Genomic DNA, 51326 nt, shown 5'->3' with positions numbered 1-51326 from the left:
ATATATATATATATATATATATATATATATATATATATATATACTGTATATAACTGAAAATAAGGGCTTGGTTCATAAATTTGCTCCAATGAATGTGAAACTTGTCCAATATAATAATGACAATGGTATTTTCAGTACATAATTATACAAACTAAGCATATAAGCAAATTAGCAGTAAAAAAAACTAATAATAATTGTTTTATCACAGAGAACAATAACACAAGCATAAGGTGGTATAACCATAAATAACCATAAAAAAATCACATAAAAATGATAATAATAAAAAATAAGAAAGGGATAATATGTTAAAACTGTACATGAAGAGCCCAAATGTACAATGTAGAAAAGAATACAATTTATAATAAAACAGATATTTTATTTTCTTTTTTTAAATAAAGAATCCTAAATGTTTGTCAGATGCATTGAGAGGCATGCTAGAATGCAATTATAATAAAATAACAATAATGAAATAGAAGTAATGAAAATGTTACATGATGTAATGACTACGAAAGATTGTGGTTTCTGGTTTGACCTTCAGGATTGCAGCTTTTGATGTCCACATATGTGCCTTGTGTGTTTCACCATTTTATAATTATTCAATCAAATTTTTGGATCAGATTTATATAATTTCGGATAACAACAGCATATAACACACACTAGATAATTACATTAAACAACATTGCAATTTCAGTTTAAAGCAGAATGTCGTATTCTGGTCAGGCGCTCCGTGGGCTGCTATGAGGTCCTTCTGATCGCCATGTGGTGTTGGATAATTCTAGAAGAACGTCAGTGAGACTTCATCACAAGCGTTACCTGAGCACAGGGCCTGAGAGTGACCCACCAGAGCTCATTTATTTGACATTCAGTGGCTTTGCAAAGACCCGTTACTTAACGTTCATTTATATTAGCTATTAAGTACTTAAAGATGTTGTCTGCGGCGAGAACAGCAGCGAGAAACATGTCATGCTCTCAGAAAACCTCCAGCAGTGTGTCTGGTCTCATCAAGAAGGTGAGTGACTTCTTCACTACTACTGAGTGCCCTTAAAGTGAGCTGTCAGTCAGAATGATTGAATGATAGTCTCTTTATATCGAGCCGACGTGATTTTGATGTGTAACGTTAACGTTAGATGAAGTGTGCAGTGATGATGGTTTGGTAACAGGATCCGTTGACATTTGCCTGAAGTGATTAACGTTAGTAATCATGTGTTTTGAGCCATTCTCATCATATAAAATCTGTTAAAGACACAAACCAGTGGGATACAAGCTTTAAACCAATCATTGTATTAAGAAAACAAAGCAAAAACCCAAATGTTAATGTGATTTAACCACGTTCCAGCGTTATGCAAGTGATTTGTTATAGAGACATGATGATTTATTATCCGTTAAATCATCTGGACAGTTAAAAGTGTGTAAACAGCAGTGGAGGTCATTTATTTGGTGTGTGTGGAGTTGAGGAAGAGTGTGTTTGACCTTCATGAAGTGTCCCTGAAGCATCCCACCTCGGGTTATGAAATGAGCTTTCCTTCATCTGGCTGTTGTTCATTTATAACATTTACTGACTGACTGTTTAAAGTAATATTGGCATTATGTGAAAGTACTGTAATCCACGTGATTCTCTTCAACATGACCACATGGTCAGACCTGTGCAATGGAGTAATCCTGTGGCACTAACTGCACTCTGTACAACATCTCATACAGTGATTTCCTCTCTATTTTGTGTTAAAGTTTTGATATTTTCTTGAAACTTCCATTTTTGTGTCTCATTTTTGTCAGGCTTGTTGGAATGGGTTGACTCAACAAACTCTCCAGTCTTCAGCCAGACGTCAGTATGCGTGAGTATGATATTAGCTGGTCTATGATAGATGATGAAGGTCCATGAACGCGTGTCTGAGCTGCCGGGTGGTTTTTCAGTTCGGAGGCGATCCGAGGCGCTGTTATCGGTATTGATCTGGGAACCACAAACTCCTGCGTGGCTGTGATGGAGGGAAAACAAGCAAAGGTAAGCCAGAAGTAATGCTCCTGGTTTCACTCAGTGTTGTTTTTTGCAGCCTTTTTAGTTTTAGTCTTAGTCTTAGTCTTTTGGACGAAAATGCTTTTAAGTTTTAGTCACATTTTAGTCACTTATAAACTTAATAGTTTTAGTCAAGTTTTAGTCGACGAAAACACAAAAGGTTTTAGTCGACGAAAACACCAAAAGGTTTTAGTCAAGTTTAATCAATTTTAGTAAAAAAAAAGTAGTCTTTAACAAATTAATTTAGTTTAAAAAGTAGTGGAAATGGGCTTAGGTTTGACAGATTTAGCAAGTGTTGCAATTCATAAAACAAGCTAACCGCCTTTGTATAATAAACTAGACTTTCTCATTGATGGAGGTGCAGTGCTGCCATTGCCAAGCTGTACTTCATTGTCACATTGGGCAGAAACCTTTTATCCCCATATTTCAAGTTATAGTTTTACCCCTGAATATTAAAAGCTATTTTCACCAGTTATCACAGTAATAAAGGAATAAAGGAATGGTTTAAAGTTTAAACAGCCAAAACGTTGAGCTACTAGAACATTGTACACAGATAAAGTGGTAACAGTGAAATCACTGTTTTACTCCAAAAAAAAGCCAAGCATAGAAACATTCTTACTTTGGCAATTGTGGCTTTATTTGAGAAATTTCTAAAGTGCAATGAACAACGTAGTATGCAGAGTTGTAGTACTCGAGACTCGGTCTCGAGACCATATTTTAATGGTCTTGGTCTTGTCATGGACTCGTGTCCATTTGGACTCGGAATTGACTCGTACTCGAACATTTTTTTTTTTAGGACTCGGAATTATTCCCGAGTCCACTCGAGTTCAATTAAAAATATTTTTCATGATTATTAATGTATGTTAATAAAATATTTCTTTAAATCGATTGACACGCCCAGTGATTGGTGATTTTCTAGTGCGCAACTGCGCATGATAAATTGTAATAAAATTACTTTTAACACCACCTATGTGGCCTTTTTACCCTAAACTGATCATATTTTTTAAACTCTAAGTAAATTCAGTAAAAAAAAAAGGATTTCTCTAAGTAAATAAAAGTAAATTAGGTAATCAACCCTCACTGGTCTCGGTCTCGACTCGGACTCGACCGTCTCTGGTCTCGGACTCGACTCTCTATGGACTCGGTCTTGACTCGGACTCGACTCTCTCTGGTCTCGGTGTCGACTCGGACTCGAGTGAGGTGGTCTCGACTACAACACTGGTAGTATGCATCAATAAGATGCACATTTTTTGTAAACACAAACATTATGTATATAACCCAGTCTATCTTTAACTTGTGCAAACTGCAAAGTTGCAAACATTCTGAAACAAAATAATAAAATAAATATCTAATCCTGAGGTGCATTGACCAAAGAATGCATACTTGGATATAAAGTATGAAACAAACATGACACTTGGAGTGTGTTGAACATAAAAATGAATAAGACAATCCCAGAATAAACACTGTATTTGGTCTTGGTTAGTTCGGTATTTTACACTTAAAGGTGCCATCTAACATAATAAATCAAATCCTACTCCATATTCCATAACAGATGGGGGCAGTATACCTCCAAAAAATGACTTGTGCTCCTACCATCGCGCATGTTATTCAAATCATTTGACATGATAGTAAAAGTTTGGAAGACCGCAGTTTCACGTGGAACATTTGGAGATTTTTAGAGATCAGAGACTCAATGAACTAAACACTAGAGTGAACTAAACTAAACACTATGAATCTCAACACTAAATGATGAAGACCGCCTCATAGATCTCAAAAACAAGCTGGTGCATTTCGACGGTATGGGAAAATAAAAGCTTGGGCAATTATTTGAAGTTTATGGTATTCGTTTTGTTCATATTACACTTTTATTGTTAGTGAATTAATTTGACAGACAGCATTCGCTGATGTTGATCAAGCTAGCGCCGTGAATTCACCGTGAGACACACGCAATCGACACTTAGCAAGCAGGTTAGTTAAGCTCTCAGATTCTGTCAATTATATTACGCAATTCAAAGAATAAATACCGTTTTGGCGCTTGTACATGTTACACTACAGATCCCTAGCGCACGTGAACCGATCGTCTCTACTAGCTTGAAAAAGAACACGAACTCTGTTGAAAGATACAGTATGCTACAACTTACCAAAATGTATTCCTCATGCATAATGTCGACCAAACATTTTTTTGAACTCTACCCTGAACTGAAATGTAGTAGTGGGCTGTATTTCCACACGACTGACATCAGGTTCAAGTACACATACACACACACACACACAAGCCGGCGCGAGCGCGACTCACTCGCGTATTGCAGTTTGGCTGGTGCTAACGTTGCCCGTCCGCATACCGCCTCCCATGGCCGGAAGTGGTATTACGATACCTGCCGGGCCGGGGCTAGTAATTTAGCATGCTAATTCAGGTTAATATCTCGGCAGCACTATAACTTGTCAGTTTTTTAATGACATCTTTGCACTTATTTCTTCTCATTCTTTTGATGCGTGTAGCTCATTTTTCGTATATTGTTACTTCAATTATTACATATGGCACCTTTAAAGCCCTGTTTTATCCTGTTTTTAAACCCTTACACTTAAAGAACGGTTAAGATTGAAATTTGGACAAATGCTGTTGTCCCGAGAATTTTAGGTTTGTGTGTTAGCACCCACACAATCATTCATAAAACGCATTAAACATTCATTTACAAAGACGTCAAACTCACCGAGTGGTCAGGGATGTTCACTGATATGCTCACACAAACATCGCTGAAAAATATGCTTTCCAACAGGTTTTATCCTAGTTTTTGTCCGACTCTATTGACTTGACTTGGTACAAAAACTACCATTAAACCCTGTGTTGTTGTTGTTGTGTGGAATCTGGTGCGCGCGTGGCGGCCGGTGCTGGGCGCACGCGATAGGAAACGGCAGCATTGCTGATACTTATTTTTAGCTCAATACAGACCGATTTCACGCAAAACAGGCATAAATTACATGCATTGTGAACGTCAGACTTATAATCATTTTCGTTCCGTCTCGTCAACGAAAACTTGAAAACGTCTCGTCATGTTTTAGTCACCTCAGAGCTATTTTTAGCTAGTCATCGTCGCGTTATCGTCATAAAAAAGCGGTGCGTTGACGAAATCATTTCGTTATAGTCATCACTGTGAAAACATTACTGCACTCAGAGTGAAATACATGTTTGAACTGTTTTAACTGAAAGAAACATATCTTAAAATATGTCCATGCAATTGTTTTGTTTCAAGATGCACACGAGTAAAGGTGTTTTTTTTTTTCTTTCTAAGGTGCTTTTATGAAAGCTAAGGTCTAATCCTGGCTTAATCTAAGCCCTGTTTGTGGAACTGAGCCATGAAGTGTTAATTTAGTTGTTGCGGCACATAAAAACAATACAAAACCGCTAAGAGCGCAGGAGTAACTCCTGTGACAACATTTTAAAGGGTTTTGTCTCAGGACTCAGTGATATACCGCACTGTTATGTGCTTACGTGTCATTGTTTAAAATAGTGCTGTAGCGGCGCGTCGATAATTCGACGTCAAAATTGCGTCGACGTCATATTTTTGCATCAACGCTTCTTTATTTATTTATTTTTTGCATGTTCCCGGCGGTACAGCTTGCCACACACACGTGGGAGACCGAAACATTGCAGAATAGAGGACTAAGACAACTTGAAGTGAATGTGCTATCCATTAAATGAATCACACACAGTAAACAAACCCTTAAGAAAAAAAAATTGCAATTTAGATGCGCAAACTGGGTGCCGGTGTGGTGAGACGTACAAGCTCGGGCAGATTCGGCTTGAAGTCGTTCCCGGACGCGGCGCCGGGCGCGCTGTTACAAAAAAAGGCGTACACACACAGCCAGCCACAGTCTTCCTGGTCTTGCGCACCCAACGCGTCATTTTTGCCGTGCGCACATTCGCGCTCGTGCGGACGTGTTGAGTATAAACAAGGCTTTACTCCGTGTCAGCACGCGCTCTGATCAGTAGGTGCACAAACCTCTCCCGATTCATCTCCAGCAGTAGCAGCCTCCGATCGCACCTCTAACTCCGCCTCCGTTTTCCTCCTCAGCTGATATTAATATTTAAACATTCTCTATGATAAAAAATGTTTGTAAAAAATAATTTAATAACACGGTTTTGGTGGTTGTAGAGTTATGATGGTGTTCAAATACATAACATTAGACTAACGATTGCCAGCTTATAGTATCTTGATTCAGTATGCTAGTATTTATTTGAGATATTGTTTTTTTATTAATTGAGCAGCAGAAAAAATATTCTTTATATTAGTCGTCCAATTAGTCATTAGATTAGTCGACTAATCGATAAAATAATCGCCCAACTAATCGTTTAGTTAATAATCGTTTACCCCAGCCCTAGTTTAAAATGTGCAAAATATGAACAAAGCTTATAAAATGCACTGTCTCAAGAATTTACATGGGGCAAAAATGTATCTTCCTCAACATTTTTGGCCGGTTTTCCAATACAAATCGTCCCCTTGGAATTATAAGGTTTCATCTGCGTTCTGAACAGTTTTGAGATATTGAGCTTCAAAGTTTTTGCATTCCATATAGGAAAATGTGTATGGGGAACAAGTTTCTTTCAAACGTAAAAATAACAGGGACCCTAAATGTACAAAACACATCACATAAAGTAAATAAATTGTCACAGAATAAGAATATGTGAATAACTCAATTTTGACAAAAATGTCAGATAGAACCTTATAATTCCAAGGGGACGAAATATCTAGACATCTTTGACATGCAAATGTAAAACAAAGTCTTGATAAATTAAACAAATGAAGTGAACCTTTGACATGAACGTTTAGTTAATTTAGTTGGCCGTTTAGTTGGCCAGGTCATGTTTGTAAATGAGAAGTGGTTCTCAAACATTTTACCTGGATAAATAAAGGTTAAAAAAAAAAATGAACAAATATCTGTTCATGTCAATATATGAAGAGTTCAGATGCAAAAGCCTCTAAGTGCCATTTGAAATTTTCTTCTTTAATGAGATTTTTATCAAGCTTGTATATTTAAGTTCAGTGATTTCACTTAAATGGCAATGATAATTACCTATTAATTGTTATTTAAGTGAAATTACTGAACTTAAATATACAAGCTTGATAAAAATCATCATTAAAGAAGAAAATTTCAAATGGCATTTAGAGGCTTTTGCATCTGAACTCTTCATATATATATATATATTTATTTATTTTTAGTGTAAACTCATTTTTAAAATCAATTTCATGAACAAAACTTGTAAATGCATTTTGATTTAAGAATATTTAGATGATTGCACTGGAAAACCAGACTGAGGAAGGTCACTTTTTTGCAGTGTGATCAGAAGGTACAGTAAAAGAGGCCTCTTCTTTGTATTACAATTTTTACCAGAAATCATGTGAATTATAATGAAATGCACATTTGAAATGATGTAAAGCCCCTGTTGAGAACAAGTATTCCTTCAACTGTGAATGAAGGATGAATCAGTCACCTCTACTACTGTTTCCATTGAATCAAAATGCTGTTGAACTAAAGCGCATCGCCGTAACAGGTCCTGGAAAACGCAGAGGGTGCGAGGACGACCCCGTCAGTGGTGGCCTTCACATCTGAAGGAGAGCGGCTCGTGGGAATGCCGGCTAAACGTCAAGCGGTCACCAACCCCAACAACACTCTCTACGCCACCAAACGTCTGATTGGACGGCGCTATGATGACGCTGAAGTCCAGAAAGATTTGTAAGGCATTTCAAACTTGATGTCCAAACATGCACTCACTCACTGTACATACACGCTAGTTATTATACTCGCAAACTTGTAATTAGGGCTGTCATGATGCAATTTGCCTGTGTTGATCAATTCCTGAAATTTCAGAGAATCCATGAACCGCATTACACTGCTTTCTGCTGCACGATATATTAAAACTAAACGTTAGTCGGCTAGAAGAGGCTTAGTTGACCAATTTTATTAGGCGCTTGAAATGTCTACTTTTAAGCAAACATATCCAAAGCGAAATAATGTACTCTGTCACGTCAGCATCACTGACTCAGACAACATTATTATAAATAATGTCTCCTTGCTATTTTTCCGTTTGTGTGTGCTCGAGTGCGGAAAAGGCTATATTACGCCTATATGTTTAAAACGCTCATTATGGTTTAGTATTCTCCTCAGGATCCACAAGTTTCCTACGCCCCATGAGGCCTTGCGTCAGAAGTGGGCGCGACTTCCGTTTTGAAGTAAACAAAGCACGATTTGACATGCTTGACACTCGTTCATTCAACAGTTGACAGTCATTCAAGTTATAGCGATCCAAACTAGCTAACGATGTGGGAACACAACCTCAACGAAATTCAAAAGGGTGAAATAACAGTACCTTTACCCTCCGCAGTAGTTGATTGGGAGTATTATAATAACATTATTAATAATCAATACTCATCAAGGCATGGTGACAGACAGTTGTGCGAGCTGACAAACAATTAAAATAAAAAATACACCCTTAGTCATTGTGCTTTGGAGTTTATTCAAAATTATAAATGAATGTGCTACTTGAATACATTAACTGGCACATTTGGTATTCTGTCAACACAGGCTTTGATCCTGAGTTTAGGTGTAACATCAGTAGCGAACAGCCAATCACATGCTGATAGAGTTTATAGAATATTAAGAATTTAAACAAATGTACACAGGAAGATTCGTCGTCTTTTGGGAGGTGATGGAAACTAACGTTACAGTCGCTGGCAGGATCACTCTGATTTCGTTTTCAGCTTATGTTCAACTAGAAAAATCTGTAGTCGGATGCAGCAATAATTCACAGTAAATGCTGCTCTGGACTAACTCACTTTCTGTGTGGGAAGGTGTTTCATAATGAGGTGTTGCGCTGTCATCCAGTTAATTGTCAAAATAATCGACAGATTACTCGATCACCAAAATAATGGAAATGTTCTTGGCATGTAAATTTTCAGGAATAGTTCACTTTTAAAAAAAACTTTTGCTGATAATTTACTCACCCCCATGTCATCCAAGATGTCCATGTCTTTCTTCCCTCAGTCGAAAAGAAATTAAGGTTTTTGAAGAAAACATTCCAGCATTTTCTCCATATAATGGACTTCAATGGGGTCCAAACAGTTCATGGTCCAAATGAGCGTTTCAGTGCAGCTTTAAATGATTCCAGACGATGAATAAGGGTCTTATCAAGCGAAACGATCGCTCATTTCAACAATAAATAAAAAAGTTGAAGTTTTATAAGCACAAATGTTCGCCTTGCTCTGTTCTGTGATGAGCGTTCATGACTCGAATGAACGAATCTTTTTTCGAGTCATTTCGTTCGTTGAGTGAACCAAATGACTCAAAAAGATTTGTTCGTTTTGATGACCGATTGTTTCACTAGATAAGACCCTTATTCATCGTCTGGTGTCGTTTAAAGCCCTTTGAACAGTTTGCACTGAAACTGTCTTTTGGACCTTGAACCGTTTGGTTCCCATTGAAGTCCATTATATGGAGAAAAATGCTGGAATGTTTTCATCAAAAACCTTAATTTCTTTTCGACTGAAGAAAGAAAGACATGGACATCTTGGATGACATGGGGGTGAGTAAATTATCAGCAAATGTTTTTTTTAAAAGTGAACTAATCATTTAATCAATTTTCATGAAATATTAACAATACATCGACAGTATCGACTAATCGTCACCTATATTGGCATGAATGGGTCCAAAAGTATTCGGGAAACATCTGTGGAAGAGTAAGAGCAGCTTATTAGAAATAACATCACTGCAAATAAAGATGATGTCTTGTTCTCGTGTTTCATCGACATGTTTGTGGTGTTCATAATATTTACTCACAACACTCATGTCCACTCGCATGATCACTGAACGCTTCTGTGCTGAGATTAATCCATCAAATCAACTGGAATTAATCTTTAACATCCTTTCTTTTTTTTTTGCAAATAAGTTATGAGCTTTGCTGTGATTGACAGGAAAAATGTGCCGTATAAGATCGTGCGTGCCTCTAACGGAGACGCCTGGCTGGAAGCTCACGGCAAACTGTACTCGCCCAGTCAGGCCGGAGCCTTCATCCTCATGAAGATGAAGGAGACCGCAGGTGAGTCCTGCCTGAAGAACAGCAGCTTCACACCCAAATAATCCAAAGCTCCATCAAACCACTGTTCCCTCTCTTCTTTCTCAGAGAGCTACTTGGGCCATCCGGCGAAGAACGCTGTTATTACAGTGCCGGCGTACTTCAACGACTCCCAGAGACAGGTCAACCTCACCTTCTGCTTTTCTCTTTCTGAAAGGGATAGTTCACCCAGAAATGGAAATTATGTCATCTTTTCTTCACCTTTGTTGTTCCAAACCTGTATGAGTTTCTTCTGTTGAACACAAACCAAACCGTTTATGGGCCCCATTGATCTCCATAATGTTTACTCCATAATATTGAAGTCAATGGGGTCCATTAACAGGTTTGGAACAACTTGAGGGTGAGTAAATGATGACAGAGTTGATGATTTAGTAGCATTTAACTCTAACGAAAGCACTCTGTTATCGGCCACTGACGTGAGTGCTCATGTTGTGAACCGCTTTGCTTTATCAGATGCGTTCCTGTCTGTAAAACGTGGTGTGTTTGTTACAGGCGACTAAGGATGCAGGACAGATTGCCGGTTTGAATGTGCTGCGTGTCATCAATGAGCCGACTGCTGCTGCTTTAGCCTATGGACTGGATAAGACTCAAGACAAAGTGTAAGTATCAGATGCTCTTACTAGTGTTGTCAAAAAACTCGGTACTTCGGTACCAAGTCGGTACTAAAAAAAAAAAAATGTTACGGTACCAGCTTTTCTAGGTACCGAATACCTGGTTAATCCAGTTCTAGACGCGCTGTCTGAAACGTGCACAGTTGCGTCCTCTTCATAACGCTGATATGCTCTCTCTCTGAATCCACTTGTTGACACGAAAGGAGGAAAGAGCCACATATGGAAATATTTTGGATTAGGCTAATGTCACGTTGCCATAAGAGGCCGATTACATGCAAATTCGCAATTTCAAATATAGGCGCGAGGCAAGCGCGCTCATAATAAAAACTCGTTGCATAGCAACGACAGACGCCGCGTGAGAGCAAGCGCTTTGGAAAGAATAAGCACGCGCAAAAATATAATAAAAAAAAAAACACGCGCGATATGTGAACGGCCTCTAAAGTGCTTTCGGGGTAGTTTTACGAGTACATGAGCACAGTAGTATCCAACCGACACCAGAGTACTGGTGTATTAGTATCGATGCATCCCTATTTAATGTCAGTGCCAGTTCTAGGCGTATTCTTGCCTTTATAACTCCGCAGTTTTAAAAAGCCTTTTCTAAATTAAATATGAATGCAGTTTTAGATTAAATAAAAGTACAGTCAAGTCAAATAAAACATGTTTTTTCTCCTGTAGCCTATAGTTTGGTAATGCTACAATAAGATACCATTTATCAACATTAGCTACTTCACATCAACACATTGAGTGAACAATATATTTTTACAACATTAATTAATGTTTGTAAATGTTATTTAATAGAGACACTTGATTGTTCATGTTTGTTCACTTAATTCATTGTGCATTAAATAAATGTTAACAGATTAGAACTTTACAAACAACTTTAAAAATGTGTTCGTGTATACTATTGTTTATTTTAGGTCATTTTATCTAATTTTTTTCTAAAGTGTTTATAATACAAATGTACAGTTTCCATACTTGTAACCGTGATAAACACTTAAATATATGTAAATTTAAACTAAGCTTTGGTACCGAAATTGGTACCGAGAACCGTGAATTTTTACTGGTATTGGTACCGAATACTGAAATTTTGGTACCGTGACAACACTAGCTCTTACTACAATATTTTATTTTATCTTTACACACCAACATTGCTAGAGATTACGCCAATACATATTCATGTCCAATACTGATGCCAATCCAAAAAACAACAAAAAAACAAATCAGGCCTCTAATTTTTTAGGTACAGCTAGCTGGTCTATTAAACAGTAGCAAGTAAGTAATCAATTCTGTGCGATATAGGTCGTCTATGATATCGTAAATGTTGATTTAATCTGATATTATCGAGTATGTCCCTCACTTTACAAAAACACACCCATTACACTAATGTAGTCTGGTAAATTAGTCTGTTAATTTACTAGACTACAGTAAATCTGTTTGTATTTATGCAGATATATATTGTATTCATTTGTTTTATGCATGTTTCTGATAGGGACACATGTGTGTCCATGTGTTTTATTGTGTGGTGTATATAATATGGATGTACAGTGTTGATTGATGTGTTTTTTATGCCAGCGTTAAGATATTAGTGTGTCTGATGTCAAACAAACAAAGACCGAATGCACAGATCCAATATCTGGAGTCTTGTTTCTAATGACTTCATTCAAAAGCAAACTATATCTGTCTTTATTCCAGAATTGCTGTGTATGATCTTGGCGGCGGGACGTTTGATATCTCGGTCTTGGAGATCCAGAAGGGAGTTTTTGAGGTGAAATCCACCAATGGAGACACCTTCCTGGGTGGAGAAGATTTTGATCAGCACCTTCTCAAACATATAGTGAAGGAGTTCAAGAGAGAGGTTTGTATCCCTGTGTGTGTGTGTGTGTGTAAGTGTGTGTGTGTGTGTGTGTGTGTGTGTGTGTAAGTAGTGTTTCACCCATGGCTGATAACAATCACCGGTATTTATTTTGAAAGGGTCATTAAAAACCCTGATTTTCAGCAGCATTTGCCCATTTAGACCATTTTGCAAGATGTAAACAACACTGGTCCAGAAGCACTTCCTGTTTCAGTTTGTAACTGTTTTCTTTATTTCACATGTAAAGAAAACATCTTAAAGATGTTGTTTAACTTTTTGTTTCAGTTTTACATGTTCTGTTGGTTGTATTTTATCCCAGCTTTTATATAGTGTTAAACTGAAACAGGAAGTGCTTCTGGACCAGTGTTGATTACATCTTGCAAAATGGTCTATATAACTTCATATGCTATATTAAAATGGACCACACTCAATTTTTCAGACAGTTTACATTGTGTAAAATGGTAAAGTTAGATTAAACCGCTATGAATACTGCTGTTTTTACCATCTAAGATCCTTATGATGTACTGGCAACCAGTAAATGACAAAAATAAAATAAATATTTAAGTATAAATTAGGGCTGTCAAACGATTGATCGCGATTAATCGCATCCAAAATAAAAGTTTGTGTTTACATAATATATGTGGATGCACTGTGTATAATTATTTTGTATATATATTAATACACACACATTCATGTATATTTAAGGAAAAAAATATTATTTATATATAAAATATTTATATATAATATACATTATACATAAATCTATATACAGTGTATACATGAAAATATTTCTTAAATGTATACAAGCATGTGTGTGTATATATATATATATATATATATATATAATTATACACAGTGCACCCACATATATTATGTAAACACAAACTTTTATTTTGGATGCGATTAATCGTTTGACAGCCCTAGTATAAATATAAATAAATACCTGCATTTAATAGGGCTGTCAAACGATTAATCGCATCCAAAATAAAAATTTGTGTTTACATAATATATGTTGGTGCACTGTGTATAATTATTTTATATATGTATAAATACACACACGTGCATGTATAAGAAATATTTTCATGCATATACTGTATGTAGATTTATATATAATTTATATTATATAGAAATACCCACATATATTATGTAAACACAAACTTATATTTTGGATGCGATTTAATCGTTTTACAGGCCTAGCATTTAATTTTAGTCATTGATTTAAACCCCTAATATTAAGCCTCAATATAGAATGTAAAAAAACTTGAACTATTGTGTTTTTTTTTTTTTAGCAGAATTATTAATAATCAGACTGCAATGCAAAATACAGTCCTTTTTAAGCTCGTCTTCGGCTAGCAGCCAAACTTGGTCAAATATTTAGTTAATTTAGACGACCCATTAATTTTAATGAATTTTACATAATTTTCCAAGTTTGCTATATTGATCAATTCTGCGGTTTCATCATTTGAATATTTGTTTGATTGGAATCCACACTTTGTGGATATTAATGTTGTCGAGTTCAAGTGTAAGTGATGTGATTTAATTAGGCGCGCTCAATATTCATCTTCATATAGTGCTGTATTAGTGTGAATATAAGATAATATTAGAGCCTGGAATCATAACTAGAGCTGGGTAAAAAAATATCGATTCCTCTATTAATCGATTCTTGAATCTATTAGTCATCCTGTTTTCATTTTATGAATGGATGAAGCATTGTAGCGCGTATCCCATCCTATAAATCGCAATAATCTTTGTGCTTTGATTCTACTGATACTAAAAGTCTCAAATTTCAAATTGAGTCCATTTACCAGATATCCAAAGTAATCAATATTGAATCGAATTAAGATTAGGGTTGGTTATTGACACAAATTTCACAACCGCACTGAGAGGAGAACTGGGCCTCTGATGGTCTGGTTTCTCACAAGGGTTTGAGTTTACCATTGTCTTTACAGCAGAATTGTATTCTCTCTCCGTCACTGAATCAGTATTTCCTGTTCTCACTGTAAAGCTGCTTTGAAGCGATCTGTATTGTAGAAGTAGGTCACTGTTTGCATTAGGTAATGCAGGATTCTCACCATCCAGGTAAAGAATGTGTGCTGCTTGTTAATGTGTGTGTGTGTGTGTGGTCTCGTTGCAGTCTGGAGTGGATCTGATGAAAGACAACATGGCTCTGCAGAGGGTGAGAGAGGCTGCGGAGAAAGCCAAGTGTGAACTGTCTTCCTCTCTTCAGGTGAGTGTCTGGTCACATGACTGCTCTTAGCACACACAAAGACATGATTTATTATTATTCAAATTATAACCCACAAATTAAAGACGCATTTCTATTGCGGCAATATAATTGTACTGTAAAATCCAAAATTAAGTGTATAAAATAAGAGTTTATTTTATATAACAGTTTTAAATATTTCCTTTTTTCTAATAATGTGCCATTGAGCTTTTATTTTAGCATAAAACTTCAGGGAGAGCTTTTATTTGATTAAAATGTGTAAAGATGTTTTGCGCCACAGTTCTGTGTGTCGGCCACATGCGTCTCATGTCACAACGAGGAAACATAAAATGCCACACAGAACGTGTGGGGAAAGCTAACAGATTGTATTCTAGCAGTGTTTCCCCTACCATTGACCATCAAGGCCATTTTTGCCTTACGAGTAGCAGAAAACACAGGGAAAATCATAAATGTGGAAAAATCACATTCCTGATGGGAAACAGACTGGAATTGAAAGGGACAGTTCACCCATAAATGAGAATTGTTTATTGACCCTCATGTTGTTCCAAATCTGGCTTTCATTTTTGAGTGAACTGTCCCTTTAAAACTGTAATTAGCAATAATCTTCCCTTCCACTGAAGCACTTAAATCAAAGTGTGTGTTTATTTATTTCGTGGTTGTTGAACATGTCAAACCTGACAACACATCTAAAAGTGCCAATTATAATTTGAGTGCTGAAGTGAATAGTGAATAGTCTGTGTTTTTTAGGGAATGGATTATTATTTGATATTGAAATTGGGAGAAGAGGAACAGCTATTCCTGTTATTTCACCAAGCTTGCGCTGTATCTTAATGTTTCCGCACACAGACTGACATCAACCTGCCCTACCTGACGATGGACGCCTCTGGGCCCAAACACTTGAACATGAAGCTCACGCGCTCCCAGTTCGAAAGCATCGTGGCGGATCTCATCCGCAGGACGGTGTCTCCATGCCAGAAGGCCATGCAAGATGCCGAAGTCTCCAAGAGTGACATCGGAGAAGTGCTGCTGGTCGGGGGAATGAGCCGAATGCCAAAGGTCAGAACTGAACCGCTCTCCACATGAAGCGGCTTCATTGCCATTAGCTCTGTACAGATAAAACGTTGGTGAAATTTTTCCCGTTCACATGGATACTTGAAAGCGATACAGTGTTATATGTTAAGGCCAGACAAGTCATTTGTTGAGGTCAATTTGTAAAGAAAGACTACACGGTTGCGCACATTCAAACGCGCGTTAGCAATAAGGTACGAGAGGCTGTGCTGTATCGTGAATGAGTAACGGCTGAAGGGCGTTGTTAGGCTCGACGCAAAGCAGAGCCTTCTATCGTGAACAGTGTTGGGTAAGTTACTCAAAAGTAATTGGTTACTAGTTACTAATTACCTCTTCAACAGTGTAATTAGATTACTGTACTAATTACTCCTCTCTAAAAAGTATTTAATTACTTTGAATTACTAATTACTTTCAAAATCCCACATCAATCTCAACCAGCTGAATAATACAAGGATAGACATGAATCTGTTTTTATAAATACTATAAAATTGCATGAATTATCCTTTAAAGGGACTCTGTGTAGGAAATACCCCCATCTAGTGGTTAAATAGTATTTTGCATTCAAACGAATTTTGCTCTCCAGCGCCTCGCATTTTCAAGTGCGTATTGCATCTACGGTTGCCGTTATGTACCAAAAATGCTATGACAGGATGTCTTGTAGTAACACTTCATCGAGTTTTTCTCCGGGTGAACAGGTTTGTAACTTAAAAAAAAACAGCAACTTATGTGTTAACTTATGTGTACAATTTATGTGTCTAGCTGTATAAATTAATTTTAATTCTCTGTACAATCTTATCCACATAGCAAAATCACAATTTTAGCTAATTGATCATTTATATATAAAAAGAAAGCTATAGAAAATCTTACAGAGAGCAATATTTTCTTACAATCATTATCTCTATATTCTTACTGAATTTATAGGTTATAAAGAATTAACTTACAAACCTTGTTTTTAGCACCTTCCTTCACAATAGCTGCGAGTAAAGTAGTCAATAGCTGCTATTCATCAAAGACCTTGTTTAACTTTTTTACCTATAAATGTTATACTGTCTATATAATAAAGTACACAACCAAGCAATGACAAAAAATTAAGTCAGACTGTAACATTGACTAACCTGTCGAGGAGAAAGCAGGCAACTTCAGCGTCTCTTCTGAAATCTTTCTGCTGCATTAGCTATTTCCACGGTTGAAAACGCTATCCCGATATTTAAGGCCATTGCACACTGAGTACGAAATTTTCGTATGCGTATTTTCCTGTACGTCAGCCTAAAAATTCGTCACGCATAGAAACCTTGCACACTGAGTCCGTTGCGTATTTATTAAACCTTTGCGGGGAAAAACGCAAAAATACCAAATGGATTCGTCAAGCAGAGAGGATGATTTTTGCCCTCTCTCATATTGAAAAGAGAAGAATTAGAAAATATCCATCCAATCCTGAAATTGCGCCGAGAGGAATTATCCTGAGCGATTCAAAATTTACCTCAGAATGTCAGCGGGACAGTTTGATGCTTTGCTAGCGATTCTGGAGCCACATTTTAAAAACAAGACCACCAATTTCCGTGAACCAATCGATTCTGAACGGAGACTGGCAGTGTGTCTGGTATGGACCAGGTATGGACACACACAAACACACACACACCCGCGCGCGGCCCTGTGGAAGCGCTGGGCAGACAGAACAGCTAGGCTGTTATTGTGTATGTATTGTGTATATTGTGTGCCCAACTAATACATTAGTTATCGAATAGGCAGCTCAATCACACCTTATTCGATCCTAAATTTCAATCTGATTGAAAGGGGAGGTTTATTAATTTCATAATCCAATATAGAGAAGAGAACATAAACACTTGATCGAATTGAAAACCGAAACTGAAAGCACGGCGCATAATGTTCTGTTCAATGATTTGAGGACGAGCTCCCCCGGCCCTGAATTGTCAAAAGACCTCTCAAAATGCTGGCTCTGGATGCGAAAAACGCAGAAAATCGAACCATATCCGATTAATTTTATGACGGAAAAATTAATGGCCTTGTTTTTTGCAATCTCCGGTCACGTTTCCTTTTTCGTTCAAGTCTGGCCTTTTTTTGCGAGGAGGATGCATTCTCCTGTGACTCGGCATATGGTCCGCAACAAATAATAGAGCAAAAGAGCAATCAGCAATCATAGGAGTGCAATGCAGCCGTTTAAACTTGCAGGGAATGCGCCTCTCAATGTGACGTGACGATGGCTCTGAGTCTGAACGAAAACGCGTTGTGGAAACGCGTTTGGCTGGTGGTACTTTTTGACCCTCTCTGCTATTATAGTTTTCAAGATGGCGGAACGGACATGGAAGCCTCCGTGAACCTACCCGTCCCATGTACATAAAGATAATAAATTCTTCATTTACGAGGATAAGTCAGATAATTTGCAGAGGTATTTGTACACCATTGAGGACATATTTATGAATAAAAATATTGATTTCAGATAATAAAATACCTAAAAATCTACACAGAGTCCCTTTAAAATGACCAAGGTGGAGAAGGTTACATTATAAAAACATCCTTTTTAACATCAGACAATGCATTTTGATGTTAAACCCACTGTTTTATGTCTGATCTCATGACATTTCACACTTTTTTTCATACATATTTTACAATAATTCATACAAATTTGTACGAGTGCGGTCGTAATATTTAGACACCTCATAAAATGCATACGAATCGCTGTGAGATCGGATTGATCTATGCACAGTATTTACCTCGATTACATCAAAAGTAACTGTAATTAAATTACAGATAAATTAAGAGTAATCCCTTACTTTACATTTTCAAAGGAAAAGTAATTAAATTACAGTAACTTATTACTTAGTAATTAGTTACACCCAACACTGATTGTGAACACTTATTCACAATAGCACTTGCCTCGAGTACCTTATTGCTTTTACAAAACCGCTACCACACAATACAAATATTAAAGTAAAAAAAGTATTAAAAGTGCAACTTTTATGGAGTAAAATCACTAAAAGCCTTCCTTCCGCTAGAAATAAATAGTCCCTGACCGTGAACAGCAACAACGCTCCAATGTGTAATATTCATGAAAGCTCAAATAAAAACAACATAGGAACTGCGCTGTGATGCACATAACCGTTGGTGAACCAATCATAGCAGTGTTTAATCATGAATAAAGCACAGTTATTGACCAATCAGAATCAAGGATTGGAACTAAATTTTTCAATGCTTGTACCTTGGAACTATTTGGCCAGCTCGCAATCCCAAACGAGTGTGTGCGGCGTACCTGCTTTGTTTCAGGTCTAGCTAGATGCGCTTGCGCTTTGGTAGACAAAGAAACAAAACGTCCTCGCGCTGCGCAAGCCATTGAAATGAATGGGTTTCATAGCGCAGCGCTGCGCATGCCGCGTCCTGTTGCAAAGGTTTGTGAGAAAAAAAAAATACAAAGTTTGCTAGGACAAAGACTGTTAATCACGCAATAAAAAAATTGACGCCGTTAAAATGGGTTTGTGTTAACGCCGTTAATAACGCGTTTAACTGACAGCCCTAATAAATACCTATAGACCACAGGTGTCAAACTCGGTTCCTTGAGGCCCACAGCCCTACAAAGTTTAGTTCCAGCCCTGTTTCAACACACACATTGCAGTTTTCAAATAAGCCTGAAGGACTTGATTAGCTGATCAGGTTTGTTTAATTAGGGTTGAAGCTAAACTCTGCAGGGTTGTGGCCCTCCAAAGACTATAGACCATTTTGCAAGATGTAAACAACACTGGTCCAGAAGCACTTCCTGTTTCAGTTTTTTAACACTACATAAAAGCTGGGATAAAATACAACCAACAGAACATATAAAACTGAATCAAAAAGTTAAATAACATCTTTAGGATGTTTTTCTTTACATGTGAAATAAAGAAAACAGTTACAAACTGAAACAGGAAGTGTTTCTAGACCAGTGTTGTTTACATCTAGCAAAATGGTCTATGGACTATTGAGAATGAGGTGTCGCGTGCCGATTTAGGCGGGGTCTGAGCCGGTCGGCCATGATGGTAGGAGATGCTATCGGTTACCAGGGGCAACGCCTTTAGAAACCATTGACGCGATTAACATTCCAGAGCTCTTTAAAATTTCGCACGTTTATTATTTTGGCAGGACAGAGACGGATCTAAGAATACGAGAAAAAAAGGAAGAAAGTAAAGCAATGCTAAAAGATAAGGCCAAAGAAAAGGGACCTTACAGGAACAAACTCACACAAAGTGCAAAACAGATGTATTTGGAGAAGCAGCATCAATATATTTGTTCTTCTGCACTAATAACAGTATTATTATTCTATTATTATTACTTATGTTGTCCATGAAACATGTTGTCCAAATAGCCTATATATTTCAGTTCTCAATAAATATTGTTAAGCCATATCAAGTTGTTTCAAACATTTATTTCAATGAAATAAAAAAGTAATGAACAAGGCACTCAAACAACAGTATCGAACTGAATCGTTCGAAACAGTTCATCTTGCGTCAGCGCTGAGCCACAAGTTACTAAAGTTACTCACTTTTAGACATGCCTGACAGTCGCCTACGAATCGAAATATAATCAATATCCTGAATTATATTTTACTCCAGTAACTCCAAAAGTTCGCTGAACCGAGACATGTTGGTGCCACTGTTGAGAGAAGTGATGAGCACGAGCAGCTGATACTGCGTATACCGAACGCACGGGGACAGCGGTTCTCGAATCACCAGTACAGAACCGAGAACTGTTTAGACTGAGCTTTGTGTGTTCTCTTCGTGCCAGTTATTCAGCCAATAATGTGTAGGGCTGTATATTGCATCAAAAATTGGGTCTAGTACTATATACAAATGTTTAATTGGCATCTTTTTTCAAACGACCCGACCGACCGCGACCCGAATATCATTAAAAACATTTTTGGATGACCCGTAACCGCGGGTGACCGCAGGCACCCGCTCATTTCGGATCAACCCGCGCATCACTGATGTGCATGCCATCAGCGTTTTTGAAGTTTGTGCAGTGATAACTTGTGCAATTTAAAAAGACATTTTTCAATGCTTGCACCTTGGAACCTATTTCAATGTTTGCTTCTTCGAGCCCCAGACACAGTTGGTGCGGGCCGGAGCGCGTTAAGGATTTTCTGTTAGAACGGCGTCATGTAAGCGGCCCATACGTTAATAACTAATATCTTTGCAACGGAAGTGAATCGATCAAAACTAACTTTAGCAGGACAATAACTTTATTCTAGAGCTGCTGAAAGCCTAAACAATCTGTTACTGTAATTTCCTCTCATCACTGTAAAGTGACAAACCATCTATCGTGTTAAAAGCGCTGTGTAGCTGAAGGTGACTGGACTCTTCCCTCTGTTCTCAGGTCCAGCAGACGGTGCAGGATCTGTTTGGTCGGGCTCCCAGTAAGTCCGTGAACCCGGATGAAGCCGTGGCTATCGGCGCTGCCATCCAGGGAGGAGTTCTGGCCGGGGACGTGACGGACGTGCTCTTGTTGGACGTCACTCCTCTCTCCCTCGGGATCGAGACTCTGGGAGGCGTCTTCACCAAACTCATCAACAGAAACACAACCATTCCTACCAAGAAAAGCCAGGTCAGTTCCTAAACGGGATGCAAGAAGCACTGGTGTGTTTGGATTGTGAAGACATTAGCTTGTACGTTTCATCGATTGGTAACTGAGATCATGTTATGTTTTTTCACCAGAGATACAAGTACATGCATGTGCTTTACACCTGTGTGTTTGTGTGGAGCAGGGATGAATACTTGTATAAAATTAAGCTACATTGTGAAGATTTTTTTATTGTTATTTGGCTTTAAATAATATTGACAAACTATATATCATTTGAAAGCTTACAATCTCTAGTTTCCATATTTGGTGACTGATTTTCAAAATATATTCCAGAGGAGCCATAATTTATCAATATGCAACAAGAATATTTTCATACTCATAAGGCGTGTTCAGACCTTTATTTTAAAATAGCAGTAATCATGAAAAAATGGTAGATACCTCAGTTTGTTTTCATGCCAAAAGTTCAAAAGATAGAATCCATTCAATTATTTTGGAAAAAAAAAGGTCTGAAAAGTTTGAAATATCAAGAAAAAAAATAATAAATTCACCATTTGTGACGTGGCAGCTAGCTATGACTTACATGCGTGTTCTTTGTATGTGTTTCTTAGAGGTTCAATTCATTTCAAAATCTGCCAAACTTCCCATACTACTTCTGAATAGGATCTCTACTTCAGAAATTGTATGAAAATTGTGAAAATAATGGTTCATATCACTCAAAACACGAATGGAAATGCAGGCGCCCTTATATGGGCAGTAATGGAGTCTGATTGTGCCCTAGTGAAATAGTTTGGTACTGCGCTCAAACAAAATCTTACTGAAAGCTAATTTTTTTGAGATATCAACCTAAAATTTGAAACACAACTTGTTCAGATTTTTGGCTTTGATCTTTCTGCCGTTTTAGAGTAGCCCAGGTTTTGAAATGTATATATTTTATGTAAAATATGAATAATTAATATTTTTACATTGTACATTTCCATAAACTCAAACTTCTATAACTTTTTTCTTTTTTTTCACTTTCTTAATTTATTTCACTTCTACAAAAATCTGCCAAATGTCTTCTTTAAAACAAGACCAATCATATGTCTATATTCCAAAGCATTCTTGAATTACAACCATTTAAGTTCGAAATGTGCATTTTCATGTCTATTCAAAAAAGGGGGGGTGACAGTTAAGAGGTTAAATTGTTTGTACACTTTGCTAAGTCTTGTTACTTGGTCCTGTAATGCCTAGTTCACACTACATGATTTTAAAACGTCGGGCTGAACTGTGCGGTTCACACTACATGACTTGCTCTCAGTGAAATCATGAGTGTTCAAGTTGTTTAGCTGTTCACACCACACAACACAACGTGATTGATCCACAACAGGAGGTAACTCACTACACGAGTTAACAACGCACTACATAGAGATACAACCACGATCGGATGATAAGAGCATATCATTTGTGACTCAATGAGAGCTGTTTCAGTACTATAGTACGGTCTAAATCCTGAAAATAATCAAACAAATAACGAGTTGACAACAACACGATTCTATCTGGTCTAGAAACCATGTTTTGTAACGAAAAACCACGCAATAAAACGAACCAGAAATGACTCGAAACTGCAGAGAAGAACACAACACGCGAATATGGACGTCAGACAGAAACTAGTGCTGCACACTGTTTGCTCGACGATCTGCTCTGAGAAAAAAAAATGCAAAAAAGAAAAAGTAAGATTTACCTGGTGTCCTCAACCCATGCGTTGCTATGATTGGCTGTACTCATGACATCACTGAGATTGAGATATTTTTCTGAGCTCGGTGACCTGTCTGCGAGCTGTCTTTGATGCGTTGTTGGCTCTTTCACACTAACTGATTGGCGAGCGTTAATCGTCCGCTAATCGCCCGCGATTTGCACGCGATAACACCCTGACTTGTCGGCGACTCAACGATTTGCAAATCGGGCTTAAATCGGGCTTAAAATCACGTAGTGTGAACTAGGCTTAACTTGCAAGACTGCATTGTGGGAAGAAGGATGTTTCCACAGTGTCACTAAACTTCAGTATCAGACGTGGCTTTCATTACCATTTTATTGAAACCGTCTCTGTCAATATAAAGAATGTAGAGAAATAATTTAGGCTTAATTTAGGCCTATAATTTAGGCTTTTATTCACATGAGTACATTGCTCAACTTCAGAAAACCTGGACTAAATAGGTGGAATAGGGTTTTAATGGAGGGACAAAAATATCGCAGGTTTCATAAAAAATGTCTTCATTTGTGTTTAGAAGATGAACAAAAGTTAAATGGTTTTGAAACGTATTATTGACAGATTTTGGCATGAAATTTTAATAACTTACACTACCAGTCAAAAGTTTGGCAACATTAATGGTTTTGAAAGTAGTCGCTTAATCTCATCAGGGCTGCATTTATTTGATCAAATACAGTAAAAACGGTAATACTGTGAAGTAGGGGTGTGCAAAGCAGCCGGTATTTGTATTTGTTAACGGGGGGAAAGTATTTGTATTCGAGTAAAATTCAAAATAGGCATAATATTCTTTAATTTACTTTATAATGTATGGATCCATTATAATAATTATGGATATGCAATATTGGTTGATGTTTTTCTATAAATCCAGCAATGAACATGTAACAAGAAAAGTCATTGAAAAGAAAATAACAGTCAGCCATTACCTCATGAACCATGGTTAAACCAACAACTAATGAAATAAAATTGTGAACATTATGAACCCCAACACCACGGCGGAGAACGCTGAACAGACAGAATAAGTTAGGGATAATGTATAGCGAGGAGATTGATTATGAGCCCGACGTGAAGCCCGAAGCCTAAATAAATCAATAATTTGACTCAAAATATGGATCTAAAAAGGAGTTTATTGATTTAAAAAACGATTGTATCGCTTCCGCTAAAAAAGAAAAATAGTCCGTTCTGTCTCTACGTTTAGAATCCATGGCAACGCTCTGTTGTTCATGGCAACGGTGTGTTATACTTATAAGCAGCGGCCTGTTATAATAACAGACCGCATTCTACATTAGAATTCAACCAAGCCATATAAGAAACAAATAATTACCGTTACCGAGCTAACAGAGCTACGTGAACAGGAGAGCACCCGTCTGCAGACGTCAATAATGGAATATACTCCCGATCAAACTCCGCTTCCCGAAAGTTATAAACTGCCTCCGGAACCTAGTTAAGGTACAAACATCTATTCAACAAAAATAGTGATGCAGTTAAGTGTTTTTTTCGCTCAGCCGAGCCCTCTCTGTTGCTGTGTGGAGCAGCCTGTGTCAGTCACCTCTTCCTGAACGTCACTCACTCAACTCGCGCACTGCGGCCTCGTGAGGAACGCAGCTTTTTGATATAAAATATTTCTTGTTCCCGAATACAAATATTTTTTTAAGTATTTGTTCGGAATAAGTATTCGTAAAAAGCACATTATTTGTGCCTTTCCGAATACCGTATTCGGATTCGGCTCCACCCCTACTGTGAAGTATTATTACAATTTAAATAAACTGGTTTCTGTTGTAATATATTTTAGTGTATATTATCAGAATTTTCAGGATCATTACTCCAGTCTTCAGTGTCACATGATCGGTTTCCACAAAAAAAGGAAGCAGCACAACTGTTCAACATTATTATTCTTACTAGTTTCTTGAGCAGCAATCTGCATATTAGAATAATTTCTGAAGGATCATGTGACACTGAAGACTGGAGTAACGTTGCTGAAAATTCAGCTTTGATCACAGGAATAAATTACAGCTTAAAATATATTAACCTTAATGTTTCCAAACTTTTGACCGGTAGTGTATGTAGGCAAAAAATGCTGTTTATTATGATCATATTGATATCAATGAGAAAGATTGGTTAAATGTCATTTGGTGAGAGAAAGAAAAACTGTGAAACATTTCTAGAGTATTCAGTTAGCGAAAAGAATAAATAATAATAATAATATTTTATATACTTTTTTTTTTCTTTTTTTTTAACATTACGATTTCACTTTTTGCATCTTTTGTACATTTTCCATTTTCGAAGTTGCGATGGCCAGTAGTGGATATGAAGGTTACTCTGATTTTCATTTCAGGGCCTAAAAGGAGATTTATGATGAATCTTTTTTTTAAGCTATGCATTGCTCAGCCCTATATAATGCGTGAATATTAGCATGGACTGACGTCGGTGGTCTGTCTCCTCTCAGGTGTTCTCCACCGCTGCTGATGGACAGACTCAAGTGGAGATCAAGGTTTGTCAGGGAGAGCGAGAGATGGCTGCGGACAACAAGACTCTGGGACAGTTCACCCTGGTAAGTGCTCTGGGGCGAAACATTGACATGCTGATTTACAATTCGGATCCATTCACGGCTCGAACGCTGCGTGTCTGTGTTATGAACAGGTCGGCATCCCTCCTGCTCCTCGTGGCGTCCCACAGATTGAAGTCACCTTCGATATCGACGCTAACGGGATTGTGCACGTCTCCGCTAAAGACAAGGGTACCGGCCGAGAACAGCAGAGTAAGTCTAGACCGAACCATTCTCAATTGTTAAAACTATATAACTATGTAAAAATTTGCTCCATAACTTTCTAATGGAGACTATTGGTCCATGTTAGCCAATTGGTATTTACTCACTGTAATGCGACCTGTAGTAATGCAGTTCATGGTAATGTTGTAAAGATCACGTAAATAAGAGTATCTTTGTATTAAATCTATGAAAGTCATTGGCGGTTCACTGGAAACTCAGATATTTTCTAGCATGCAACTTTCCTTTTTAACTCGAGCACACATTACACAAGTAAAATACGTTGTGAATATCATCACATGTAGAATTTGAGTCTTAATGAAAGATATTAATCTTGCTTCTGCTTATTTTTTTGCTTTCGCTTCATTCAGTTGTCATCCAGTCGTCTGGTGGCCTCAGCAAAGACGACATAGAAAACATGGTGAAGAACGCAGAGAAGTACGCCGAGGAGGACAGGAGGCGGAAGGTAGCGTCTGACTTTCACAGTTCATGTTCAAATTAGGGATGTACCGATACCACTTTTTCACTTCCGATACCGATGCTGCAGCTTTGGCTTTTGCCGATACCGATATTAATCCGATATTTTTATTTTATTTTTAAACTAATAAAAAATATAGCAATTTTCTCAATTAGCCCCTTAAAATATACCTCCAGTGTGTGTATGTATATATATATATATATATATATATATATATGCAGCTACTTCAGTACTTAAAGCTAGCTATAGCTACCAACAGGTTTAAAGTTAAAACAATTTAAACAGCAGCATCCTACATTGTAAATACCAGTACAGTTTTTTTTAAAGCAAGTAGAATTTCTATAATTGTGTGTTAAACTCATTATCACTCTGGTGTGTGTTAAACACAATCTACAGACAGCTTCATAATAAAGATAAACAACAAATCCCCAAAATATATGATCATAATCAATGACAAAAAATGCTATTATAAACTAGATTAGTGAATAATAAATATTGCTCTTTGTATTGTTGTGAAATACATTCATGAAAAACAATATAACAAAAATTAAAAAGAGAATTATTTTAGATATAGCCAAAGACTACTAAAAATTTGAGACATGTTTTAAGTGTATAGCACAACTATTTAATGAGGCAGCAACATTAATAATTATTAATGTTAATAAGCTTTAATTGCGTCACTGCATTATGATATGAATGACTCCAACACAGTGCGGCACAAAGCGCTTATGCGCATTCCGAGCGCAGAATGATGCGCTTGAAACCACGTGGAGTAACAGCACGCAGCCGAGTATGCACCCTATGCATGCTGCGCGTCGAGTCCGCTTTGAAAAGTTCAAAGCATAAAGGAAATACATATTGATGGACAGTGTATTAAACAGTATCTATCTATGCAATCGTTTATTGAGCCTTTTCTTTAAAGGGCCATAACAGCAACACTAATATCGGTATCGGCCATAACAGCAATGCAATATTAATATCGGTATCGGCCATAACAGCAATGTAATATTCATATCGGTATCGGCCATAACAGCAACATTAATATCGGTATCGGCCATAACAGCAATGCAATATTAATATTGGTATCGGCCATAACAGCAATGTAATATTAATATCGGTATCGGCCATAACAGCAATATTAATATCGGTATCGGCCATAACAGCAATGCAATATTCATATCGGTATCGGCCATAACAGCAACATTAATATCGGTATCGGCCATAACAGCAATGTAATATTAATATCGGTATCGGCCATAACAGCAATGTAATATTAATATCGGTATCGGCCATAACAGCAATATTAATATCGGTATCGGCCATAACAGCAATGCTGTATTCATATCGGTATCGGCCATAACAGCAACACTAATATCGGTATCGGCCATAACAGCAACACTAATATCGGTATCGGCCATAACAGCAACATTAATATCGGTATCGGCCATAACAGCAACATTAATATCGGTATCGACCATAACAGCAACATTAATATCGGTATCGGCAATAACAGCAATATTCATATCGGTATCGGCCATAACAGCAATATTCATATCAGTATCGGCCATAACAGCAATATTAATATCAGTATTGGTCATAACAGCAGTATTCATATCGGTATCGGCCATAACAGCAACATTAATATCGGTATCGGCCATAACAGCAACATTAATATCGGTATCGGTCATAACAGCAATGCAATATTCATATCGGTATCGGCCATAACAGCAATATTCATATCGGTATCGGCCATAACAGCAATATTCATATCGGTATCGGCAATATTCATATCGGTATCGGCCATAACAGCAATATTCATATCGGTATCGGCAATATTCATATCGGTATCGGCCATAACAGCAATATTCATATCGGTATCGGCCATAACAGCAACATTAATATCGGTATCAGCCATAACAGCAATATTAATATCGGTATCGGCCATAACAGCAATATTCATATCGGTATCGGCCATAACAGCAATATTCATATCGGTATCGGCCATAACATCAATATTAATATCGGTATCGACCATAACAGTAATATTCATATCGGTATCGGCCATAACATCAATATTAATATCGGTATCGACCATAACAGCAATATTCATATCGGTATCGGCCATAACATCAATATTAATATCGGTATCGACCATAACAGCAATATTCATATCGGTATCGGCCATAACAGCAATATTCATATCGGTATCGGCCATAACAGCAATGCAATATTAATATCGGTATCGGTCATAACAGAAATATTAATATCGGTATCGGCCACAAATTTTCACATCGTGCATCCCTAGTTTTGAGGGTGGTCTTGTTTGTGGCACCTTGAAAGCTGTTGCAACCTTCTTTTTTTTTTATTTCAATTCAAAGGATCGTGTGGAAGCGGTGAACATGGCCGAGGGTATCGTTCACGACACCGAGTCAAAGATGGAGGAGTTTAAGGATCAGCTGCCAGCCGATGAGGTCCGACTCTTCTTCAGTCTGAAGTGCTGAAACTCCAGTAATGTTCAGAGGCCTTGAATAAACGTTTGTGATCCGTTTCTGTAGTGTGCCAAACTGAAGGAGGAGATTGTTAAAGTACAGGAGCTCCTGTCGCGGAAGGACGCGGAGACGGGAGAGAACATCAAGCAAGCCGCCTCAAACCTGCAGCAAGCGTCACTCAAACTCTTTGAGATGGCATATAAGAAGGTACAATCAATCATGTTACCCTTTACACATTATATTTTCTGATAAACTCGTTTTGACTGATTTTGTCAATCAGTGGACTATTTTGAGAGCGTTGAGGCCCGTTCACTCTGAGGACGATTATAACTAACAATAAAGATATAGTTTTAAAAATCCTTCTGAATGTAAAAGAGTCCACACCATAAACGACTATAACGGCACAGAGAAACTATGGTTTTTCTATGTTTTTTAAGCTTTTGAACAATAAATATATTGACAGCCAACCAGAATCCGTCCTGCTTTGAAGAACTCGAGCGTTTAAACCAGCAGAATACAAATCTGTAGCACGCTGTTATTATAAACGATGTCATTGTGCGTTGGTGTGGACGATAAATATTAGGTTTCAAAAAATAACAAAAAAAGGAATCGTACCATTATCCCCCCACAGTTGGATAATCTCATAATGAATCTCTAATGTGAGATGACAGAGTTCCCCTATGCATCTGTCCCCTATGCCCTCTGCATGTGTTAGTCTGTTGCTGACATCAGTGTTCAAATCAAACTTTATTTATTAAGCACTTTAATACGACCGAAGTGCTGTACAGAAGAACATACAAAAACAGAACACACAATACATAACTCATAAAAATTAAGAAACAGCACATATGGAAAAAAAAGCCAAGCCTTAAACACTTCAACAGTTCACTTTTCAAAAATCTTTTGCTGATAATTTACTCACCCCCATGTCATCCAAGATGTCCATGTCTTTCTTTCTTCAGTCAAAAAGAAATTAAGGTTTTTGATAAACATTCCAGTATTTTTCTCTATATAATGGACTTCAATGGGAACCAAACGGTTCAAGGTCCAAAAGACAGTTTCAGTGCAAACCGCAAACTGTTCAAAGGGCTTTAAACGATTCCAGGCGATGAATAAGGGTCTTATCAAGCGAAACGATCGCTCATTTAATAAATAAATAACAAAGTTTAAGTTTTATAAGCTCAAATGCTCGCCTTGCTCTGTTCTGTGATGCGCGTTCGTGACTCTCCTGTTCGAACTCGTTCATCAAAATGAATGAATCTTTTTTCGAGTCATGACTTATTCATCGTCTGGTGTCGTTTAAAGCCCTTTGAACAGTTTGCACTGAAACTCTCATTTGAACCTTGAACCGTTTGGTTCCCATTGAAGTCCATTCATATGGAGCAAATCCTGGAATGTTTTCATCAAAAACCTTCATTTCTTTTTGACTAAAGAAAGACATGGACATCTTGGATGACATGGGGGTGAGTAAATTATCAGCAAAAGTTTTTTGAAAAGTGAACTAATCCTTTAAGTTAATTTTGTCTGCAGTTCAACTCAAACTCAGTGCTTTACTGTCAAATGGACATTTCCAAAAAATAAACATTATTAGTTACTGCACTTGCAAACAATCAAAACAAAAGTCATTTTATGGTTGTATTACCTTTTATAATTAAAAATCCCTAAAGTGTATAGACTATTAATAGTGATTTAAGCTGGTAAAAACAGTTTCTGGCATCATCTTTTACACCGGAGGTGTTTTTTTTTTTTTTTTTGGGCCTGAAGTATCCGCTTATCTCCTGAATGTGTGTGTGTGTTGGTCAGATGGCGTCAGAGAGGGAAGGCAGCAGCGGCTCGAGCTCAGGAGGAGACAGCGGAGAGAAGAAGGAGGGCCAGCAGTAAATCCTGTGAGCCTGGAGTTACTGTGGGACTGAACGTTTCTCTGAGCAGCGTACGCAAGATCTTCTCACACATACTGTGTTTTTGACAGTAAACTCTACAAAACAATATTACCATGTCTCCTCCTCATCCACCTCCCTTAATGTCTAGAAGCTCCGATTCATTCGTGTCTGCTGAAAATAATCTGCATCGATCTTGAAGCAATGTTGGATTCAGCCTGATGATAGATACACATGCTCATCGTAGACGCGAGCCTTCAGCCTTTCAGACGTGCATTCCAGCCACCGGCCTCTGTGTTTTGTGTTGTGACGTCTTTAACGATATATCTTTGTGTTTAGAATAATGTTTCAAAAACATTGGCGTGTGTTGTGGATGAATGAGGCTGAATGTGTGTCTGAACGGCTGTAGGATGTCTATGTCAGCAATGGGTATTTATAAAATCAGGACTTCAAGAGATCAATGTTTTCTATTTAAATACAAGAATATCAGTTCTGTCCATCAGTTCAGCTCTGAAGTTGCTCATTTGTATATTTCAAGTGTGAGCTGGTTAATTTGGAGAGTGTGAAACTCAATCGAATAGCTGATTGTTTAATCTAACTGTCATATTTCTTCCTGTTAAATTTGCTGATCACACCAGCAGGTTTATATAGAGCGCACATCTACGACAATATGACTGTCCTTCCGTAACGGATGCTGTTAATGAGGGATTGATGGACAGATATGTGCTGATTTGTCGAGTGCACAGGAAACGCTAGTGGAGGTGAAGTTAATGTCTAACCCACCTTTACTCGTGATTTGAGCTGGGGTTTTTTTTTTTTTTTTTAAACCAGTGTTATGTGTTGCTGTTATGGATGATTGTGATTTACTTGAAAGAAGCCAAGCTCTGAACGGAGGGCCTTTTCGGTTCATTGGTCTCATAACAGCACGATGTAACACACAAAAGCCCATCTGCTCTGTGCTGTTCGACACACGACTTTCTGGTTCATTAAAGAAGAAGAATCTGTAACCATAGAAGCTCTGTACAAAGGCTGATGTCTGTTGAAAATGTTAAATGTTTAAAATGATGATTTAATGGCTTAAAAAAAATATAATATTCCAATGCAGTCTTTTATAATAAAAATTTGTGTTTGAATTCGTATGTGTGTATTTTTCAAATGTTTTCAGGGAATGTCAACTGGAAAGCTTGCCTTGTTCACATTAATTGATTTATTTGCTGACTGGTTGTTTTTGGAGTGGTACGTATAAGCCAGGGGTCGAAACACAGCCTGCTGTGTTTACTTCTGATTGTTGTCGAAAGTGCTTTGGAACCCATTCGATACTGAAATTTTACAACGGTTTATTGGGGGTTGAATAAAATGTATTTAATTGAAAATTGACAGTGATCCACAAATTCCTTAAATGCTGTGCATAAGCTCAATCAATTAGGCTACCAATCAGTCAGTTTTAAAAATAAATACAAAACTTGTCCTAATTAAAATAAAGCATGTAATATAATAATTTTGCTGATAATTTACTCACCCCCATGTCATCCAAGATGTCCATGTCTTTCTTTCTTAAGTCGAAAATAAATTAAGGTTTTTGATAAACATTCCAGGATTTTTCTCCATATAATGGACTTCAATGGGAACCAAATGGATCAAGGTCCAAATGAGAGTTTCAGTGGAGCTTCAAAGGGCTTTAAACAACACCAGACGACGAATAAGGGTATTATCAAGCGAAGCGATTGGTCATTCAATAAATAAATATCAAAGTTTAAGTTTTATAAGCTCAAATGTTCGCCTTGCTCTGTTCTGTGATGCATGTTCGTGACTCTCCTGTTCGAACTTGTTCGTCAAAATGAACAAATCTTTTCCATAGTCAACTCGTTCAGTATAAAACTTGGTTATTTATTTATTAAATGAGCGATCGTTTCGCTTGATAAGACCCTTATTCATCGTCTGTAATCGTTTAAAGCCCTTTGAAGCTGCACTGAAACGGTCATTTGGACCTTGAACAGTTTGGTTCCTATTGAAGTCCATTATATGGAGAAAATCCTGGAATGTTTTCATCAAAAACCTTAATTTCTTTTCGACTGAAGAAATAAATACGTGGACATCTTGGATGACACGGGGGTGAGTAAATTATCAGCAAAAGTTTTTATTTTGTAAGATCTACTGCTTTAAGAATTATAATTCGCTCACATGAATTAATTTATAGATTCTCTGCTGCCTCGATGTGTCGAACTGACTAGTGCTGATATTTCGAACACTGGAACTCTTTCTTTAGTGATATTTCTTACTTCACATACAATAAATGTAGACTACTATTATACATAAATATTATTTTAATGCTAGAGGACCTTGTCCTGAAAAAATGTTTGAAGGGTGATTTAAATACGTAACGTTACTAATATTGTCAAATATTTAACCCATTAAGTTTCAAGTACACAAATTAAATCTGAGGTACTTTTCATAACAAGGGTTCAAGAGAATTAAACGAGTTCTTGGCTTTTATTATGACACTGTGTTTTTCTGCAGCTTCCGTAAGATCACGGTGCGCGAGTTCACGGCGTGAACTTCACGCGAACGCGAGTTTGAACGCCAGTCGGACAGGCGCGCGCGAGGATCTCTGAGGCGGTGAGAACTTCTTGAAAGTCATTTAATAAGTTGTATTATCGTGTTAGTGCTTGAATGAAGACTCGTGTTGGTTTTGGTGTTTAGTTGCTGCGTAAAACAAATGTTACTGATGTGAGAAAAATACAGGAAATACATGTTGTCATTGGGCGCGCGCAGGAACTCCCATGTCAAATCTGTGAAAATAGTGAAGTGATTGAACTGCGTTCATGCGCGTCAAAACTGCAACAACTTTCTTATTTATTATTAATATTATTATTATAATTGTATATTGAAAAGTGCGTTCGGGCCGTTTATTGCCAAAGCGTCATTACACTAAGTTAACGCACAGCAGTAAAATTAAAATAATAATAAAAAAAAATAAGATACCCGAAATAATGATAAGAACAGTTATTACAATGTACAGTAAACTAAACATTATTATAAATGATATTATAGCGGAATAGTTGTATTTAATCGTCGTGTGAAGTGTGGATGTGTGTTGAGACAGTCACTGCTAATATAGCAGCTAAGCAATGTCACAGTCTGTAGAAACTGTTTTCAAAATGAAGGAAGGGTTCACTTCTCTAGCATTAACACATCGTTAACAATATGTGCTGGTGTGTTAGTTAAAAAACTTTAATATGAATATAAGGCTTTTTAAGTGACTTGTAAACTTTTGCGATAGCTAATCTAACGGTTAGCATTAGCCGCTTCCGCAATAACAGTCTGTCAGGTCTAGAGCCCTGATGCCACTTTACTAACCTAAGAGTTTGAGTCAGTTAATTAAGTTTGCTTGTTTCAAGGAGCAATTTAGTGATCTGGTTTCTGATTCCCAGGCTTTTCCACAAAAAAAATCCTGAGTTGAATAAAATGTGACAGGATTTCTATTGCATTTATAATGTATTGTTTTGATTCAGTCAAGATGCTTAGCATCCGTTTCAAATTATGCTAGCAGTGGAAATCCTGTAAACTGTCTTCAGGATGTTTTGACTGTGATTTGAAACACAAGGTCGATTTGATTTTCTCAATATTTATCTCAATTCCTCGATCAGTTCTTTATGATAAAGCATGAGTAGGCCTACATGCACAAAAATTAAAACTGAATTACAGTTATCATCTAATTTTACATGATGACCCTAAATTTTAGGGTCATCATGTAAAGTTTGTAACATCCTTTGGTTAAAATTCCTGAATGGTTGTGTAAAACACCCTTTTTATCTCAAAAACAGCAACCCGTTTCGATGCAAGTCTCTTTAAATGATAATGAGGGGGAAATAATACTGGAAATATCCTATTAAGGGACAGTCCATCAGCTGTCGTGTGCGGAGCATGAGCAATATGACATCATATTTCCCAGAAACAGCTTATTATTGAGAGTGTTTAGACTTTTTTTGATTATTAAAAAAAGAGCGAATGGATTTTCTTCATTGTGTGGTGGCTGTGTCCACACACTGCAAAGACTTTCAGCAATTCTGCGCCCCATGACCCCTTTAACGCCTCCTTGACTTGCTTGCAGGTGCCGCTGCCCGTGTGGACGCAGAATGCAGACCATTAAGTGTGTTGTGGTGGGAGACGGTGCGGTGGGCAAGACGTGCCTCCTCATCTCGTACACGACAAACGCCTTTCCCGAGGAGTACATCCCCACTGTGTTCGACAACTACAGCGCTCAGATGAGCGTGGATGGGCGCACGGTCAGCCTCAACCTCTGGGACACGGCGGGGCAGGAGGAGTACGACCGTCTGCGCACGCTCTCGTACCCGCAAACCAACGTCTTCATCATTTGCTTCTCCATCGGAAGCCCTTCGTCGTTCGCCAACGTTCGCCACAAGTGGCACCCGGAGGTGTCTCACCACTGTCCCAGCGTGCCCATCCTTCTGGTGGGCACCAAGAGGGATCTGCGCTCGGATACGGAAACGGTGAAGAAGCTGAAGGAGCAAGGGCTCGCTCCCACCACCAACCAGCAGGGCGGCGCTCTGGCCAAGCAGATCGGGGCCGTGAAGTACATGGAGTGCTCTGCGCTCCTGCAGGAGGGCGTGCGGGAGGTGTTCGTCGAGGCCGTCCGCGCCGTGCTCTACCCCGCCACCAAAAAGAATAACAAGAGGTGCGTGCTCTTATAGTCGGACGTGAACTCATAAACACGCTGTGATCCTGGTGTTTGTATCCTTGTCATCTTGCCCTCTCTTCTAGCTCTTAAAGGACTTCCTCCGGCTCACTGATTTTGACGTGTTCACTCCACATTCCTCGTAAAAATGCAGTTGCTTGCCTATCGTTCTGATGATTAATAACCATTATTGCCAGTTCCACTCACCGAAAGACACATCAGAATGTGTCCGTCAGGAGTGTGTAGAGCTGGATTGTGGCTTTATTACTCTCTTGTCCTGTGCCTTCCGATAAATGTGCAATATGATAAAGACTGAATGAGTTCGACACATCAGAGTCCCTTTCCGAGAGGTTTCCCAGCCAAATATTTGATGTGCCTTAGTAATTATTATTATTACCTGTACCTGTTCAGTCATCACAAAAGCAATATTTGGACAGGTTGAAAAAAAGAAGAGAGGATTGTATTGGATGCGATGATGATTTTCATGTAGAAAACTGCAGGATAGCCTATATTTTACTCCACAATCAAGAAAAAATGACTATACTTTCCATAATGAAACAAAACAAAAATTTTTATAGCGTTCAGATTTTTATTAGATATACAAGAATGAAACTCTTCCTGTCCAGACATTTAAACAGATTTTTTTCTTTTTAAAGATGGTACAACAAATACTGTAATGCTGTACATTTCCAGTGATAGTTAAGAAATGCAAAACTTTTTAGTGGTCCAAAAAGATTTTTACTTGTTATTTTGGGATTAGATATGACCCTTAATGGTGTTTTTGAGATTAAAGGAGTAGTTCACGTTTAAAAAAAAACTTTTGCTGATAATTTACTCACCCCTGTGTCATACAAGATGTCCACGTCTTTCTTTCTTCAGTCGAAAAGAAATTAAGGTTTTTGATGAAAAAATTCCAGGATTTTTCTCCATATAATGGACTTCAATGGGAACCAAACGGTTCAAGATCCAAAAGACACTTTCAGTACAAACTGCAAACTGTTCAAAGGGCTTTAAACGACACCAGACGATGAATAAGGGTCTTATCAAGCGAAACGATCACTAAAACACAAACCTTTTTTTTTTTTTTTAAATAAGTGATCGTTTCGCTTGATAATGGCTGATCGTTTCGCTTGATAAGACCCTTATTCATTGTCTGTCGTTTAAAGTGTCTTTTTGACCTTGAACCGTTTGGTTCCCATTGAAGTCCATTATATGGAGAAAAATGCTGGAATGTTTATCGAAAACCTTAATTTCTTTTCGACTGAAGAAAGAAAGACATGGACATCTTGGATGACATGGGGGTGAGTAAATTATCTGCAAAAGTTTTTTTTTTGTTGTTGTTAAAAGTGAACTACTCCTTTAACCCATGATCCTGAGAATTGTGCCTCATGTGCTTCTGTAAAGGGCTTCTTCCTGCGGTTAAACAAGTATTATATTAGTACTGGTGTCAGGACAGCAGCCCATTTTCTCTTCTCCGCACACGCCGTACTGTAATTCACCACGAAGCCTCGAGTTGGACTCGCCTGAATCCTAGTCTCGCTATCTGACGCTTCACAGGAGTCGTCGACGCCTCATTCCTCAGAGCCAGCGAACGGCTCGCCCTCGCTGCGCTGTGTGACAAAAACACTGATTATCTTTCAAGCCCAAAGACTGAGCAGCAGGCATGCGTGATCCGCCGGGTCCACAGTGCAAACAAAAGCAGCACTCAGACCTGTGTACGACTTCCACGCATGCTTATAAATGTGTGTTTGTATTGTTATTATCAGCCAAGGAGTTATTTTCATGTGAGGTTGCATGTTCAATAAGAGGTCTGTCGACTCGTGTTCTGGCCACTGCATTTCAATATCCTCATCTCACACGCAGTGTTATTGTCATAAAAGTGACTGTTCATCTCAGCACTGTTCAATTAATGGTGGCAGGCAGTCGTGAACTGCAGTTATGATGTGTGTAACGTGCTTTAATAACTGGAAGCCGTGGTTAAACATTTTACAAAACTGACAAAATTGAATGACCGACTTTGTGGAAACCTGTGACTCGCTTTAAAAAGTTAGATGACCGATGTTTTATAACTGATTTTTAAATATCTGAGCATTTTTTTTACATTTTGAACTTTTTGCTTTTTCTCACTTGTCTGCCCAGCATGGCCAAAGAGTGCCTTGGATGCAAAGATTTTAAGTGTAATAACTGGACCTGACACGAGTCTCTCGTTAAATCCAGGAGATTCAACTAATCATTCCTCGTGTTGATTTAACGTGAGTGTTGCCGAACTCGATGTAAGCAAACCGTAACGCAGTGGTGAATGTGACTGAACTGGTTTGTGTTTCATCACTTCAGCCTGGCATGCTGTGTGTCTCTGGTATGTGGTACTACATTTATACACTGGGAACTCAATTTTGTCAAAATTGCCTTTTTGTAACCAAAATAAATTTGTGTAAATGAACTAACCGTGAAATTATTTTAAATTATGCTGAATAAATTTTTACGTACAATTGACTTGCCTGTCTTTGAGATTCATTGCCTTGCCTGGTGTGATACCGAAGCACTCTTGCACACCCTTACTGGAGACGAGTTCAGGGGTGCGTTGCTGCTGACATGATGAAGTGCAGCACATGTTCTTACTTAAGACGGTTTCCGCTGCCGCTGCTGTGCACAAGCCACAACAAAGAGCTGACAGATATCAAGACATGCTGCAAGCAACACACATGCACACTTTATTATGGGTGGCAGGACCGAGTCAGTGGCATTGCTTTGTGGTTGCGACCTAAATGCTTCATATTTCAGCATATCATTTATCAGGTGATATTTTCATTTTCAGCGCTGTGTGTTTTTTATTTTAAGTGGAATTGCAAGATTTATTAACTCTAATGCAGTTTTTAAATGCTGCACGTTCAAGTATTTTAATGGCATGGTCTCCACTAGATGGCACTGAAACCATTATGCATTTTGAGAATGGAAAATTGGCTCACTACTGCATTTAGAGTCATAATTCATACTATTTTCTCTTCAATAAATGAATAAAACCTAAATAAGAATTGAACGCAGATTTAGTCTATACACAAAGCGTTTGTGTTCATGGTGTTGCTGCCATTAAAGCACCATTTCTCTAGTTTATAGGTGCGCTATAGGCTATTCATTTTATTAATTATTTCATCAGTATTGTTATATATTGTAGGAATAAGAAGCGGTACCTCTCTAACATCATTCACATGTAGATTAGTAATTTTGTCTAATATTTGTTTTTCTTGATTACACATTCATTTGATATCATTTTATTTTGTTACGTTGCAAGTTATGTTATTCATTTTGTTTTTGAAGAAATAATTATTATTTAAAAAGTGTTCATGCTGTATGGGATCAAAATCCCGCCAAATGTATTGCAGCCACGGATCAAAAAATAATAAGCGGGATTCAAAAATGTAATAATATATTGCACAAACTGAAAAAAAAGAATGCAAAATTACCAGAAAAGCAAAGAACGTGGTCACGGATCAAAATATAAGAAGCGTGAATCAAAAAATAACAAGCATGAATAAAAACTTTAAACACATAAAAATATTTTGCACAAACTTAAATTTATGTTCATGTTATTCGCTCTTCCAAATGTCGCAGTTCGAGTTTCATGTAAATTAGGGCGGGCTTAAGTGTCACCATTATTTCCATAGTTCAAGATTGACAGCTTCTTCTCTAGCCAATCAATCGAAGAGAGGAGTTGACGTCACCCCAATGAGTGGTCCGCGGCCGCAATGCATTTGGGATAAGCCAAGCTTTGAACACTTTATGAAAGAGATTAAACTATATGGTAATTCATTAGATAAAATTAAGAACAAAAAAGCAAGAAAGACCTATGAAGTATTTTGTAACTTTAAATTATTGTAACTTTACCCCTGGCATGATTTTTTTTCTTTTTTTTTTCCTCCTTTGTTTTCTGTTTGTTGTGAGCTGTATTATCATGTAAATCTCTTTGTATATTCTATGTTGCAATAAAAAAATAAAAAATAAATAAAAGCAATACATTTGGGATGTTGATCCCATAATGCTGCCTTAAATTGTTACGTTTAGTCGATTTAAAATGTTAAGTGAGTAACAACTTGAATATTTGAGTTAGCCAAGGTAAATCAGGGAAAGTTATTTTAAGTTGTAAATTGTGATATTTGCAACAATATTTTTGACGGTGTATACATTTGGAATAGTTGTTTTTCACGTTTTAAAAGGCCTACCAATTATTTTTTTTCCATCTATAGTTATTTAATTGGTTGGGTAATTCTACAAACTTCTGAACACACAGCAGCTCATATTGCTTATAACAAAAAACAGATCAAAAACACTGACAACCATAGGCTATTCTGTTGCTATGTGAACGTGCCTTAATAACTGAACCTAGGTGTGTTTCGATTTGTGTATTTGTGCACTACTATTATATGTGATTACTGTTTTCACATGAAAATTCCAATACGAAAAAGTGGCCTTTGAATTCCCGGATGACGCACTTATTTACTGGAAAAAACAAAGTGTGTAATGTTGGACACTTGGCATGACTTGGCATGAAGGAAGACACCAGACGATGAAAAAGGGTCTTATCAAGCGAAACGATCGCTCGTTTCAAAAATAAATCACAAAGTTTAAAAAAAATAAATAAATAACAAAGTTTAAGATTTATAAGCTCAAATGCTCGCCTTGCTCGCCTCGCCTAGCGATCGTTTCACTTGATAAGACCCTTATTCATCGTCTGGTGTCGTTTAAAGCCCTTTGAACAGTTTGCACTGAAACTGTCTTTTGGACCTTGAACCGTTTGGTTCCCAATGAAGTCCATTATATGGAGAAAATCCTGATATGTTTTCAACAAAAACCTTAATTTCTTTTCGACTGAAGAAAGAAAGACATGGACATCTTGGATGACACGGGGGTGAGTAAATTATCAGCAAAAGTTTTTTCAAAAGTGAACTACTCCTTTAACTGTCACAGCTTTAATGACACACTGGAGGAGGAGGGGCTATCAGACAGCTGTCATGACTGTCCTATCTATAATGTAATTTCCTGTTACATGATTTTCTTGTCACATGACAAAGCTTTGTGCTAATAAACAATATAGGCATACATATATTGGCATATTTTTTATAGAAATAATAATACAAAATTGGCAAAAATGGCAACTTTTTTTATTCAACCTTTTCTTCACTATGACCGTAGAATGCTTAAGGTAGCCTATACTACCTTAACTTTATTTTCGAATTCAAGCCCTAAAACTTCAGCTTACCAGCAAACCAAGTGATTTATGAGAACCTTATTTCCAAACATTGACCCTTTAACGTCATTCTTTTATTAAGGTGAGGTCACGTACTGTTGCTCTGCGAATTTCAATTTCGCTATGTGACGCACCTTTAAAACAAGTTATTTACGCCGTGATACTTAAGTGTCTGAACCAAGTGAACCAACCGAGTTCAGGACAGAAAGGTGACGCACTTCTTGAACACATACACAGCATTTAGCAAGACATCTGTGAAGGCTGGGAATGGTTCCACAAGATTTCACCTCAGAGTTGTTTTCTCAGTTGTCTGTTGTTTTCACATTGCTGTCCAGACTGAAGGGTTGAGTCTCATCAGTGAATTTGTTTAGCCTGTGATAGTTGTGACTCACACCAGACAGACAGCTGTCCTGAGAAATCTGAATAAACTGTTTTCTCTTCCTTTCTGTAGCACTGTACACTGCAAGTGTGACAACAAACAAAAGAATTTATAACAACAACAACAACAAAATAGAGCAATTCCCATTATTATCAACTAATGTTTAACCTTGAATGTTTCCACTACAGTCTGTCAACAGCAAATTATGAATGTGAATGTGTTGCCAGTGTTACAGGTATGGAAAGTTAACTGTTACTGTCACATGAAGTTTCAGTTTTGTTTTCACACTGTCTGCCTACTTAGTTATCCGTTTCCTGTGTTCCTGTCAGTCTTTTGTGACCACAAATATTCATTAACAATCACACCTGACCTGTTAGCCTTTGAGTTCATTATTATTGTGTATTTAAGTTCCTCTTCCCCTTCTGTTCATTGTCTGGTATTGCTGTGTTTTAAACAATGTGTCGTTTGTGTTTCTTCACTCTTGGATTACCAGAGTCACATTGATTGATAAACAATGTTTCTATTTGAATCCTGTAATGGTAAACTGGTAAACTACTGGCAGCTGCGGTTTCCAGCATCATACAGTAACTATACGGTGTGTTACTGTTTTTGTGTTGCTGTTAAATTAAAGTTTTATCAGAGCCCGTCTAAAGGAGAGCCTTGGCACTTCCTATTAGCCCTATTGTGTATCATCTTGGTTGCAGTTCCATTAGAATTCCACTGGAGGTGATCGCGGGCGAGAGCAGAATGAATGGGAGTCTATGGGGCTAAACGGCTAAATGTGTCTCTTTCTCTTGCTTGTCGTTAAATTAACATAGATTTTATTGTTGATTCCTCAAATTCAATATAGATTATAGGCCAAAAGTCGAATGAACGAGTACTTATGTCCTTTTGATTTCTTACAGGTTAGGCTGTTGTTGGCCGGAACACGCTAGCAGTCTGCTATTGTGTGACGTCATCACATTTTTGAACGGATTTTTAGAGCAGATAAGTGAACTTAAAAATGCAATTTTCAGCTGAGTGTATTATCTTAGGCCCCCCTTTTGAATGCAACTTTCAAATTACTTGACAAAAAATTACATCCTGAGAAAAGTCGATTTCACTCGACCCCCGCATGGACAGAGTCGTGTTACTGCAGCCAGTCCAGAACCTGGAAGTAACCAGCCTGTGCCAATTCTCTTCAATTAGACATTCTCTGTTTTTATACTGTAGCTGATAATACGGTATTTAGTTGCTAATTTAAAGCTCTGATTTATGCCGTGGTGCCGTAACCATTTTGGATCATAGATGAGCGTTTTGCCGAGCGCTGTAGTTACAGGATTGCTGGCCTGCTTCGCCCGTCTTCTCTCTCATTCTTCATCATTGCCATCACTCATTTCAGCTCTGTGCTCTTGCATATGAATTGCGTGTTTGAGATGAACAGCTAGTACGTATTTAACGTAGACATCCGTTATGCATCTTAAATTTACTGTAGAGATTTAATTGATTCCTTAATTGGCTTTTTCTTCCAGAATACTTTCGTTCCTCATTGGTGCATACTAGGGTTGGGTATCGAGAATCGAGTATCGATTGGAACCGAGACTAACTTTTCGTTTTTCCCGGAATCGTTCAAAAGTTAAAATTTCGATTCCTAGTTTCGATATTCACAGTCCGCCGAGCGGAAGAAGAAACCGCTGAACAACACCAACGAAGAAGCGTCTACCGGAAGTGTTGGCATAACCGCGCGAGTCGAACATTAGTAGCTTACGTCGGCGATCCAAAGTGTGGCTTCACTTTTCTAAAAATAACGAAATCTCGGCAAAATGCTAAATTTGTGACAAAAGGAGTATTTTTACAGAAGTATTTCCTTCAGAAAGCCCGTTGGTTAGCATGGTTAGCTAAACTTTTTTGACCCTGCCTCTTAAACGAATCGGAATCGAGAATCGTTAGGAACCGGAATCGAAACAAGGAATCGGAATCGGAATCAGAATCGTTTAAATTCAAACGATACCCAACCCTAGTGCATACTATAACCATCATATATAATTGATTTCCATTAGATGTTAAAACTTCATGCTGATTTATACTTGGCTTTCGCCAAGGTACTGTAAGCAAAACCAGCTTTACAGTAAACTATGCTTCTCCATCCATTCCATATGGTGGTGTGACTCTTCTGTCCGGCATTAACGGCTACAGTGTACTTGCCACATCAGCACGCACGACGGCTGCAACTACAGTGGTCTCCTTAGTGGACCAACACCACAACCGTCTGGATTGAGCCGAGTAGGGGACATCTCTAGGGTCTTCAAGTGGGCACCTTCTGTCCTCAGTTTTTCATCGACTAGCCCACGACACCTCAAGAGGGCTCGACAGTGACCCTAGCGTCCCAGAGTCACCGCCCTCCATCCCCGACTCAACTCAGCCCAGCTTACTGACCTCTACATCCCTCCTGCTGCTAAGAACTAACCACAATCTCGCGCAACCCAACCATATGCGCCAACCCCTTTGACTATGGCGGTCGAGCCCCACTGGTGCGTTATAAAGCAGTTTCAGTGGCAAACGGTTTCGCATGGCATACCACCTACCACAAAACATAATATCTGGCCAACCACCGTCATTCAAACAATATACACAGAAACGTAATGACTGTAATTTCAGTGCAACCTATGCAAACAGACTCTTCAAGAATTCTACGAAACCACAACATGGCAGCCTGTACATAGCCAGCTAGAATCTTTCCGTCTCAACCACAGCCAGTTGCTTCTCCTTTCTGCTGCTTCAGATAAGTTCTTTACTGTGCGATGCAACACTCGGCCACTGAATCCGACGTCTATGGTGAACCGGGTTGTAGAGTGTGCCGCAAAACCTCGACAACCCACTTCCACTGGATAAACCTGGGCCCGTATCCCTAAAGAATTTTTGTGCAAAAAGTGGCTCCTAACGGCCAAGTTCTAAGAAAATTCTCAGAGTCATGACGTTTTCTTAGAATTTCCCCTAAAAGCGAAAATCCCAGTTAATATAAAAGCTATTCCTCAAGATTCCTAGTGCTTAAAAGGGCTCCTAAGGCGAGATCTGCTAAGAGCAGGGAAGAGGACTTTTAGTGGCTTAGGAGTTCCCCTAAGCAGCTGTACAAAATGGCCATTCTCCATTTTCTGTGTTTGTAGGATATTTGTTAAAGGACAACTCTGGCGCAAAATGAACCTTTGGTCTAATTACACATTGTTACCTATTCAACCGTTATCTGATATTTGTTTTCATGATTGCCGAATGTAAATAGTTTTATCTCTAAAAACAGTTTAGCCTATAACGCTAGTATAATGCTAGTATATGGGGCATAGAGTAATGACAAATAAAAATCGCTTGTTATTACCACTAACACGGCTCAAAATAGCCCCACTGTAACACGGTCGCATAACAAGGGTCCCTACATTCAAACCAAAGCATTGAGAACTTTGTCAGTGTCCATACAGTTTAATAAGAAGATATTTTATACACACAGTCAACTTCGCGAAAACAGGAAGAAGCCATCTTTGAAAAATAGTCTCTACCAGTCGATCTACGAACACCGATCCAAGTGCCCTGAACTGTGCAGAATCTCATATGGTCCGTTGTTTCCGGAAGAAACACAAACATGAACCATTTTCTTCTCTTCAATATGTACATATAGCCTACTGTTCGCGCTCACCTTATCACCTTATTCACATCTCACCAGCGCACTTGGATCGGCGTTCGTAGATCGACTGGTAGAGACTATTTTTCAAAGATGGCTTCTTCCTGTTTTCGCGAAGTTGACTGTGTGTATAAAATATCTTCTTATTAAACTGTTTGGACACTGACAAAGTTCTCAATGCTTTGGTTTGAATGTAGGGACCCTTGTTATGCTGTCGTGTTACTGTGGGGCTATTTTGAGCCTTGTTAATAACAAGCGGTTTTTATTTGTCATTACTCTATGCCCAATATACTAGCATTATACTAGCGTTATAGGCTAAACTGTTTTTAGAGATAAAACTATTTACATTCAGCAATCATGAAAACAAATCTCAGATAACGGTTGACTAGGTAACAATGTGTAATTAGACCAAAGGTTCATTTTGCGCCGGAGTTGTCCTTTAACAAGCCTTCATAATTAGACCTTCATAATTTGCAACTTCTGGTTCACGGGAACTTTAACACCTTTTCTTGGTGGTTGCTCGCCTGGGCGGAGGAATATTGTCTTCTACGTGTAATGTTTTGCGTGCGGCAACTTATTGCCCGTACTACGCTTGCCTTCCAATGCTCAAGCCAAACATCGCAGTACTTGGTCATGGCGCCAAGTAAACCGACCTTGGCTAAGAGCCACCTTACATCCTGTCGGAATGTGCCTTAATGTGGCAGGTGATGAACACAAAGGACAAGAGGGTTCCTCTCCTACCCAGAGGTTTAGGTTCTGCGGTGATGGGAGGACATCATATGTTGACCTAATAAGGAAACTGATCCTACTCTCTTCCATAGACCAAAGGTATAGATAAACTTCAATAAGGGAGCATGTTTTCTAAGTAAATAAGCACTATGAATAGGGCCGTGCAGAGGAATTGACCTATGGCTAAACCACGCCCTCAAATGCGATGATCCAATCACAGTGCGCAGCTAACCCAATACATTCGGACATTCTCTGCTTCCACTTCCATTGAAATGCATTGCAGTTAGTCAGTTTTCATTTGTTTTTTTCTTGTCATTTTAAGTTTAAAATGGTCAAACGGTGTGCATGTGTACATGCAACTCCAACACTAGGCGACGGTGTGTATTTTTTTACCCTTTCCCAAACCACATCTCAACCGAGATAAGTGTCTGCTCTGGATTAAGTTATGCGATTAAGTTATGCGGTAGACCACAACACCAACAAAACGTGGATAAATTAAACAAGGATGTCAACATCTGATCCAAGTTAAGCCAAAAACGTATTTGAACGTTATCTTTAAAATCTCTAACGTAACGTTAGGCTAACGTTAGACTAACATTAGAAAACGTTCAATTTAGCTTCTAGCTGCGTTGTACATCATGTCACTTACCTTCATAAACATATCTGTAAACAACCGAGATAACAAATGTTAACATTGTTGTGCTGAATGATTCATGTAAATACTGCAGCACCAAACGGTGATGGCAGCGATATGCGGTTTATCACGTTTAGACTGACTTGCAGCTGATGCTTTTCATCGTCCTTCTCAACAATAAAATTATTAATATAACCCTCCAATGCATAGTTAAGGCCCTTTAGGTGACTTCGAGATTATATATAATCTTTCTGTCTTCAAAAATCACCAATTACCTCCTGTGAAATGTCTCCTACTGTGACCGCTGCCATAGCGCCTGTCCCCGAATGTTGACTGTGTGTCCGAGTAAGTGGAGGGGGCGTGGCTTAGCCATAGGTCAATTGGAGGAGTTAAACAGGGATGTTTTTGTTTAAGCTCATCTCTCACTGCTACTGATTAATTTGCTACACCTAATTCTGAAGATTTAGACGCATAATAAAGGTTGAAGCTACCTCCCCTACAGTACGGGTCCTTTAAGCAGACAGCTCCCTTATGTTCTCTGAGGTTGCAGCTGCCTCTCCCAGAGGATGGGGTTTAAGCAAGCTGCTCCTTTATGAGCCTTTAAATTAGAGCATTTTGCTGAGCCCTCTGCTCTTATGAGCTCTACCTAGACAGTGACATCAAGTGTCTTGGCTCTTTAGAGCTCCATTTAGACAGCAACATCGATCTCCAAGGTAAGGTAAGCTGCCTTTCACTTATATGCTCCTTTAAAGGATTAGTTCACCCAAAAATAAAAAAATAAAAGTCATTAATAACTCACCCCCATACTGTACCGACCCCGTAAGACCTTCGTTCGTCTCCGGAACACAAATGAAGATATTTTTGATTAAATTTGAGGGCTTGATCACTACCACATAGGCTCCTAAGGGATTGAAACTTGACAGCTTAGAAAGTCATTGAAGAAAATGTTTAAATATTCCATGTGACAACAGTGGCTCAAGTATAAGTTTATCAAGCGACGAGAATACTTTTTGTGCCGAAAAAACAACAAAAATAACGACTTTATTCGACTATTCCTTCTGGGCCTGAGACGAGAGTTCAAGAGATTTCCACGACGCACGTGTGAGAACTGCGATCTACTTCTCCTTATTCTTGTTCAGTTCTCACGCATCCTGGAAATCTCTGGAACACAAATGCTGGTGTGTGGTGGGCGTTCTGGCCCAATATGGCTGCCGTCGCATCATCCAGGTGGATGCTGCACATTGGTGGTGATTGAGGAGATTCCCCCCTTCCATATATGAAACGCTTTGAGGTCCCTGAAAAAGCGCTAAATGTAACAAATTATTATTATTATTATTAGGGCCACGCTCAGAAGTTACAAATGCAGTTTTAGGATGCTCTCAGGTTCCATCTTAACTTGCCATGAGTTTTACTGAACATAAGAAAACGACTTTAAACTGTTTCAACGTGTGCACATTTCTTTTTTTATCTACCCACCAGTCTTGTGCAGTGTCCTTCAAGACAGAGGTAAGAGAAGCAAATATTTCATAATCAGAAAGCGTTCGATTATCTAGATACTCATCAAATTGTTCTATAATTTCAACTGGATCAATTCTACTTTTACTGGTGGTTGGGAAGTAATAACTGTGGTGTCCATTGGTTGGCAGTTGACTGTGACTTTGTTGCACATGGTAAGTTTTTTTTTTTAACTCCCCGAACTGGTGGAGGAACAAATGAGCTTGGAAGTGGTTGTATGGGAGTAGAGGAATAATGGATTTGAATTGGTTGTCAAGCTGAATCTTTTTAAACAATCCACCATTGACTTAAATGCTTTAATGCAAATTTCAAGTCTTTGTTGGATTATTTTACACTCTCTTTTAATGCAGTAATTATGCTTTTGTTCTACTGTCCTACATTTACTCTATTTTAGACGGAGAAAAATGTTCACTCACTTAGTATTTCAGTTGTTTCTCTAGTGTTGCGACTTGTTCTGTTAATTGCCTCACAATTACTGCAATGGAAGCATTTGGATTGAGCTCAAGTCAATCTTCAATTTCAGGTGGTGAAAAGGGATCAATATCTCAGTGTCCTTGGGAAAAAAATACTACGGAAGTCAATGGGACCCATTAACTGTTTGGTTACCAACATTTTCTAAAATATCTTCTTTTGAGGTTGGCAGAAGAAAGAAATTCATACAAGTTTGGAACAACCTGAGGGTGAGAAAAGGATGACAGAATTTTCATTTTTGGGTGTACTATCCCTTTAAGCTCAAGCTCAAGGGCACAAGTAAAACATTATGAAAATATCTTATTCGCTGTAATAATTAAAAGTATTAATTAAACTGCTGTCATAATCTCATAAATGATTTAGCAAACTGCTAATAAAAAAAATCATTTTAGATGGAGTAGACTTGTTGACAAGCCATAAGGGCAAAACACACAATATATTACCTTCAGTACCTTGTAGATGGAGCAGTAGCGGTTTTAAAGTCGGCATGAAATCAAATTTGACAAATCTTCTTTATATATATAATATTGTAGTGTGTATTATAAATGATTTATCTGTGCACTTCATTATTTTTTTTTTAAATTCATGTACCCTTATAATCTTTAATCAAAGACATTACCCTTCCCTCCCCCATCAAAACGACCTCTCTTCTCTTTCGGTCACGTGGAACGGCGAAAGGGTGCGGCCAGATCCAATGAGGGTGCGACTAGAGCCGATGAGGGTGCGGCTATCGGTGAACCGCCTCTTGGAGAATCGCATTCAAATCTGCCTCCATTTTGTTTGCAATGCCCAACCTCCAACGATCCAATCAATTCCCAAAGGACGAAATCAAGCCCTGCCCTACATTTTTTTTTTTCTAATTTCAGAAGCCGTTTCACTCGGATATACGTCACAACAAGGAAAAAATGATCTCAACTTCCGTTTCACGCCGACTTTAAGCATGGGCGAACCAGTCATTTTTTCATGTCACATGGGGGGCGGCAGTTAAAAAAAAAATCCTCTGCGCCACAAAATAGTTTTCTACTGTCTATCATTTCACTGTGTGGGGAATTGGCAAATTGAAGGTGGTCTCGCCCAGGGTGTACTGAGGTAGAGCTATCACCTTTTCTATAGCAGAAACAAAGAGCTGCAGAAATGTTAGTGTGAGTGTGTGACTTGCTAAATGTAATGAATGAAGGTTGTTGGCAGTTAAATAGTGGAGTAATTTAAAACTGTAGTCGAGTAGACAATAAAAATTGTTAGCATCATTAAAGGTCCAGTTCTTCGTGATCCCATATTTCAAACTTTAGTCAGTGTGTAATGTTGTTGTTAGAATATAAATAATATCTGTAAAATTATAAAGCTCAAAGTTCAATGCCAAGTGAGATACTTTATTTAACAGAAGAAGACTACATTGAATGGCCCGTTTGGACTACATCCCTCTACACCCTTCTTTTTCAGTTTTTTGACTAACGTCCGCCCACAGGAATGCTCCCTCATAGAGATGTGCGGATGGGCTATTATGTCATCCGCAACCGCATCACAAATCTCATAATCTGTCCGCCATCCATCTGCATCAACGTTTTTGACCAATTTTCAAAACCGCACCCGCCCGCCATCCACTGATTGGGCGATACAAGGCGCTGCTGACGACAGCTGTGAGACTAGAAAGCTCTCAGAATATCAGCAATGAACTCCTATCGACACACAGGGGCAAAAATATAAATGAAACGCACTTCGGCAAACCTGGCTTTGGAGAGGGGGGCGTGATTTTGCGAAGTCTGTAGCGGGAGAGAAAGGACGGAGACACGCGGTGAGTAGGTCAAGTGCCCCAGACAGCAAACTGACATTGAATCAACGTGGAAACGACGTCTCTCATGACATTGAAACAACGTTGATTTGCTCATCTAATTAACGTTGAACCAACGTCAGACGCGGCATTCTTCAAAGCTAAATGAAAATCGAAAATTGGTTTGCTTTCATAACGTTGAAACAACGCGTTGATTTCAAGTTGATTTTCCGTTAGTTTTGAAAGAATGACGCGTCTGACGTTGGTTCAACGTTAATTCGATGAGCAAAACAATGTCAGATCAACGTTGTTTCGATGTCATATTTCCACGTTGATTCAATGTCAGTTTGCTATCTGGGGCAGATGATGAACACCTGTGTCTGATTGCAGTAATTGACGTGGAGATAACATATAACCATCGGGAATGAGAGAGCGAGAGAGAGAGAGAGAGTTGGAATGGGACGTCGTACGCGGCTACAGCAACCGAGACTGAGAAGCAAGTGTTGGATCGCGTGTTTTGTTTATGGTGGCGAATGCGCCTCGTTTCTTTTTGTTTTTCTGAATAAACACGAGTCCCAGTCACGCCGACTCTGTCTTCCTTCCACACACACTGAACCTCTTCTCACTGACCTTATCTGATAGGCTACTGTACAATATTTTCATTGTAGCCTAATAGAAAACATATTTTGGCACATAATTTTCTTCAACCGCTCGCCTCCCGCCTGAATTTAATGAAAATATTTTTTTTTTAGTCACGTCATCCGCCCAATCCGCGGTTTATCCGCGACTGTAACCGCCAGCCGCGCATCACTACTGCCTCAACTCCCTCAACTTGCGCACTTCTTATAACTTACTGTGTTTACTCAGCTCTTACGGTGATTTTCTGAAGTAAAACTGACGCTTCATCTTTTGTGTGATGTACAATAAACTTTATTAAACTCATCAGTATATGTTTGATCATCATTCGGACCTGGTCCGAAACAGCAGAGTTGTAGGCTATTAATAAATAATGGATACATACTAGATGACAAATACGTTAATAACTGTAATTAAACTACTAAACTGTTCTATCTCTATACAGCAATCTGACTCTGTAGGCATTATTGTCCGACTCGAAATAAACACCGTTACTGAGAGTTTCTGATATTATCTTCATTCTGTGAGATGAAATTGTCCTGAGAGACTGAGCGTGAGCTCATGAAGCTCCGCCCCCTGTGGCGGCAGCAGCAGCTCATTTGCATTTAAAGGGCACACACTAAAACAGCACGTTGACAATTGTCCCCCAAAAATTGACAATTTAAATATGCTGTAAAAAATGATCTGTTGGGTATTTTGAGCTGAAATTTCACATACACATTCTGGGGACATCAGAGACTTATTTTACATCTTGTAATACGGGACCTTTAACATGGTATAAAGTAGCAAAAAATATGTT

At 38.2% G+C, this 51326-nt stretch overlaps 2 protein-coding genes across 2 annotated transcripts; both read left to right on the top strand.

Moving 5' to 3' along the window:
• Positions 1–707: 707 nt before the first annotated feature.
• hspa9 (heat shock protein family A (Hsp70) member 9) lies at positions 708–31219 on the top strand. Its single transcript, XM_039694174.2, has 17 exons — positions 708–1009; positions 1774–1832; positions 1912–1999; positions 7563–7744; positions 9979–10103; positions 10188–10261; positions 10632–10738; positions 12443–12605; positions 14737–14829; positions 15673–15882; positions 21253–21480; positions 25647–25751; positions 25841–25958; positions 26336–26430; positions 28821–28913; positions 28998–29138; positions 30735–31219. Exons 1-17 carry the CDS (start codon positions 926–928, stop codon positions 30810–30812), a joined length of 2043 nt encoding a protein of 680 aa, XP_039550108.2. The 5' UTR covers positions 708–925; the 3' UTR covers positions 30813–31219.
• Positions 31220–33334: 2115 nt separating this feature from the next.
• On the top strand, positions 33335–35638 carry rhogd (ras homolog gene family, member Gd). Its single transcript, XM_039694175.2, has 2 exons — positions 33335–33424; positions 34920–35638. The coding sequence occupies exon 2, from the start codon at positions 34945–34947 to the stop codon at positions 35518–35520; it is 576 nt and encodes a 191-aa protein (XP_039550109.1). The 5' UTR covers positions 33335–33424; positions 34920–34944; the 3' UTR covers positions 35521–35638.
• Positions 35639–51326: the final 15688 nt, after the last annotated feature.

The sequence above is a fragment of the Pimephales promelas genome, chromosome 9 (genome assembly GCF_988280905.1).
Source record: "Pimephales promelas chromosome 9, fPimPro1.hap1.1, whole genome shotgun sequence".
In the NCBI taxonomy this organism is placed as follows: domain Eukaryota; kingdom Metazoa; phylum Chordata; class Actinopteri; order Cypriniformes; family Leuciscidae; genus Pimephales; species Pimephales promelas.
Note: the sequence above shows the minus strand (reverse complement) of the source record. Positions and strands in the feature narration are given on the sequence as shown.

What these genes read in the sequence shown, in the direction of transcription:
- hspa9 (XM_039694174.2), top strand. Translation starts at nt 926, where the DNA reads ATGTTGTCTGCGGCGAGAACAGCAGCGAGAAACATGTCATGCTCTCAG. An exon ending in ATCAGCTGCCAGCCGATGAG is followed by an intron (nt 28,914 to 28,997) that starts GTCCGACTCTTC and finishes CCGTTTCTGTAG; the next exon opens with TGTGCCAAACTGAAGGAGGA. An exon ending in TTGAGATGGCATATAAGAAG is followed by an intron (nt 29,139 to 30,734) that starts GTACAATCAATC and finishes TGTGTTGGTCAG; the next exon opens with ATGGCGTCAGAGAGGGAAGG.
- rhogd (XM_039694175.2), top strand. Translation starts at nt 34,945, where the DNA reads ATGCAGACCATTAAGTGTGTTGTGGTGGGAGACGGTGCGGTGGGCAAG.